The 72,089-nt window shown below is 39.4% G+C and overlaps 1 protein-coding gene across 2 annotated transcripts; it reads left to right on the top strand.

Moving 5' to 3' along the window:
• Positions 1-39,703: 39,703 nt before the first annotated feature.
• Positions 39,704-69,782, top strand: SNX16 (sorting nexin 16). 2 transcript variants are annotated; one of them, XM_020787562.3, is made up of 9 exons: positions 39,704-39,842; positions 40,197-40,350; positions 49,440-49,876; positions 50,875-50,961; positions 54,384-54,532; positions 64,312-64,381; positions 66,557-66,693; positions 67,575-67,694; positions 68,268-69,782. In XM_020787562.3, the coding sequence occupies exons 3-9, from the start codon at positions 49,505-49,507 to the stop codon at positions 68,374-68,376; spliced, it is 1,044 nt and encodes a 347-aa protein (XP_020643221.2). In that variant the 5' UTR covers positions 39,704-39,842; positions 40,197-40,350; positions 49,440-49,504; the 3' UTR covers positions 68,377-69,782. The 2 variants fall into 2 exon arrangements, with proteins under 2 accessions (XP_020643221.2, XP_020643222.2); XM_020787563.3 differs by lacking the exon at positions 40,197-40,350 and having other exon boundaries at positions 39,710-39,842.
• The last annotated feature ends 2,307 nt before the right edge of the window (positions 69,783-72,089 follow it).

Genomic DNA, 72,089 nt, shown 5'->3' with positions numbered 1-72,089 from the left:
AGAGGTCGGGAGTTAAATTCCCCACTCAGCATCCCAGAAGAGGCAGCCTGTGTGACCTTGGGCAAGCTGTACAGTCCCAGGATGCCTCCAGAAGAAGGGAATGGTAAACCACTTCTGAGTATATCTGTAAAGATTCTCAGTCATCCAGGTGAGATTATCTGGAAGCTGAGTCATGGCAACTGGACCTCTTTCTTATTAGGTTGAAACGTTTCGCTACTCATCAAAGTTGATTTGGTAGGAGACCCCTGATATATCCTCCACATTGGTTTCATTTCCCCTGGTCTGAGTACTTCTGAGTACTTTCTACCAATGAAACCCTTAAAAGGCTCACCATATGTCAGAATTGTTTTGTAAGTGCATAGTTATTATTATATACTGTACAATTCTACACCATTACACTGTGACACATATTACACATATCAGTGTACTACCTCTCTAAACAGTGCAGTTGGTGGCCAAGTTATCATAAAAAGTCAATCCACAGGCAGGCCCAAATGTTTAAATATCTGGAAGCTGACAACACTAATAACAGAGATTCATATCATGGTCCAAGTGGAGCACATATACATTTTGTTGTTGTTTAGTCATTAAGTTGCGCCCAACTCTTTGTAACCCTACGGACCGGAGCACACCAGGCCCTCCTATCTTCCACCGCCTCCCGGAGTTGTGTCAAATTCATGTTGGTTGCTTCGATGACACTGTCCAACCATCTCATCCTCGGTCGTCCCCTTCTCCTCTTGCCTTCACACTTTCCCAACATCAAGATCTTTTCCAGGGAGTCTTCTCTTCTCATGAGATGGCCATTTTATTATATCCCAAGTACATGCCTCATGCAAATCATCCAGCTTTACAAGTGCTCGGTTTTTCAAAAAATCTGTTATTTTTCTTTTATAGAGGATAAGCATTTATGACCTTCTCAGCTGCATGTTTGGGGGGATGTAAATTAAAAAGAGCACTGCAAACAGGTGACATGGTGGCGCTGTGGGTTAAACCACAGAAGCCTCCGTGCTACAAGGTCGGACAACCAGCAGTTGTAAGATTGAATCCACGTGACGGAGTGAGCTCCCATCGCTTCTCCCAGCTCCTGCCAACCTAGCAGTTTGAAAGCATGCAAATGCAAGTAGATAAATAGGGACCATCTTGGTGGGAATGTAACAGCGTTCCATGTCTAGTTGCACTGGCCACGTGACCACAGAAATTGTTTTCAGACAAATGCTGGCTCTATGGCTTGGAAACGGGGATGAGCACTGTGCCCTAGAGTCAGACACGACTGAACTAAATGTCAAGGGGAACCTTTACCTTACTGCAAACACCAACAGCTAATTTTGTCTAATTCTACTGTACAGTATAAGTCTTTTTTAAAAAAACAACAACTCATATTCAACAATAAAACAAACTGGGATGGTGGTATCAAACTGTATGTAACATACTCCATGAGCCTTTCTGACAGACAAGTAAGATAAAAATGCTTTCAGTTAATAAACACTGGCAGTTGTGTTACAGCAAGCAGCGTCTCCACAGTCCAGGATCTCCCATAGACCCCTTGTGAAAAACAGATATGCTGGGTCTTAATGTTTCTACATGACAGGCAGTCACATATTGGACTAGAGCAGACATGCAAGTCTTATTTCCCGAAGTGTGCATGTTTTAAGATGATTAAAACAAATGGGGATACAACAAATATTCATATAGAGAAAACTCATTTTAATGATTTTTTTAAAAAAGTCAAGATGGAAAAAAAGACAATTGCTTGTCATGGTTATCTAGCATCATGGTGCCCAGCCTTTGATGTGGTTCATCTCCAACTCCCAGCAGAGCTTTAATTAAGGTGGGGCGGTCAAAGCTTTGACCCAGGACACTGACATTTAGAGAATGCACACGTTTGCATGCATATTGGGCCCCCAAGTCCCTATATACTGTCTCCAGCCCTGGCACAAAACAAAACAGGTTGGCTCAGTGTACAACTAGTAAGGCCATCAGCAAGCAAATCAAGTCACTCCTCTGCCTTCTCTCCACATATGCCAATCTTATATGATCCTTGCTTACCCAACAGGGCAGAAGAATCCCAGACACCAGAGTTGCTAATTATGGTTCTGACTCTCAGAATCTCTGACTGTTATTTGCTAGACATTCTGGAAGTCGGAATCATAGGTGGCTACAAATCCTTCTTCTTCGAATGGCAATCCAGAAGATTCAATATAGGGTGGAAAGTTATACTGAGTCTATCTATCCCAATATGCTCCACGCTGCCTGGTGAGAGCTCTCCAGGTTTTCAGTCAGGGATATCTGATAGCCTCGCCTGGAGTTTGAGATAAATTTGAGCTTTTTGCATGCATCCTCTGATGAGGAGGAATATTTAGATGGAGCTGTTACAGATCAGCAACAGATGTGTTTATCCTGATGTACACATCAATCCTCCCCTGATCAAAAATGGGGGTTGGAACTTTAGCTACAGATCCTGCCACTTCTAGATCTGCTTGGGATGAAGTTTTGACTTTTCTTTTTCTTCTTGCCACCAGTGCCACCCTAATCTTTGTCATGTTCATCTTGAGGAAGAGCCCTTCAAACTTCAAAATGTCCCTTTTAGGCACATGGGCCTTGCATGTTTGCTTTTGTGTGTGTGTTTGTTTTGTTTGTTTTTTTGGTGTTTTTTACCAGAGAAGACATTTTTTTCACCCAACACTGGCCAAAGTAGTCCAAGCTTGATCAGAAGGCAACACAAAGGGATGACACATATTTTTATTCCAGTACCAAACCCAACCCACAGCTCTATTAGGTCTTTAATGGGACATTGTCAAGTGCCTTAGGAGGTACAGGAGCTAACAGTGTTCTTATTAATGAAACATTATTTGAACATCTGATACAAAAACTTCCTCAGTGTGACTCCACTGCTTTTAGGAACACCAGATTGAAGGTGTGATCAAATAGCAGGCAAGGTATGTGTCTGATCCCACTGGAGAGGGTCACTTCACAGGGATCTCCCTTAAACTGGGCATTCTCGGCAGTGGCTCCTCGCCTCTGGAATAACCTACCTCCAGAAATTCGCGCTGCACCCTCGCTGGGTACTTTTAAGAACCAACTAAAAACGTGGATGTATAGGCAGGCCTTCCCTTCCAGTTAATTCCTGCCCTCTTTCCTTTTTTATTCTTTTTCTCTTTATTTGATATATTTTGTATTTTTCCCATCTTGCAGAATCATTTAATTAATTAATTGTTATAAATTTTTCTTGAACTTGTTATCCTTTATGTTGTAATCCGCCTAGAGTGGTCAAAATGATTAGATAGGTGGGGTATAAATAAATAAATAAATAAATAAATAAATAAATAAATAAATAAATAAATAAATAAATAAATAAAAGTGGCTGTTATTTCCCATCATTTTTCCACCAGCAGTGTTCCCATCAACTGTAGGTTCTGAAATGGGGCATAAAACCCATGGGCAGACCTGTCGAATTCCAGGCCTTCTACTCCACAGGACTGTTTTCAATGAAAATAAACAGAATCATAATGCCTGCAGCTGAGTTGGATCTAATCCAGACTCAGAACTCATACAGTTCTATGGAAATAAATTGTCCAATTATTCATTCTGTTTCTGTAGGCCTTTTGATATGTTCCTGTAAAATATTATCTTCTACTTATGGATGGAGAAGATTCCAGAGAAACCTTTTCTCAACAAGAGTTTTTCTTCTGGTAAAGACTGCTCGTTGCATACAGTTTTCCTCTTCCACTTAGCAAGTCAATTGCACAGGAAATTTCTTTTTAAAAGTGTCCTGTACAACAGAGGAAATAATTTTTGGTGCCATTATTCTCCAGGAACGCAGAGCTTGAGCAGATGAAAAGACTTACATTTCCTTTCTTCCTTTTTTTTAAAGGTTAACAGATAATAGTTTCTTTATTTTCTTGACATTTTACCATTGTTGCAATTTTTTGATATTCCATATTACGTAGGCAGCTTCAAAGCATTGCTACAAACTGAATGACTTGATTCTAAATGCTTTCTTTTCCCTCGAAGCAGATAGTCCGTTAAATATATTAGCCCAGGTGAATATCTATCTATATCCCTGGGTGCAAACCATTGTTCTGTTCTCAGAGCTCCGTTAAAGCAATGTAATGTCTTACGTACACTGTGAAGCAGATAGTGCTAAAAAAAAGTAAGAAGTGCCTCAAATTCTACTAAAGGTGCAGCTGGATCCCAAGAGGCAACTCAAACATTTGAATCTTCTCAAGTAGGAGAAAATGAAGGTGGGAAAAAAAAGAGAGTGTGCAATCACACCAATCTGAAAACTGGATTTTTACACCCATAATTTTGCTCCAGGGAGCTAATGGATGATGTCCTTAATTCAAAACCATATAAAAAGTTTTTTAAATTACTGAAATAGTAAACAAAATGGTGAGAAATCATAGATATTTATAGATTGCATTGAAAGTAATGATGGGTGGAAATCCTATTGGTAGAGTCGTGCCACACAATTAGGATGATGTCATCAGCTGTGAAGACCCGGTGGCTGGTCAGAAGCTTCATTTTTTTAACAGGAAGTTAGGCCTATGGGAGGCATGAAACCTGCCAGCTGAGATTTTTTTCCAGTCAGGTACAATTTAGATGTTTGTAAGATCTGACTCTGGAAGGTGGGACTCAATAGAGAGAGGGAGAGGGAGAGAGACTCATGGAACTAGTAGTCCAAAAAAAAAAAAAACCACTGCACAGCCTTACCTACTAGCAGCCATCAAAAAAAGCTTCTAATAGTGTTGCCATTAAATTGCCTTCTTTCTTGAAGTGTAGGTGGCAGGACTGGGTGAACGGCCTCCTAAAGAGAGCATGGCAGTGATGAGGAATGATCAAAAGGCTTCCCCCAAAAGGTCCAAAAACCCAGGCAGGTCCATAAGGAAGAATACAGATGCAAACAACACAGACTCAAGCCATATAGGACTTTATAGATCATTGCCTGCATCTTGAACTGTGCCTAGAAATAGAGAGCCAGCCAGTCAAGCTGTTTTAAAAAGGGAACTGCACATTTTGAAAAAACATCATTTGCTGTAACCAGTCCTGGTCAACAATTTGACTGCAGTATTTTGGAGCAGCTGGAGTTTCCAAACATTTTAATCTAGTTCTTTTATAAAAACAAAGAGAATAACTACAGCAGTTGAAAGAACTAAATTATGAGAAGCCTTAGGAAGTGAAAAAAACAGTGGTTTGTGAGCCAGTGCATCACACAAACTAAGTCTCGGCCTTCCACAGTCACAGTTCTTTGTACAGATGGCTGTTGCTGCTTCTACTTCCATTTTCCAAAACTAGAGATGGGGACAAAGTGCCAAAACAGCACTTCATCTTGGTTCGTGGGTTGTCAAACAAGTTGCCCCACAGTGGCCCGACAAACAACGAACCAATTAGTCGGTTCATCAGGTCATTTTTAAAAAGACATACCATGGAGCTATCTTTTAAAAAAAGCCCCGGCCTCCACAGCCTTCCTATGCCGTGTGGCATAAGAAGAGGAGGGAACGGATGGGGACCCCCCCATCCCCACTGTTTTTGCAAAGGCAGCAGGGCTGCAAGATGGCTTGGGTCCCACTTTCTCTCTGATAGATAGATAGATAGATAGATAGATAGATAGATAGATAGATAGATAGATAGATAGATAGACAGACAGACAGACAGACAGACAGACAGACAGACAGACAGACAGACAGACAGACAGAGACAGATAGACAGACAGATAGATAGATAGATAGATAGATAGATAGATAGATAGATAGATAGATAGATAGATAGATAGATAGATAGATAGATAGATAGATAGATAGATAGATAGATAGATAGATAGATCACCTTATAAATCTGTGCATATCGATAAGCACATGTAATTAATTGTGAGGAGGTTATTCATGTATTTCTTTCTAATGATGTATCAGTGGCCACCCTACTCCTATGATGTACAGTATAGGCTGTGTAGCATTTTACTGATACTGAGGAAATGTTAGACTTTAGGTATAAACATAACTGAGAAAAAGTGAAACACATTCCAGGTCGTCTTTCTGCATCCAGGTGATTCCCTCTGGATTCAGATGTGAAGCAATTATGCAGAAGCAAGAAAGGAGAAGCTCCCATCCAGAGAAAACCACCTTTCCACTTGGCTGAGAAGTTACACAAGAGCCTGACAAAATCTGGAAAATCAATATTAGGCTCTATGCAGTGCACCACATTTTAATTTGGATACATACACACACTGTAATTGCTCTGCCTTGCTTTAAATGTCCGATGGTGGCACATTTCACAGTCGTTGACGCCATGGCTTAGTCTTATGGGATATAAGGTGTGAACAGCTTGATGTGGAAATGGAAGTTCAATTTGAGTGCATATATCATGCTGCAGCTTTTAGTATCACAGAGGAATCAATAAAGCATGATTTCAGAGGTAAAAAAATGAGGAGGGTTAGAGGAAAGGGTAGAGAAAGCAGTGAGAGATTAAACATAATGCAAAGAAAATCAGGGGGCAGAACTGAAAAGAGGGGTGGTTGGAATTATACAGTCTCTTCCACCCATCTAGTACAAACATATTTGTGTGTTTACTGTATTTTTCATGTTGCGACAAATCATAATTGTTTGGCATTGTTTGAAATGTGATTAGCAGCATCCAGAGTACCAATTTAAAATAGATTTAATTTCACCACAAGAAGCCCTGAGGCAATGCTGAGTTGCACCAAGTATAATTCATATTTTACAAATACTAATAAGTCATTCCAGCATGATAGAAAATTGGTTAGATTCTCGGTTTGAGGTGTACATCTAATACATCCGTAAATATTTTCTGAGAATGCTGGTGCTACTGTTTCCTAGCTGAAAAACGCTAATCGTAGCATACAACTAATACTAATCATAATACAATATTGATTGATCGATCGATCAATCAATCAATTGATTGATCAATCAATCAATTGATTGATCGATCAATCAATTGATTGATCGATTGATGGATTGTCCTCAGGTTTATTGCTTTTTTAATTATTTATTTGTTTGTTTGTTTATGGACCCATGCAAACTTAAGTTTCCTCTTTATTCATGACATAAAGGATTTCAATGGAGAAGGAACACAGCTTTGAGTCCCTTTTTCATCAGTGTAGTTAACACACAAACTTATACTGTAACTTTACCATCTTTCTGCATCCAGCAACAAAACTGACCTGATGCTCGATCAACAAAAGCTATAATTTTAATATATTGTTCCTGAAACCATAACTCTTTTTTAACTTCTAGTACAGTACTAAACAAAATAAATACATTTTTGCTTTGTGTGTTACAACAACAAAAATATGATTGTGCTTAAACTATATTCTGTGTTCCTGATTGCATTTTGGATTAGTGGGGAATCAAAAGAGCAGGCTCCACGGTGGATTTGATACCTTCTAATGGTAAACCTTTTCTGTGTATTGTCCAGGAAAAACCTTGGAAAGGGCTGCTGTAAGTCCAAATCTACTTGACAGCACACCCGCACACACAAACACACACAACTTCTATTGTGTTTCTTTTCTGGGTTTTCTTGCTTTTGTTTTCCAAATGAAAACCTTTTGAAATGACTGAAATTGAATCCAGAGCATCAAGTGAGTGCAACAAAGAAGGCCACTCGGGTTGATCCTTTTAAGCTTCAGTACTTAAAAGGAAGACCTTCTGACCTGGTGTTTTTAAACATAGGATGCTCTTGTTAACTACTTTATCCCCAGAGCTCCTCAAGAGTTTGGAGCAGTTCACATTGCTGGACTACAACCCCCAGAACTCTCCAATCAGCACAGTCGGTTGGAATTCCAGGTGTTGTACTCCACACAGCATTTTTGAAGGTGGGCCCCTTGCTATCTTTGTAGAACCTGCTGTCTGCATTCCCAAAACTTTGTCATCTTTTACCTCCTTGGTCTAATTCATTAAATGAGACCTTTAGACTTCCAAATGTTTTGGTCTATATCCTCCGTCTGGCCAGGCCAATGTGGTCAGTGATAAGAAGTTGTGGGACCTATACATCAAGGCCAGTGGGCCTGAAAATATTCTGTAAAGCTAGCAGTTAAAATACAGAAAATCTTCTTCTCATCCCTCCTGTCTTTCATGACTAGCACAGGTAACTGTTGTTTTGTTGCTTTGTTATTGATTCCTGGTGGGTTTGTATTTTATGTTTTATCACAAGCCAGGCATTTTGAAGGACCCAGCATAAATGCATGAAACAGATTAGCTCCCTAAATGAGAATAATAGAGTTCTGTAGTGGAACTAGGACTTGCAGAGTCAAAACCCCAGTGCATGTGAAAGGGATTATGCCATCATCTGCTCCACCCCCTGTGAGTTTAGATATAATTCTCACAGTAGCTGAAAGAAAAATGCATCTCCCCCCCCCCCTCCAACAGTCTATTGCTGGGAGCTATACCTGTTGTAATAACAAATATTTGAGAGTGACTTAGTCTTAAGTGGGCTATTAAGAGCCATTAATTTTTTTAAAAAAAGGCTCATTTCTTGTTTGTTGATATGATCCAATCCAGCTCCTTCTCTCTCTGTTTTTTTAAACTCTCCCTATGGAGTACACTGGTGAATAAGAGCTGTCTTGATGAGCACATGCACTTCCAAATTTATCACTACACCACTGACTATAAATCAGTTCTTGAAGGAAACTGAATATAGCCCATGTCTAAAATTCTGATTGCTGATGACTGTCAACACCCTGATATTACAGTGTACATCCCAGCATATTTATATATGATGATAAAACAGACCATTGTGATTATGTGTTCTTCTAAAACAGTTTTTGATGTCAGTGTACCATTCTCTTAGATTCTATGGGGTTAATATTTTAAATTAATATTGCAATCATTATTCATAACTTTGCAGAGACAGCATTTTAAATAAGTATGAGTTGTTGGTGAACAAGGCACCAGTACAAGATGTTTGTTGAAGAAATGAGTTGTCCAGAAAAATATTTTTATTCCTGATGTCAAAGCATCAGTCTCAAAACATCCCTGTCTCACTGAATCTTCTCTTGTACTGTCCAACATAGAGAGTAACCAGTATTTCCAAAGAGGGGAAATCTTAACATTTAAATCAAGGTGATAAGACAATTCTACTCTTGAGGAAAAGCAGCTACCGGTACATTTCTTGTTTGCTTACTCTTGCTCTTGCTGTCAACCAAAACTTTACCAGCACTGCCCTTGTCTTTAGCATTCCCCAACCACTGAGTCAAAACGATCGTGCCTATCCTTAAAATGTTTCACAGATGGCATTTTACTCCCATATGATTGGCAAAAATGTCAGAAGGGATCAGCAATGTTTGTTGGAAATGTTAAAAAAAATCTAGGGACCTATTATCATATGTGGTGGTCATGCGAAAAAGCAAAAAAAAAATGGATACAGGTTTGGGAAATGGCAGAAGAGATTGTTCGACAAAAATTAAATTTTAAATATGAAATGTTATTGTTGAATATAATGACAGAAATTATTGATAAGAAAATAAAATATAGTCTACTGTATATATTCACAGCAGCTAGGTTACTCTGGGCCCAAAAATGGAAGGATGCAGAAACACCAACATTGGATGAGCTATTAAAGAAGCTATTGGACATTGCAGAACTAGACATGCTTTCAGAAACACTACAGGCTCAACCAAGAGACTTTGTAAAGCAAAGCTGGAAGCTGATATATAATTGGCCCCAGGAAAAGACCGGAATTTAGGGGGGAAATTAGTTTATAGTGAACTAGTGCTCACCGGAATCCTTTGATGAACAGACGATGATGTAATCTCTGATCCACAGGGGAAGGATGGATGTCTAGTTGTAATGTTTTTTGTTTATTATTGTTAAATCTTTAGTGTTTTTTAAGTTTGTATGTTTAGATATGAATAAAAGGTGGGGGTGGTGGAAATGATAATGCCGAAATCCTTTTACTCTGGAGTAAGAGAAATTGTTTAGGTTGTGGTGGTGGCAAATGCAAGATAATTAACAAGGTGCTGGTCTTGTTCCTAGTTGTGTATCATATAAGACATACAACCAAGCATTTGACTGTCACTTCGTAAATTACTTATAATTTGCTACCAGAACGTATACATGATTCTCCTCTTAGTAAGTTATACCAGCTCACAACTATTTGCTATAGATATTTGGTGCAAATGGTAGAAACAGAAAAAAATGTGGCATTTAGAGAAACACAATAAAGTCAAGTCTGAGCTATTTCCACATTATAGAGATACAGTAGAAACATGAGGTGATGAAAGTTTTAAAAAGAAAGCACAAGAGCAGGATTATAGTTGAACCTCAGAAAGACGAAAACAATGACTACAGAAGAACTACAAAATGTTAGAGTTAAAAATGAATAAATCAATATTGTTTGAAATTTTCAGCACTTTGTTTCAATCAACAACTAAAATGAATATAGCTGCCAAGAAACCATAAGAAGACTGAGACTTGGAATGGCTACTATGAAGAATCTCAAAGAGCTCTTTTAGTGTAAGGGTTTATCATGGAGACCACGACAAAGGTCATAGATTTTGACTTTCTAAATTACTACGTACAGATATGAAAACTGGACAATGAGGAAAGGTGATGGAGAAAAAAATCAGTTCTTTCAAAATATAGTATAAAGGGAAACTTTACACATCCTATGGATTTCTGGGAAGAGAAATAAATGGGTTCTAGAGCAAACCAAGCCTGAATTCTCACTCCAAGCTAAAATGATTGAACTGAAGCTCTCATACTTTGACGTATTATGAAAAGAGCGGCGTGACTGGGAAAGGCAAAAAGCTAGGAAAAGTGGAAGGCAGTAGAAAAACAATAAGACCTAACAAGAGATGGATTGGCTCAATAAAGGAAACTCTAGTCTTTAGTTGCAAGACCTAAGCAGGGCTATTAATGCAGGGCAAGACTTATAGTGACTATTAAACAATAGGGTGACCATATGTTGGAAGTGATTTGACAACACATAAGAGCAATAGCTCACATATACTCTCTACATCACAGCAGTATATATCACAATATCAGCTCTTTGAGTCTTGGCTCAAGTATAATATTGTGTTCAAGGCAGGATCTTTCTCTGCAGAAACACTGGCTCAAGAGATAGGTCTGAATCCCTTAACATTAAATCTGACAATGTTTGCCTATGGTTCCATCTTTTTCTGATAGAGAGTGTCTACCTGGCTGTAAAAAGAATTGCTTCAACAATGCCTTTATGTATAGTACTTTACAATAAATAAAAAAGATGCCATAGTAGGTGTTTCATTTACAACATCAACACAGGATTTATCTACGCCTCCCACTATGTAATTTGCTGTTCAGCTGCATATCCCATATTTTATTACAGTTACCAAAAGCTTCTTGAATGGCAACAGGTTGTTGGGGTTTTGTTTGCTTGCTTGTTTGTTTGCTACTTACACCTGGAAGGGATGATGATGCATAAATAATATCTGTCTCGATGCATTTAGGACATCATTTATACACAGTCACAACATTTTCTTTAATTCAAATTCATTTTTTGAGACTTACGGTCTGGAGCTGCAGAAAACAAGTTGGCTCTGTCTTCTACCTGACAGCCATTCATATATTTGAAAACAGCTGTCCTTTCTGTTTTCTCTTTTCTACAACTAAAAATGACTGCTCCTTATCAGGGATTGTTTCCATTACTATCTTGGACATTCTATTCTAGACAGATTCCAGTTTGTCAATATATATTCTTAAACAGTGGCAGCCATAAACTGGATACAGCACTCTAGGTGAGGTGCAACAAATATTATACATAGAGGCTATGAGATTACATCTGCAGCTTTCTTCCATTTCCTTGAATGCAATCCATCCAGCCCTGGAGACTGGAAGTTGTCTGATGTAGCTAGAGGGTCCTTTCCCATCTGTTCATCCATCTTGAGTAGCCATCTCAATGCCTTCATTATCCTACAGTGGGGTCTTGACTTGAGAACTTAATCTGTATTGGAAGGCAGTTCTCAAGTCAAAAAGTTCTCAGGTCAAATCTGCATTTCCCATAGGAATGCATTGAGAACCATTTGATCCGTATCTGCTCTTTTCCGTCCATAGAAACTAATGGGAAGCCGCTATTCTGCCTTCGACCACTAGAGGGGGATATTTTGTTTCTTTTTTCCTTAGGGCAAGAAAGGTTCAGGGAAGTCAGGGAAAATACAGTCCAGGCAGTACAGTACCAGGCAGTCTGAAGACTGTCTCCCAATCCACTCTCTAAACGATGGGAGGAGTGAGGAAGCAGACAGGCACCCTTTTCACTGGCCAACAGTTAACTGAAAGTTCAAATTTTGCACTTTCCCTGCCTCCCACATGGTTTTTTTCAGTTCTTAACTCAAATCTAAGTATGTAAGTCAAGTCAATATTTTCCTATGAGAGTGGTTCTTAAGTCAAAATGTTCTTAACTCGAGCCGTTCTTAAGTCAAGACCCCACTGTACTTGCACTGGGCTGAACACTGTTTTCCTTTGGAGAGAAGATAGTGGCAAAGTAGATGTAGAGCCGTTCCATCTTTTCTGTGTTACCCATCATTTTTTTCTCCATCTTCTCTACTCAGCACACCTGCCTGTTTCTCATTCTTCCTTTTGCTTCATACACAGCTGAAAAGCCCTTTTTGTGTTTAACTCTAATGGCTCTTATAAGCCTAAGCACTTTCCTGACCCTGTCCCTAGGAACAAAAGGAATGGGTACATCCAGTAAATCTGATTCAGAAGGAGAAACTGCAGTCTCTGGATGCAAGAAAGTAAAAAAAAAAAATCAATTTAAAATTACCCAACATATTTCAGCCTAAGTTTACGGCCTTCTTCGGGGCTGTACTGTATAAAATTTTAAAAAGTGGGGGTTATATGTATTCCAATTTTACATTGCAATATGTATAACCATCTAAAGTAATTATTTTATATATTATTAAGAAAGAGACTATTCTTCCAGAGTAGTATTACATTTAATTAACAATTGTAGCTATTATATTTTATACATACTGTTGATTTTTACATCTATCTTTTTATATATCTATATTAGATCTTTTCCCTTCATTTGATCTGCACACATCTCCAATAGATTAATTATGACACTGTGGGAGAACAATCCTCTATTTTAGATGGAGTCCTCTGAGAAAACTGTGACTGTCACTAATAGTCCTTTGCAAATCATCTCATAAAGTGGTTTAGATTCATAGATGATGTGTTTGCTATATGGAAGATTAATGAAAAGGATTTAATAAGTTTTGGTGAACTCCATAAAAGATTCCCAGTGTGGTGCAGTGGATAGAGTGACAGGCTAGTACAGTATCCTGGAGAAAGGGTTTCAAACCTCTGCTCAGCCATGGGAACTGACTGGTTCAGTGGAATTGGTAAAACCACTCCTTAACTATCTCACCTTGAAAGCCCTATTATGGTCGCCATAAGTTGCTTCTGACTTAACAGCGTATAACACACACATATTCCATAAATATGAACATCCAGTTAGATACTTCTTATCACCATAAAGAAATACATGTTTAGATCTAACTTTTTAAAAAAATAGGTAAATTATAAACAACACCTTACAGAAAACTATCCAATTGCAATACATACCTTAGATTTGACAGCACCCACCCACCCACACACACACACACACACCGAGAATCTAAGATACTAATAAACTGGTTAAGAGATAACGGTTACCCTTATCATGTTGTAGAAAACAGGTACAATACCCCCATACAGTCACTATCTTTATTGCCAATACACATGTACAATGACTGAGTTTGTGGATCACCATAATGGTAAGAAATATGTATAATATGAGAAGATTCGCCACTTGCAACACCAGCTGGGCAATGTATGCCATCAGATGCCCCTGTAATAAGCTCTATATAGGAAAAGCACCAAGGGCCCTTAAAGTACGTATAAGGGAGGAGTGTCTAGGCAATATTAGGAATAAACAATAGGGCACGCCTTTGGTCAGTCATTACATGAAAAACTGCCCTCCTGCAAAGGATTTACCCTTTTGTCCTATGGATGTTGTCCATGCAAGCAATGATAAGTTTTTGCCGGAAATGGAGATTGACTGGGTACACTGGCCCCCAAAGGTTTAAATGAAGAAATACATTTCTTTCCCCTCTTCTTCACATCTGGAAATAGTTTCTTTTTCTGAATCTGACCTTCTTGCAGTTGCTGGCTACTTGTTTGTCATCTTCCTTGATAAGTTGTTCCGCCTTCTAATTCCCATCCATGCCCCTTTGTAATCTCATCTTATCTGAAAGCTCTGTATACCTACACCCTGGTTTCTTTAGAAGCCTCTTACTTTTGTTTCTTGCAGAGCTTCAGTTTCTCACCTTCCCTATAATGCAGAAAGAGGATTCAGGAAAAGCAGAAACCATTTGATTAATGGTTCTGTGCTAAGCCTTCATGAATCAGAGAGGAGCCATTGAAACTCATCTTAATCATGAATCAAATGCACTGCAGCCCCACCAATCTGAGAAATCTAAGAGGATATGAGTACAAACCACTTTTGCTAAAACATTGCTCCCCCACAGAGAAGCTAGAGAACAAAAGAATAACCGATGGCCCAAATGGTTTCAAAGGGTATTGGTTAAAGCCAACAGTGTTCCCAAGATGGAAGAAAAGTACCACCGGCAACATCTGGCAAAGCAAGCCTAATATAGCAACATCCCATTTTGGCATGCATGGGATGGTTACTATCCTTGTCACCATGAAAGTAACCTTAAATCAGTATTAAACAATAAACATTGACCAATGTATTTTCTTTTCAAAGAATGTCCTCTCTGCCCATATAAAGCCTGACTGAATTGTACACTATGTTTAGAAGACAACTACAAATAACTACTGTAGTTACTTAAATTTCCGCTTTTCAGTAATCAAGGCTTAATTACATTAAGGCATAATTACATTGTATAACAGTAATTAAGGTATAATTACATTAAGGCATAATTACATTGTATAACAGTAATTAAGGCATAATTACATTGTGTAACTTAAGCAGGAATAACATTAGTCTTCAATCTTAGAATCTTAGAATTGCACAGTTGCAAGGGAACCTATGGGTCATCCAGACCCTGTCACAGAAGCACAGTGGGGAATCAAACTCCCAACCTCTAGTTCCCCAACCAGATACAGTACTTAAAAGCAGTGAGCTATCCAGCAGTGGTGGAATTGTAACTAATAACCACAGGGGAGGGGGGTTTGATGTCGCTAAATGATGGAGGGAGAATATTACATAGTTCAAGTTTTGGCTTCTGCTGGACCATTTGCTGCCACTTCATCCTGTGTTTGTGGGAGATGACAACATGGACGAAAGTGTCCATTTCCTACAAGTGTCCATATCCTACAACGGGCCAGCAGTTTGTAACTAAAAACTAGCTAATTTGGAAAACAGCAAAGCTAAAAGAGTGGGTGTTCTACCGTGATTAGTAAAAGAACCTCAAACCTTGCCCTTTCAAGTTTTTCCTTTGCTTAGGTAGGATGCTGGCAGCCCATGGTTCAGGCCAAAGGATGACTTGCCCCACCATTTTGGAGTGAAGCACTTCCCCCAGCTCAGATCATTGGCCACCACTGGACTGGGCTGCCACATAAGTCAAGAATGGAGTGTCAAATTCTGCTCTGTTCTTCCCTAATCCCCGTCCCCATCCAATCTTCCATTTTGTCTGGAAGATCCAAACTTACTTCATAAGCAGGGATTTGGTGTGTGCTCAAAAAAATTCACATTTTTAGCATTTTTTGTATCTCCCTGTTGCATCTTCCACACACCACTGAGATATCCTAATGTCACTTTCTTGTTGGATGTGTGTGTGAGCTCCACCTTTCCCCCCCTCCCCAAGAAACCAACCCATTTACTGCATAGAACAAAGGTGCACCATCATGTACAGAAAAATATTAATTTGTGGCAAAAACTGATACCAGGCTGGAACTACTTTTCCTGCACGGCTTTTCTTTTCCAATGCAGTACAAATTGGTGTGGCCTTTGAGGTGCTCTCCTGTCCTGATACCTGCATCAGGCTGTCTTTTAAAATGGACCACAATGGGCCATTACGATCCATTAGAGGAGAGACAGGCTTATTAGGGAGGAAATGTTGCATCAATCGGAGTGTGACAGCTCTTCGTAGAAGGTGCATTTCCTTTAGTGTTCTGTCCGTTCATCATTTTAACAAAGGCACCTTATTATCCTCTTCAGGCATTTACTGCATTGCCAGTGTGCCAACCTCTACCCTTTGTACCAGGCAGTGATCTTTCTGCCTTGTGAGAATGTTTTTCACTCTGAATTGGGCTGCTTTTCTCAGTGGTAAACAAAAGGATTCCCTCTCTCTCTTTATTTCTTTCTCTGTTCTGTTTTTCTTTTTTCTTTTCACTCTACTGTGGTTGAAAGGGATTCATTCCTAAAAGAAGGAATTAAATAAATCAAATCCAAACTCCTGACGCAGTAGATAGCATGAAATTACCTGAAATCTTTGTTAGATATTATAGCAAGTGACTTTTATTTACAATTGTTGAGGAACAAGGGACTGTCAATTATTATTTTTATCTTCAGGCTGATATGTGATTATCATTTAGATGTCATCTCGCTAAACAACTCAGAGAAGAAAAGAGACAACCACAAATGTTTAGATGCAGACTTATGCGCAGACATTTTGGAAGAACTATTCTTTCTTCAGCAGGTATTGGGACTGAACTCTGGGACATGCTGGGAGTCCAGAGACTTCCCCATTTTTGGACCCATCATATAGGGTCCACTTACCTATACTGATTAGAAGCTCCTGCATTTTTAACAATAATAATAACAACAACAGCTAATGTCCTCCTTCTGTTCCTTGAATAAAATTGCCTCCCTGTAAAGGAAAATTCAAAATTTGCCTGTTTCTTTGTCCCATCACCTTAGATATAAAATTTGCTATGTTGCGGACAACTTTCGTATTGGTACTCTGAAGAAAATACAAAAGTATAAAGTCTAAACAATGGGCTATTTTCCCCAGCAGGGTGGATAAATAGTTTTGCCTAGCAGTGGAATATAGCTCACAGTCAAATAAAATATGTGTAATATCTTCAATAGCGGGGGCACCGCAGATACAGATTCTTTCGTGGTAAGGCAATTGATGGAAGCGACCATGTTTGGTCATGGAGTCCAGCAATTTGAATCTGAATCTGGTAAAAGCCTTTCAAAGAGATTGAGACAGGTTTATTTCTAAGTATTTCTTGGACTGAAAAACAATTTTGTTCTTGGATAACCAACCTAAGGACTTGTTCTTAGAAAGCAGTTCTATATCTGTTTGAGCACTAATATCCAGGACTCTTTGTTTGAGAATTTCTTTTGCCTGAGGGCCTTTTGAAAATGAATATTGATTGGATACTCCATACTGATCAATTAGCTTGGTAAGTTGGCCAACCCAGGAATTGGGCGAAGCCAAACCCATCTTTTCTACTAAGCAGAGCTTTGGAAGTCTATATGAACCCATCCTCTGAGCTCTCATCCAATAGGTGATAACCTTAGTCACTGAGTAACTAGAGAGAGAGTGAAAACCTGTTTCTGCCCTAACTGCACAAGCGGCAATATTTTTATCAATCCCCAAGATACTTCTCAGGCTTAGTAAACAACATTCACTGACTTCTGGCATTAAACATAAAGTATTTCCTACCAAAGGGACGTGGTGGCGCTGCGGGCTAAGCCGCAGAAGCCTGTGCTGCAAGGTCAGAAGACCAAGCAGTCGTAAGATCGAATCCACGTGACGGAGTGAGTGCCCGTCGCTTGTCCCAGCTCCCGCCAACCTAGCGGTTCGAAAGCATGCAAATGCGAGTAGATAAATGGGGACCACCTCGGTGGGAAGGTAACAGCGTTCCTTGTCTAAGTTGCACTGGCCATGTGACCATGGAAGATTGTCTTCGGACAAACACTGGCTCTATGGCTTGGAAACGGGGATGAGCACCGCCCCCTAGAGTCGAACACGACTGGACAAAAATTGTCAAGGGGAACCTTTACCTTTACCTTTATTTCCTACCAACATGACAAAAGCATAAGCAACACTCTCCATATTAGCCAATTGTTTGAATGCTGTCTGCTAATTCATGATTTTCAATAAACTCTGTTACAGATAAGAGTATAAAGGTTTTGTAACTTTGCCAGAAAGGTGTACTCCTTTAGTGTACCTTTTACCAGTAAAATAAACTCTTTTAATTTGTTTCTGCTGTTTCAACATATATACCATCCGCTTGGAGCACTTTCTGGGCAGTTTACAAGTAATTAGGCAAGAAACATTTTGCCTCCTAATGAGCTGGGAACTCATTTTACCAACCTCAGAAGGATGGAAGGCTGTGCCAACGTTTCACCCAGTTACCTGAACCCATTGAGATCAAACGTAAGTTTTAAGCAGAGGTTTGATTGCGGTCATTCAATTTAACCACTGTGCCATGGGGCTTGCCAAAGGGTTTGTCTTACCTCACTCCCTTTCTGTGCTTACACCCTCCACCATGAGACTCAACCTCTGATGTTAACTTTGCCACAACACTCCCCAAAACTGCTTATAACTACCAAATTGGAGTGAAGGTAGAGGCTAAAATCTAACTGTGGAGTTCATCAGTACAAAATGCCAGCCAAATCAGGAGTTCCTTCTCTCCCCATCCTATTATAACCTGTAGCAAAAGTCTGCAGATTTTGAGAATTAATTGGTGGCTGAAGGAAGGAAAGGAGCTTCTTAATTCTGGCAGATGTGTCAGAATCCAAAGTACACCATGAGATTCCAGGCAATATTAATTGATGTGCTATGAATTAAGATCAAATTATTTGTTGATATTTAATGTTTAACATTTCAAAGCATCATCTTTCATCAGTTTATGCAACTTTTTACACAGTAAACCACACTCAAAGCAATTCATGACCACATATTAGTAACATAATACAGCAGTTTTTCAAGTTAGTTGTCTAACAACTGCAAGAAATAGTAAAATTTAATTTGACATACAAATATTATGTTTTGTTGTTTTTTATTTACATTTTTATATATCTATATTATTTTATTTGTGTCCTCCCTCCCTTGCCCAGACATTATGGCAATATTATCAAAATCCACACAGTCCAACCAAGGGAAAGTCCAGATGAAACAGCAAACACAGGGAGCCAGTCTCTTCAAAAGATATTGTTGTAATCCTTCAAAACTCCAGTCCTGATTTTTCTAGGTCTTCTTTTGCTAATGATTCACTGTCCCTTGCTCCCAAAGATTTATTCCTCCTTCTAAAACCAAACAATCTTCTATTATCAAAGTCCCAGTCGATTCCAGTCCTGGCTACCCCAGCTCTTCAATCCAGCTGATTATGTCATCACTCTGATGATTCACCATCTGTTTTTTTTAATTCCCAAAAGCTTATTCCTCCTGCTCCGAAGACAAGATTTTATTTTCAAAGTCCCACACAAACTAGGGAGAAAAATCCAGACTAAACAGCATTCACAAAATTTCAGTCCCTTAAAGTCTGTTCAGTAGTACAGTATTTCCTCTGGGATTTTTTTCCAGAAACACAAAATTTTTCCATCTCACTGCTTATCTGTGACCTTGAGCCAGCCTGCTGTTTAGGAACTTGCTATTTTAGAGTCAGTTTCACCTTGAAGAGGCAGGCTGGCAAGCACGACTCGCCACTGTTTCTCTCTTCTTTCGGTCAAATATTTCACTCTAGTTTCTTTTATATCTTAATGTTACTCATAAATCAAGGCTTACTTTGTTATTGTGTATTTTCTGCCATATTTTTGTTCTCTTCTCCTCAGGGAATTTGGGGGTGGAGTTTCCCACAGCTTTCTGCCATAAAATGGCCTCCCGTCTCCGATCTATCCTCGGGTGAATTTTCAGAGGGAATAAAATACAGTTGCTGCCTAATCTTCTACCCATCTGGGGCTCACCAACTGCTTCAGGGAGACCTCTCCTGGTCTCCCCTTTGGTTCCCCCCCTTTCTAGAGGGACCCTAGACCAGGTGGTTCCAGCTTTTTCCGGGAGCTGTTCCCAGAAGCTGCTGGCTTCATTGCAACCAAGTTCCGCCTCCAGATTAAAAGCATTTCTGATGGGTCTTGCAGTGCTGTTGTGTTTTTGGTGATTTTTTTCCCTTTGGCTGGAATGGATTAATTGCATTTCAGTACATTCCTATGGGAAATGGTGCTTCGACTTATAACCATTTCGAGTTACGACCAGAGTTCCAGAACCAATTAAGTTTGTAAGTCGGGGCACTATTGTACCTTTTTAAACATTTATTCACATTTTTAAATATATTTGTCAAGTGACTGCTTTTTAAGTTTTATTTTGCAAGCTGCTTTAAGTGTTTCTTATCACAGCCTTGTAATAAAAAATGGCTGAAATCCAATTGTGCTGTTCTGTAAAAAGATGTAATTTGGAAGTGAATTAAAAAGCAAGTTAAGAAATCTGTGTCATGACAAATAATATGCTTAAGTATGCAACAGACAATGCCTGTGGAGATTTCTTATCTTGAGGCAATTCACCTCCAAAAGTTATGATTTTTGCAAACCAATGCAATAGGATTTCAGCTAATACAAGATAATTTTTTAGTCTCATTTAAAAGTTAATTATGGAACCCCTGGATATTACTTAACTTTGCATGATTTCTGAAATATCAATCTGTCAAAAGAACTAGTTATTTGCAATTAATTTATTTTTGTAATCATTAAGGCATACTTACATTATATTGCAATAGTAACGTAACAGATTATAACTTCACTTTTTTCCAGTGTAACTGTAACTGTTCCAGTTACCTTTAAACAAAAAGTCATATGGGCTTATATCAAGTTATGTTGTATATATCACAGGCTAATGACTTAAAACATAATGATGTTCAAAAATAAACCTATGAAGGATCTATTTGGTTTCCTTTGAATAATGAGAAAGTTACTTTTGAAATTACAACTAGAGCATTAACTAAGTGGACTGAGGGTCTTTAACTGCATTTTAAAAGTAACTTTCAAAGCTCTAGGAACACCTTAATTGTGATTATCATTGCTTCCCGTTCTTGTTATTTTCACATCCAACAGCCAGCTAAAACAATTAAGTATCAATTACTACACTTACATTACCCTATAATCATCCAATTAGTGACACAGTACCTCTGCAATTGGAACTCATTTATATTTCTTCTAGAGCTATTCTTGATATAAGGAGGAAAAGGCAGATGGGGGATGGAGAACAACAGCAGCAAAATCAATCTAAACAAAATGTAGATTATAGTTTACCACCAATTAACTAGAAAGGAACAGAATGAGGTTTTAGCAATGAGGCATTTTGCTTATATTATTTGTTGTTGTTGTGAGTCATCAAGTCACTTCCAAGTTATGCTGAGCCTAAGAAGATTTTCAACATATTCTAGATTTTAAAGGAGTGGCTTACCATTCTCACTCCCAGTGAGTTTCCATGTCCAGTCGGGGATTTGAACCAAGGACTCCTGAGTCCTAGTGCAACATGACATCACACTGGCTCTTGTATTACTAATGTTTGGTAATGAAGTTATGTAGCCTTATTTTGGTACTATGAATTGAAATCATGAGAAACAAGTGAGGTGCCATAGGATCGGAGGAGGGCCAGTGTTGTCCCTAGCTTCAAAAAGGGCAAAAAAGAGAACCTGAGAACTACAGGCCAGTCTGCCTGACATCAATCCCAGGCAAAATTCTGGAACATATTGTAAAGTGGTCATTGTGCAAGCACCTAGAAAATAATGCAGTAATAACTAGAAGCCAACACAGATTGGTCAAGAACAAATCCTGCCAAACTAATCTGATCTCATTTTGTGATCAGGTAACCTCCCTAATAGACAGAGGGAATGCTGTACATGTAATATATCTTGACTTCAGCAAAACCTTTGACAAAATGCCCTATGATATCCTGATTAGCAAGCTAACTAGGTGTGGGCTGGATAGATCAAGGGTCAGGTAGATACACAATTGGCTACAGAATCATACTGAGAGGGTGATGATTAATGGGTCCTTCTCTAACTGTGGGAGGAGGTAATAAGTGGGGTATCCCAAGGCTTAGTTCTGGGCCTGGTGCTCTTCAATATTTTTATTAATGACTTGGATGAGGAACTGCAGGAAATGCTTGTCAAATTTGCAAATGATACCAAATTGGGCAGAATAGCTAATACCCTAGAAGACAGAAACAAAATTCAAAATGATCTTGATAGGATGGAGCACTGGGCCGAAAACAACAGAATGAAATTCAACAGGGATAAGTGCAAAGTACTGCACCTCAGAAAAAGAAACCAATTGCTCAGTTACAAGATGGGGGGTATCTGGCTCAGCAAAACAACAAGGGAAAAGGATCTTGGAATTGTCATAGATCACAAGCTAAATATGAGCCAACAATGTGATGTGGCTACAAAAAAGGCAAATGCTATTTTAGGCTGCTTTAATAGAAGTATAGTTTTCATATCCCATGAGGTGCTAGTCCCCATCTATTCAGCACTGGTTAGGCCTCCCCTTAAGTATTGTGTACAGTTCTGGACACCACACTTCAAGAAGGATGCTAACAAATTGGAAGAAGTTCAGAAGAGGTCAACAAGGATGATCAGGGGGCTGGAAACCAAGCCTTATGAGGAAATGCTGAAAGAATTGGGCATGTTTAGCCTTGAGAAAAGAAGGCTGAGGGGTGATATGATAGCACTTTTGAAATATTTGAAAGGCTGTCATACAGAAGAGGGGCAAGATCTATTCTCAATCATCCCAGAGTGCAGGACACACAACAATGGGCTCAAGTTAAAGGAAGCCAGATATCAGTTGAATATCAGGAAAAACTTCTGACTGCTCCAACACTGGAGGCATTCAAGAAGAACTTAGATAATCACCTGGCAGATATGCATTGGTTGTATTCGTGCACTGAGCAGAGGGTTGGACCTTATGGCCTTGTAGGCCCCTTCCAACTTCACTTTTCTATGATTCTATTTCTCTGTGATCTCCCTCCCCTCCAACTCCATGGAGCCACTCTGCTGACAATATATAAAATCCCATGCCATATAAAACCCCATGTCATTTTTCACAGAATGATGACCAAAAAGTGTCCCAATATCAACAAGTAATAATTTTGTACATGACCCACGGTTGAACCTGACGGCCATTTTTAACCACTCTTCAAGTGATAATCATAGAATGCCTATCTTATAAGCTAGTTCTTTGTGAATTCTGCAGCAAAACCTATGACTCTGGAAAATGCAAATATCCCATCTTGATACAACAGGGCCCCTGTATCCACAAGGATTGGTTCCAAGCTCCCTCACTGAGGCGGAAAACCACACTAATAGCAAACACTATTATAACAGGGTCACGAAGAGTCGGACACGACTTAACGACTAAACAACAACAAATTATAATAGAGAATGCAATAGAAAGCATGATCTCAGACTCCCTCTAATGGCCAGTTCTGGTAATTTCATCATTTTTAAAAAATATTTTAATATGTTTAATATTTTCAGACCATGAATAAATAAATCAGCAGATACTGAGCCCGTGGATGGGGGGGGGGGTTCTACTGTATACAGAGGTTAAGCACTGCATGGGAAGTACTCTCCTAGATCCCAAACTAAGAATTTAAAATCATCACCAGCCTGCAAGTTTCTCATATGAACACCTGAAAGTGTCCTAGGCTGAATCACATCCAATATTGTCTGCTCTGACAGGCAGAAGCCTTCCAATGAGACAGGCAGAGGAATTTCCCAGATTTATTACTTATAGTTTTAAAAAAAAGAGTTACCAGGGACTGGAAATCTGTTCCAGTATCCTGACTTTTCTTTTTTAAGTTTGAGGTGTCTACAGAACGTTCTGGCTTTAATGGTAGCAGCAAATGTGTCATCATCATAGGCATCCTTCAGTCTCGAGAGACTATGGTGATGTACTCTGTATGGAGGACTTCAACACTGTATGCAAAGCTGGAGTGTCCTTTCCAGAGCACGAAGCCTGGGTAAAATAATATGGAGGATAGACTGTTACCCAACCAGCAAATCCCCCCCTCTCTCCACATCACTGAAATAGTCCAATGGAAAGGCAAGAGCCAATACAACTGGTTCCAGCGATGTCGCAGGAGTTGTCAGAATGAGACAAACTGCCTCTGGGACTCCAGCTCCGGATATTGCCTCAAGGTTAACTCCTGAAGCCTTTTCCATCAGTGGATATAGCCACAAGGCAGTGGAAGTTTGAAATCAGAGTTTTCCTTCTCCTAGGTGGGCTGCCTTCCCAAGCTAACGAGTCCCATCTACCGGGGACAATTTACCTACATTTTCCACTTTCTTGATCTAAATTATAACAAAGCTTCCCCTGTTAATAGTTCTGTGGTGGAAAAATATTTGTGTCCATCATATTTCCACCACTCTAAAAGGAGCTGTGGGATGTGATTTAAACTGGACAAATAGCACATGGGGAGAGATTACTATAATCCTCCACAGCTGCTTTAAAGCCCAAATGAAAATGTCAGAAGATCTAATCATGGTCTTCCTACGCTGCTTGTAGCTTGGCCTTTAGTTGAAAAGTTCTATAAGACAAAACTGGCACAAAAGCACATAAAGTGCACACCACTTGCTGATGACTCCCACATTCCCAGTATTTATTCTTCAAAAAAACCAACAAACTGTGCTTTGAAGGGGAATGCAAGAATACCTATCTCTTCACTGTAGGATGCAGGTAATTTATAAAGCAATGGAACCAATATGATGGCAAGTTGGTATCTTGTTCTCTACTATGTATTCATTTTCTCTCTCTCTCTCTCTTTTCAAATTTTCTTCTGAATATAGTACACTCAAAGAGATTGGCTCAAGGCCTGACAACTGCATAAAGCTCTTAGCATAGATTTCTTTCTGATCTACAAATAAATAAGCTACCTTGCTGTTGTGAAACAATTTGAAGCAGAAGACCTGCGTGAAGAAGGTACTCCTATTTCTTGGGAATATACACTCTTCAAAGGACTACAGCCCGTCAGTAACTATAGGAAAAAGTAGAAGCAAAACTAAAGGCTGTGGTGGATCCTTGCCTTCCTGAAAGCTTTTTTTCCCATTGCCTACAAAAGAATAGAAAGGTAGATTTATTTATTTCCCATACTGAACATGTTTGAAGTAATTGAAAGTAAATGATCTGGCAGTTTATTGAAGATGGTCTTTTTCAATTCAGGTGGTTGTCTCCTGCATAGAAACTGGGGTGCTTCGAGGGAGATATGACACAGCACTACCCATCACTGGTCTTCTGCTGAAAGCTGAAAACAGAATTCCCATGTAGTGTTCACATTTCAAGGCCACTAGCACATTTTTTTTACAGTGGTGCCTCGACTTATGAACTTAATCCGCATTGGAATGGTGTCCGTAAGTTGAAATGTTTGTAAGTCGAATCAGCATTTCCCATAGGAATGCGTTGAAAACGGATTAATCCCTTCTTGCTGTTTTTTGTTCCTATGTCAAGGCGCCATTCTTAAGTTGAAGCATGCATTCTCATAGGAACAAATATAAAGCCGGTTAATCCATCCTCTACCACTAGGGTGAGAAATTAATTTTTTTAACCTAAGATGAACTTAGGTTTAAAAAAGGGCAGGGAAGGGGGGAGGGAAGGAGGAAACAATGGGGAAAAGAGGAAAAATAGGAATAATGTCATCACTGGGGCACACAGACCTCTCAGCGAAAGATTTGTGCTTTTAAGCACAAAAAGAGAGAAGACAATGGTGGGGGAGAGACTTGAGTCTAAACTCCATTTTAGAGCCCAGCAGCTAGCACAGACCTTTGCAAAATGTTTTCTGATTTTAAATCCAAAAGATTAAAATGCCACAGTAGACAAACCCTAGGAGCCACAGAATCCAGCAACCATTATTCCAGCAAACAGACTCAGCATAAAAAGAGAAAGGGTTTGCAAGACCCATCAGAGCATAGAAACAGCTAGCCCAAACTCAACCTGTAAAACCCCTGTACAGTAAATACAGTGTACTCATCCAGAACAGGCAGTCTCTCTGTTTTAAAAAAGAAAGTCATAAATCCAAAAATAAAAAATAAAAAAGCCAAAAAAATACAGTACAGTAGCAGGCAGTAGGCAATCTGAAGTCTCTCTCAGTATCCACACCCTCTAACCACTGGGGCAAGTGAGGTAACAGACAAGCAACCTCTTCACTGGCCAACAATTAACTGGAAGTTCAAATTTCGTGCTTTCCCCGCTTCCCCTGTGTTTTTTGTTCGTAAGTCAAAGCTCCATTCGCAAGTCAAAGCAAAATTTTGCAAACAGAGCTGTTCATAAGTCGAAATGTTCATAAGTAGGGACGTTCGTAAGTCGAGGCACCACTATATGTCTTCCATTTTTCTACACCATCTACTAGGATTGAGTATGTGTAGGTATGTGCAGATGAATGCCTGCGATTATTCATTTTGGGTCGTTAAGGTCTGTCATTCTTCCCCCACTCTGCTGGCACTGGGCTTCTCTCTTTGTGTGTGTTGTTGATTATGATGGAGCAGTGTCACTGCCAAAGTTCATAACAGCCATCCCCCCTCCTTCTCTTTCTCTTATGTCCTCTGGGCTGGAAGGAGCAAATAATTCTGCCAGAAATTATTGTGATGTAACCTCAAGCTCACCTCACCCCAAGTCATATCATGGGGTTTTCCATGGAGATGTGTTAACATACAAATATAAATACATAACATAGTCAAGGGTCAGGCTGCAGCATCTCCAAATACTGGTTCAAATCAGACAACAATCTCTCCAAATCACATTTATTCAGGGACAAGGAGGTAGGAGGAGATAAAATGTCAGCTCATCTCTAGGCACACCAGTACCCTAAATCCTGACTTTGTATAATACATTTCACAAGGGCACTAAGAAAGGCGCCCTGCCTGTTTTTTCTAGCCAATTTCAGATCAGTCCCTTGATCTGGCTAATTTCTCTTGCAACCATGTTAGAAAACTGCAGAATTTCATTATAACCTCAATCCCCACTTCTTTGTGGAAGTTTCCTTTCCTTCCCTTTCTTCTCTTCTCTTTTATTCCATTCATTATTTCAAAACCTTTCTTCAAAGGGAGAAGGGAAGGCAGCAGTTAAAATTAGCAAGATGTGTCAGTTTCTCCTCCCTGTCTTCTTGTTACTGAAGAAAGCTTTGTTCCATTTCTGAGTGCCCTTATTCCGCAATATGGATATTGCAAGGAAAAGGTTATGTTTATGCTTGACAGAGATATAGATCACCCTCACTCCCTCACAATACACAGAACTCCCTAGAAATTGCATCTGGCAAGGCACCTGGGGTCTGGAAACCGCCAGCTTTTTTTCTGTGTTACATTCTGGAGGTAAAGGGGTTTGCAGAATCATCCTAGTATTTAACTCCCATTACCTTCCACTTGACATATTCAAAGCTTGAAAAAGTTATATTTTGAACTACGAATTAGAGACTCCCCCAGCGACTATGGTCATTTCTTTGATCTATAATCCAAGATAGAAAGAGCCTGTTCCCACTTCCGGAATAAACTAGCAGATGGATAGTCTTCTAGATTCAGGCTAAAGCCATGTGGACTTTAGTACGAATCCAAAAGGTTTTGTCTCGGTGTGTGCAGCTTCACATCACACCATTGCTGCCGCCTGTCAAACAAGGTCAGTCAAGGTGGCAGGCAGGCAGTGTGAGGGTGAACAGGCAGGCGATTCAAGCACTGTGATTTTCTTTTAAGTCCTGCTATCTGATATAGCTCTGTATCAGATAGTAGGATTTCTAAATGTTTTTAACTGGCAGGGGCTTTCACAGATGTGGAATCAATTCCACATAGGCCTCAAAATAAATGGACCTCTACCAAAGGACGTGGTGGCGCTGTGGGCTAAACCGCAGAAGCCTGTGCTGCAGGGTCAGAAGACCAAGCAGTCGTAAGATCGAATCCACGCGACGGAGTGAGCGCCCGTTGCTTGTCCCAGCTCCCGCCAACCTAGCGGTTCGAAAGCATGCAAATGCAAGTAGATAAATAGGGACCACCTCGGTGGGAAGGTAACAGCGTTCCTTGTCTAAGTTGCACTGGCCATGTGGCCACCGAAGATTGTCTTCGGAGAAACACTGGCTCTATGGCTTGGAAACGGGGATGAGCACCGCCCCCTAGAGTCGAACACGACTGGACAAAAATTGTCAAGGGGAACCTTTACCTTTACCTTTACCAAACGAGCAAAAAAATTTTTACTCTCCTGGCAATGTAGTCTCTATATGGGCATTCCTTGTGTGCATGCTAAAAACTAAATCTGGGTTGTTTTCAGAAGAACCCAGGTTTTATTGTCAGTGGGATCAAGACTTAAGTTTTCCAACTCAAGATTTATTTCTGTATAGAGATACTTAAGTTTAAGTTGCAAAAGAAATGACTGCATTTCTACATAAGTATGTTTCATAACATAAAACACTGTAGCCTCTCATGGCAGCAAAACAGAAGACTAGGAATGAATGTTCTGCTTACAAAAACTGACAAATTATTGGCAGCTTCAATTTCATTTTCTTTGAAAGAGCACCTTTGCTACTTTTAATTGCCCTGACAGTAATTGATTGTCCCAATCAATCATACAAAGTTCACATGGAGCAATGTTGTGTTTGTGCATAGAATCTTGTATGGGTTACTGCCTGATTTTCTAAGTCAAGAACAGTGGTGAGGAATGGTTGGCCCTCCAAATGTTTTGGAGTTCAACTCTCATCAGTCTTCCCAATACAACCACAAGTAAGGCATTATGGGGAATGAAGTCTGAAATGTGTAGAGTCTCAAAGTCTCCCAATGCCTAGCCTAGAAGAAAGGTATTGATTTGTGCACTCATGTCAGAACCTAATAGGACTTTCAAGGCGAATGAGATATTTAAGAAGTGGCTTTACCGGTTCCACACCACCATTCAGCTTCCATGACTAAGCAGAGATTCAAACTCAGCTCTCCTGAGTCCTAGTCCATCATTCTGTCCACTACACCAAACTGGATAGAAAAGTACTGCCACAGAATCTAGGTCTGCCATTCCCTAATGTGGCAATCTGCAGCTCCTAAAATCCCTAGCCAGTTACCATACCTGGTCTATATCACTGGGGCACACAGAGGGGAATCTTAAAAGAGTATTCTTATGCCTTTCTCTGCAAGTATTTGTTCAATCCTTCCCACTCATGCAATACACATCTTGTATTGACTCCAACGTGGGCAGAGTTCAACAGTGTATTCTGGAAGAAAAGAAATATTAGCAAATGTACTTGCACCTTCTAGAACATATGTTTAGTTTTAATAGTAGGGGACCTCTGGAGAAGAATCAATCACATTATAGTTAGTTACACTTACCTGACTAGCCAGCTTGCCTGTGGTGTAAACATCTGGCATACACATATGGGTATTTAATTGGACAAAGTAATAATTTGTTTTCTGATCTTCCCAGCCAATGCATTGCCAAAGGGCACAGTCAGAAGCCACCTACAACCTTTCCATTTGCCTTGATAAGAAAATGTAGTTTTTCAAGACCCATTCATTCCCTGAGAAGGATGGGCGCAAACAGTAAATCAGCAAAAGTGGCAGCATTCACATTGCTGGATCAACTGCAATCTCTAAAGGTCTCCACGAAACTCATGTGTCCTTCTGCAACAAAAATCTAGATGAATGCAGAAAACCTTCATTTGCTCAGCAGCTGGTGGAAGGAGTGAGTATGTCTTATGGAATGTCAGAACATCATTTATCATCCAGTCTTACCTATATCAACATCTGTCACAAGACCATGGAACCAGCTGTGAGATCATTGGCAAAGTAATATGCAGCTCACAAATTATGTGGCTAAATACACACTGCAATATGTTATTGCAAACAGTGCAGTTGATGAGTTAATGCTTGCAAAAGGAGTCTTTGGCCTCCTAAAGCATTATGCATAGAAGTGTAGAAGGAGGCCTTTTGAAAACCTTAAGAGGATGTTGACGTTACTGTAGGTCAGGAGTAAGGAACTTTAGGCCATGGAGCCAAATCTAGCATTCCTGAGGTCCCAGTCCGGCATTATGTGGTTATCCAGATTGCCTTTGCTCCCTTTGCTCCCAATTCCATCACTGGGTGGTTTCTCAGTATGTGCAGTTCTTTTCTCATTCTAAAACCTTGAAAAAGTCACTGTCAGTAAGGGCACTGAGCTAGCAATTTTTGTCCCATTTATTTACTATCCAGTCCCCTAATCACTGAAATCCACTCTCCCTCTGCCAAGAACATCATTTGGCTCTTGGCCAGAAAGACATTTCCCACCGTTACTGTAGGTAAGCAATCTGAGTCTTAATAGTGTTAATAAACAGTTGGTTTACTTTATAAATAGCTCAGGTCTGCCCCTTGAAAACACCTCTAAAACTCTTATAATAGTTGCTATTATGTGCCGTCAAGTTGCCCCTAATTTATAACGATCCTATGAATGAGTGATCTCCGAAATGTCCTGTCTTCAACAGCCCCCCCTCAGCTCCTGCAAAATCAAGCCTTTGGGTTCCTTTACGGAGTCAGCTTGTCTCATATTTCATCATCCTCTTTTCCTGCTCCCTTTCACCTTTCCCAGCACTATAGTCTTGAGAATCCTGTCTTCTCACAATATAGCCAAAGTAAGGCAACCTCAGTTTCAACATTTTTGCCTCCAGAGATAATTTAGGCTGGATTTGAACTAGGGCCCAGTCTTTCTGGCAGTCCAAGGTATCAGCAAAGCTCTCCTCCAGCACCAAACAAATCTTTTTTTTTCTGTCTTTACTGCCCAACTTTTGTACCCATACATGATGATCAAGAATACAAATATGTAGATGATCTTGGTCTCCAGGAACACATCCTTACATTTGATGATCTTTTCCAATTCCTTGCTGCCCTTTGCAGTCTCAATCTTCTGATTTCTTCGCTACAGTCTCCATTTTGATTGATGATTGAACCAAGATATACAAAAACTCTTAACTCTTTCAATTTATTCATTGTCAGTGCTAAAGTTGTGCAGTTCTTCTGTAGTCATGATTTTTACAATAGTTACTGATTAATAAATGGTTACCTGTATCCACCCATTGCCTTGTCTTCTGTTAGCTGAAGTATGGTTGGTTATTAACTTATTTTGATGAGCAGACTATTCATGAGTAACTGAACTTATGATGATTCCTTTTTGAAAATCTTATTTTATTTTGTGCTTAACATAGAAATAGCAATAGAAAAGAGTTTCCTGATGTATGATATATCATAATGTTGGCTTTCTTTTTCCTACAATTATATTGCATTCAAATACTATCAACAATGGCTAATCTTGACCCTCAGACAATAGTGAAATTGGAATTTGACAGATAAGCAAGCAGTAAGGAATGGGTTCACTGATGCACATTTTCATATCCATGAAGACACAGATTAGACAAATCCCATCTTGTGTATAGTCAAGATCTTCCATGGTCACTGAAAGGGAACAGATCTGTATCACACAAGAGCCAGCAACCAGCTTATAATGGCCAGTTTTCTTCAGTCTGATATCCTTCATTGGACCTAAACAAAATGGAATTTTGCCAGTCAAATAAATCCAGAATTGCTGTTTAGATAGTAGGAGGCTGACTTCAGTGCAAGATAAATGTTTGAGAGAGAATCATAAATTATTGCTTGCCATTTCCTTCTGACACAGAGCTCATCAAATCCAATTTGTGCTCTGTGCCTGATGACGAAAGTTCTCTTGTCTTCAGATGCTCTCATCATGCAACAAATTATTATACATCAAAGAAATGAGTTAAAAGATGGTAAAGGTTATGAGCTAGAAAATAATGAAAACATGGCACCTATGGAATTACTAAAAAACCCTCTGAAGAAATGAGTTAACAGTGTCTGCTCCCAGTTCCTCTTCAAATTACTCAAACGGGGTATTGAGAAATAAAGAACTGATAGATAAGTGAAAGAATATTATTGGTGGAACACATTGGCTGAAACCTTGTTGCTGAGCATAGTATGTTGCACTAGAACAGGCCCATTGGATCCATGAGGATTTGGTCAGTAAATTTATCCATAAGTTAAATTGATTCAAATGGGTCTACTCTAGTTGCAATACATTTCAGCATAATAAGTTGCAACTAGAGTAGACCCATTTAAGAGAAATGAACTCACCAAATGCCGAGGGATTCAATGGGCTTATTCTAGTTGTGCTTACCATGGTAACCAACAGGATTTCAACCAAAGTTTTGTGAAAAAAGTCTGGTGAAAAATCAACTGGTCCACATTTTCTCTTTAAAATTCTCCATTTGGGAAACTTGTAGCAGCAAGCCGTTCTTTTCTTCTTTTTTTACCATTTATGACATATATCTGCAGTCATTGAACTTTTCATGCGTTGACTGAACCAGAGGAGGCACATTTTCACAATTAGAAGGTGATAAAAAGTGATCTATCCAGGGAATATCCCCCAAAGTTGCATTGTTTCCACAGTCAACGTGCAAACAAAACGTACTCCCCTAATGACTGACCAGCAAACAAAAGCAAGCTGATTTGCAGCCTATGGAACCATGAAACTTCACTGAAGGATAACCAACTCATTAAAGTACTGTTTCTAATGGTGAAGCTGACATATCTAGTTTGGTCCTCAACGTTATTATTCTTGACCAGCCTCTTCATACATACATAAAACAAAAGCAAAATTCTAAACCCAGCTACTTTCAGGCCCATGAGATTCTGTGGAGACAAAACAGGTGCTAAACAAGTCAAAAAAAGTGAACGAGGTGGGAGTCCGAGCCAAGCCTTCCCTTTTGTCAGCCAGGATAGAGGTACGGTAATACGATCCTTTTGGCTATACTTAATGTGTGTTGCAGACTTTTGAGAAAAGATTGAGCCACTCAATCCAACTAAAAGCTGGTTGTAGACTGATAAAAGACTACGAAAAGCTTTCCCTTTATTTATACAGCATATTTATCTATTTAAATATCTGTGGCTAATAAAATAAACCACTCTTCTCTCTCATATGTTCTCAAATGTCACTTCCACTTTAGAGATGTATTTTTTCTGACACATATCATTCCAGCTGACATATCTCTCGGGCTGGCTGTCTTCCAAGATCTTTGCAGTCATATAGAGAAGACTTTCTAATGTCTCCCTGATCTTTTCTATGCAGTCATCTTTATGAATTTGTCAGATTACCAATTTCACAAGGTGCACTTTATTATAGTTGAAAGACAACACCTTTTTTAAAAAATAAAAGACTTATTTTGAGCAAAACAAAAAGAAGGTAGTGCATTTATCAAGGAACATAAAAGATAGCTGTAGCAAGCAGCAATGAACTGAAGCATCACTGTAACTAAATTGAGTGAGTGTTTGCATTTCAATGTGAACCACATTAATTCAGCAATATCTGTTCCACGAAAGTACTTTTCTATGAACTACGAAAATGTACTAAACAGCCTGGATGTAGCTTTTAAGAATAAACCATGGAGCAGAAGAATTAGCTTTTCACTTAATTTTCATGTAACCTACCATACTGTGGTTTTCCTGGGTATTTCTTGTTCTGCCTGGGCAGCACTCCCAAAGCTGGCAACTTCAAATACAAATCCCAGAATCACCAGATATGATGGCCTAATGATGCTGGACTGATAGAAGCCATAGCCAACCCATTCAGAAGTGGTAAGAGGCTGCCCTTGGATAGCAAAAGTTATGACTGATAGGAGGAGGAGTTCTATGATATTTCACATTTTCTCTGCATCCTACATTTGAACCCATAAGCAGTTTCAAACATGTTTTTGAGTAATCTGGCCTCTCTCACCAGATTACTCATAAATATGTCCAAATCCACCCATATGCTCCAACAGAGGTTGCTGGGGGGGGGGGGGAATGACATAATTTAACAGTATGAAGTAGAGAAACAAGTTGAACATGTATTTGCAGTAGATAAATGAAGTAAAAATGTGCTTCATCACATGATACATAAATAACAGGCTGTGATAGGTATGAAGAAATACAATTTCATTCTTGGAAGATGGCTGAATTAGTGGCTGTCGGCCCATAAGAAATGAAAGCAAAGCCATAAACAATGGCAATCTTCATCTAAATACAAAACTCAGGGAGCAACATATCAGACCACAGCTACAGAGCTTGGGCAAACGATATTTTTGAATTATAACTCCAAGCATACCCAGCCCAGATGGCTAATTGGAGCATTCTGGGACCTGTAGTCCAAAAAAGTAAATTCTTCCGAGTTTTGCCTAGAAACCCTTACCCAGCACAGGAGAGGCTACTCTATGAATTTAGTTAATCCGTTTTTAAAACAACATGAAAACCAGTGGTTATTAACACAACTAGTAGTAGTTAATTTCAAAAATAAATTATACATTTGTCAAAGGAATACTTCCCCCTCTCAGTGCTAAATCTTCTAATTAGTCTCAGTGGGTTGCTTTCTCTTTTCATCTCTCTGTCTCTCAACAGGTCTCCAAAATAGTAAAAGCTAGAGATGTGCAGATGCCTCCAAGGTCTGAGCTTAAATCACTGGTTTGGTAAAATGATCCAAAGAAATTATCAGCCAGATAATAGGTATTGTAGTGCTCTTATCTGGAAAGCTCTCTGAAATGGTAGGGGCTGGAAACACATCCTTAGGAGATACTGAACTATTGATTTCTCACAATTGATACATAGGTTATATTGCAATAGGCCATGTCATCTGCAGCATTCTGGAATATGAAGACCAAATAAGTTACCTGCAAACTCTGGAAATTGTTTATTTAATGAAACATAAACAGCACATTTTAGGGAGAGGGGGAAAAGTGAATAGCATGAAAAAGTTGACACTTTGTTTTTGCAATTCAGTAGCCCACAAACAAAGTTCATAAGATGTAAATTGAGAAGCAATTAATGTACAATTAAAGTGGGTAGATAATAATCTTTGATAAAAACACTGCTGGGATGAAATTTTGCAACCTTTAGCCTATAATAATTGTGAAATAAATCTTATTACCACAAGGTGGCTCCATTTCACTGTCCCAAGGAACAAACTCTGAATAATCTTCCACTCCACCTTCTGTGTTTATACAGTATTAACATTTCTAGCAAAAACATTTTCTCAGTACAGCTCAGCTCAAAATTAAACTGCTTTTACAGAAAATCTGGCATAAATTTTAAAAAATCAATGAAGTTAAAAAAAAAACAGGCTAAGATACATCATTCTGAGTATGTCTGCTTTGATTCCTGTACATTAATTCCCAGAACTGTGAAAAAAAGAATGTTCAGAGGGTTTTTTCCAGTGCCATCCAGTAGATGTGTAGGTTTTACAGAGTTCAGTGAGATCTACTCCCAGTAATGATGCAAAAAAAAATTGTAGCCATGGAGTATAGTTCTCTAACTTTTCAGAGATATTTTTAAACACAGCAAATTGTTAATATGAATTTATCATTGTATTTTTATTGTTAAGGATAGGAAGGTTTTGAGAGCTTTCCTGATCCATATGTCAAACCAGATGCACTGGGCATGGATACCACCACCTTAACTTTTGAAAAGGTGGCCATTTTCTGCTCTACCACAGGCAGCAAAATTATCTTGGACCAACCCTGGACAATTCACCTAGAGAAAAGGTTCTGAGAACACAGGCAAGATGAGGAAGGCTCAAAGCAATAGTATGAAATAAAGCAGTTTGGCAATGCTGATTTATGGTACTGACAACTTGTAGTATTTTATAGAGAAACCCAGATCTGTCTTTCATTTGTAGCCCTACCATATTTTCCCCCCAGCCTCAGAAAATCCATTAAGGAGAGAAAGAGAAAATAGCTTCACAATCTCTTTTGAATGGTAGTGCTAGAGCTTCTCTGTCTGCACGCTAAGACCTGAACTGGTTGAAAGAAAGGCGCCTTGGGATGCAACTATGGCTGACTGAGGGAAAATGGCTATTAATTTATTTCTTAATGAGGGGAACTATGGTGTGGCAAATTAAACTTTCAGACTAGGGCTCTAGAGTATAATGCACTATCAAGTAATTTCAAACTGTGATGATATCCCAACAGGGATTCTGAGATATGTGAGATGTTCCAGGGATAGTTTACTACTTACTGCCATCCCCCAGTGAACATCTATAGCTAAGGGAGCATTTGAACCCAGGTCTCCAGAGCCCAACATGTCTGCTACACTACACTGGCTCCCCTTGTTAAAGTTGTAGTAAAGGTGAATAAAGAGATTATGGAGCATCTGAATGAATTATTTCTGCCTGTCCTTACTTCAAATATACGTACCTGAATTCATATTCCCATGAAATCACAGCTGAGTCTTTAAGAATCTGTTGTATGTTTCCTATTAAAGCCAATAACCTGTTTCCCCGAAAATAAGACCTAACCTGAAAATAAGCCCTAGTACGATTTTTCAGGATGCTTGTAATATAAGCCCTACCCCAAAAATAAGCCCCAGATAAGCAAAACCCCATCTTCCAACATTGTGCAGCAACCAGAAGAAGATGACATGCCTGTATTTGAGTAAATATAGATTGCTGAACATGAAAAACTAAAATAAAACATCCCCTGAAAATAAGCCCTAATGCGTTTTTTGGAGCAAAAATTAATATAAGACCCTGTCTTATTTTCAGGGAAACACAGTAGTACAAAAGCATCACAAGAGAATCCAGTACATTTTCATCTACGTGAAACTCAAGACTACAATACTATGCTAAGAATAAGTCCTGTTGAAATCAATGGGACTTCCTGCTGAGTAGCCTTGCCTGTAGGATTCCACTATCAGGCTACAACCCTAGGTACATTTACAAAGCACGGAACACAGTAGCTGTTACTTCTTTCAAATAAACCTGTTTAAGATCAGCAGTTTCATCCTTGGAATGCCTCATTTTCAGAGAAGTGGGAGGCATGTACCAATATTAATTTCCATCATGGAGAATTTATTTATTTATTTAGTCATTTAGTTATTTAGTTATTTAGTTATTTAGTTAGTTAGTTAGTTAGTTAGTTAGTTAGTCTTTTGGTGATTTTTCTGTTCATGGAATTTTTTTATTTTTATTTTTAGTAGTTTTTTGATGATTTTCCTTTTCTGAGCAAACCTTTGGGCCACTTAGGGAGAAACATGATTTATAATGGATTTCATAGCCAGTCTGAAGCTCTTTCCTTCCCATTGTATCTTAAGATAGGTTTAGTGGCAGCTGCTCTCCAATAGGGCTGTTGAAAAGGCTAATTTAGAATTTGATCAGAAAGGCATTTGTTCCACAATTTGGTCCAGGTTGGGGACAGACTGGTTCACTCCTTGTCCTAGTGACATGTTATATGTTCCATCATGAACCAGCCTGTCCAAATCAATGCCTACTGACGTCTTTTTGGGCTAACAGACGAACTGTCTTCTCCCAAATCTTCTATATCACTGCCACTTTCTCTCCTCCTTCATTAATATACTTCACCCACGTTACTCACGTGACTTTATCTGGCTTGCGCAGCACACGTTGCTGGGCACATGACCTCTGTTAGGGTTTTGGCAACAGTAGAATACGCAGAGTTATTGAAGACACTTAACAAGTTCTTCTTTGTTGCAAGACAGTTGTATTTACACGTATTTACAGTTATATACAGGCAGGTATCTTAACAGCACAGCAGGAACTCTTTATACAAACTGACAGCATGCGTGGCAGCAAGTGATACTGGAGGAAGAGAAAGAAGCAAACACACAGTCCACTTATATACAAATACATGGCATATTTTGTCCAATCAGAAAACAGATGACTTCATGCTTTGCACCTGGTCTTCTCCTGGTTTCAAGTCATTACATCATGTCCAGAGTGATTCAGCACTCTCACATCTGTGCACAATGGCAGCTTGTTAATGAAACACATATACAGGTTCAGGCTTATAAAATTTCTATACTCTGACACTCCTCCCAAGAAGCAGGCGTCTTTTAATTTCGGGGCTGCTGTCCCTATCTGCAGTGATCATGGAGCCCAAGAAAGTAAAATCTGTCACTGCCTCCATATCTTCCCCTTCTATTTGCCAGGAGGTGATGGGACCAGTGGCCATGATCTTAGTTTTTTTGATGTTGAGTTTAAGACCGTTTTTTGCACTCTCCTCTTTCACCCTCATTACAAGGTTCTTTAATTCCTCCTCACTTTCTCCCATCAGAGTGGTATCATCTGCGTATCAGAGGCTGTTGATATTTCTTCTGGCAATCTTGATTCCAGCTTGGGATTCATCAAGTCCTGTCTTTTGCATGATGTATTCTGCATATGTTAAATAAGCAGGGAGACAATATACAGCCTTGTTGTACTCCTTTCCCAATTTTGAACCAATCAGTTGTTCCATATCCAGTTCCAATTGTTGCTTCCTGTCCCACATATAGATTTCTCAGGAGATAGATAAGGTGGTCAGGCACTCCCAATTTCTTTAAGAACTTTCCACAGTTTGCTGTTGTCGTCACAGTCAAAGGCTTTTGCGTAGTCAATGAAGCAGAAGTTGATGTTTTCCTGGAACTCTCTGGCTTTCGCCATAATCCAGCGCAAGTTAGCAATTTGGTCTCTAGTTCCTCTGCCCCTTCGAAACCCAGCTTGTACTTCTGGGAGTTCTTGGTCCACATACTGCTGAAGCCTACCTTGTAGGATTTTGAGCATAACCTTGCTAGCGTGTGAAATGAGTGCAATTGTCCGGTAGTTGGAGCATTCTTTGGCACTGCCTTTCTTTGGGATTGGGATGTAGACTGATCTTTTCCAATCCTCTGGCCACTGTTGAGTTTTCCAAACTTGCTGGCATATAGAGTGTACTACCTTAACAGTGTTGTCTTTTAAAATTTTAAATAGTTCAACTGGAATGCCGTCACCTCCACTGGCCTTGTTGTTAGCCATGCTTTAGCAACCACACTATTTGGGTTGTCCAGTGTGACTCCTTAACATGTAACATCAGAAGAAATTTAGACTCACATTTTAAATGACTCTATTAGGCTTCCACAATATTCTATCCTTGGGGGAAGTGTAACCCACGTGTTCTAGTGCACTGGTTCTTAACCTTGGGTTACTCAGGAGTTTTGGAGTGCAACTCGCAGAAGCCTTCACCACCAGCTGTCCTGACTGGGGTTTCTGGGAGTTGCAGTTCAAAAGCATCCGAGTAACAAAGGTTAAGAACCACTGTTCTAGTGGACCTGCCCTCCCCTGCAGCTTGTGGCTTTAACATCAAGACCCTCTCCCTCCTCCACTTCTTCTAACAGTTTTCCTGAAGAACAGATATGAGGTCCTGAAAGCTTGCATGTATCTTTGTGACTTTTGGATTAACCAAAGGCCGTTGTCAACAACCTAAGGATTTTGCAATGTTAACTAAGAATGTTTTTATTTCAATTTCTTATAGCTAAATAGACAAACAAACTCAGAGGCAAGTTAAATAAGACTTTTTTTTTTCAAATAAGGGCTTATAGGAGTGTGGCCTCAAACATTCAAGTCAGTAGCAAACCTTTGTGAGAAAGAGAAAGTAGACTGGAAACACACTCGTGATTGTGCAGGTTCCCCCCCCCCCTTTCTTAACCGGACGAGTGAATTTAGGGCATCGGGCGCAGTAGTAAGAAGCTTTGCAAAGGACCATACAACCTTTTGTACTTTCGTCGATAACACTGTTGCACTGTGCCCAACTACCAAGCCCGATCATGTTACCCGCAGCTCTAGAAAGAGTAGTCGTTCATACCGCTGCAGTGCCCCAACACGTGAGCAGCTTGCAACCCCCCCCCCCCCAAAAGAACTGCAAATCCCGCCAGGCCATGCCACGAAAATGGCGGCCAACGACGGCCGTCGCTCCAGCCGCCCTTGATCAGAAGATGCCGAATCACGGCCCACTTTTCATCGCACTGCCTTCCGGGACTTGTAGTTTCAAAGGCCCGCGGGTCGGTCGGCCCGGCCTCGCAATGCCTCTCGGGAGGTGTAGTCCGGGAGGGCTGACAAACCAGTGGCGGCGGCGGCGGCCAGAACTCGGGACTCGCCAGAGAGCGGAGGCAGCCGTGGCGTTTTCCCAACAGGTACGCGCCGCCGCTCCTCTTTCTCCGGCCCGTCTCCGGTGCCCCGGGACTGAGTTCGCTTCTCGCCTTGCTCCCTCCTCGGATGGGTCAGGAGAAGAAGGGGAGGCTTGGGCGGACGCCGGCCGAGCCGAGCCGAGCCAAGTGCCCAGACCCGAGAGGAGACGGGCGGGGGTGGGTGGAGGGGACGAGTCGGGTCAGGTGGACGCCCGCTTGGGACTGCGCTCCCTGGAGAAGCCGGGCCGGGCGCCGGGCGAGGCTTCCCGCGGGAAGTTTCGAGAGGGGAGAAGGGGGCTTCTTCTTCTGGTGTCCACTCTCCCCATCCCGCGCCTCCTCTCGCTCTCCTTTCCTCGCCAGGCGAATCGTCCCTCCGAAAGGAGCTTTTGGACCGTGTTGGGTTCAAAACTACGAAGAGTTCTGTGACATCTTAAGGATTGCAGACGTATTGCAACATAATCTTCTCCCGTCTGGAAAGGAAGCTTCGTCGGACACTAAAGTTGATCTGGCATTGGTAGGTGCAAACAGACAGAGCCGTGGGTGCAGAGACTAAAAAACTGTTCCCACGAGGGTTGACAACCGTGAAAAGCAATCAAACCGGAGAGGTTCTGCTGTCTTGGTCTGAAGAGGGGTTGCTTGAATTTCATTGCTCTTTTACCCTCCTGTTTACTCCCCCCCCCCCCTTTTACAGTTCTGGGAGTAGCATTTCTAGTGTACTGAACACTTCATCCATTTGATACAATGAGCTTTAAGTTCACAAATGCTGCTGCACTGGCTTTTTTCCTGCCCCTGTCTTTCCCACCCCCATCACAGACTCCTCTACTGCTGATAGTTTTCTGATAATTCCCCTGCTCTTCCTTCCTTCCCTCTCTCTCCTGCTCACTTCCAAAAAATGACCCCCATGGATAGTGCATAACTTCTGTATCTGGATGTTATACAAATATTTGCCAACCCAGGTATGTTTATTTTCATAAATATGGGAGCACAGGAGGCATTGCCCTTTCTCTTTTACTTTCCACTGACATCAGGGATTCTTGCTATTTTATGGTTTGTTACAGTGTTCCCTCCAAAAGGGGTGGGTGGGTGGCTGATTTGATCTGGGGATGGGCAGCAGTGAGTATTTGAAAACCCTAAAAATCTTGAAATGATTTCTAGGTTTTTAATGAGAAACTGTGTTTGAGCAAGCATTTCAGAGTTAGACGCAAACTTTTAACAAATCAGTAGTTTGACATTTCATCTTCGTAGTTTAGTCTAAAATTAGTACAGTAATTGGCATAAATAGTTTTAAATTAAAATTATTATATTGAACTTTATAGTGTGTAGATTATGATTAACTATGTTAGAGAGAGAGAGTTTTGTTCTCCCCAAAAATTTGTTAGTTTGAGGGAGAACAACAAATTTGTTTACTTTGTTAAGATACAAACAGCCAACATGTGATCATATTCTAAATTGTAACTTTTAATGACTTCCATTCTCAAATACTGTGCTTCTCTTTTCATGAAACTGCAATTGAGAAGCTTTTTTTATATTTCTGTAACTGCTGTGGCATCTTCTTCAAGTGTTCCATTGATTCCTCATGGGGTGCAACTATAAACTCAGATAAGGCCTTCTATAGACAAAGAACAGCTGTAGTTCTTGAGTCCTTTCAGATTCTTTCATGTACTGTATCTCTAGAAATACTACAGATGTAGTTGAAATAAAGTTTAAGCCCCTAGAAATGATGACAGTGACAGGTAATGGTTTAACTCCTGGCTCCCTTGCTGGGTGTTTTTAAGAGCCATTTAAAACTTGGCTCTTCAGGCAGGCTTTCCCTCATTGCAATTCCTGAATTCTATCTTTCTGTTCTTGTGTTCCCCATCTTGATCATGCTATATTATTGTTCAAATGTTTTTATGATTATGAATCTTGTTTATTTTTGATTGTGATGTTTTTATTGTTATTTAATGATTTTATGATTTTGTAAGCCACCCTGAGTAGACGCTGTCTAGGGGGGCGGGGTATAAATTGAATGAATGAATAAATAAATAAATAAATAAATTGTGTGGCCCTCCTCTAGACCAAGAAGGCTTCCTGCTCCACCAAGTATATATTGTTGGAGAGATGAGTTATCTCACTAATATAGTTGCTTACACAGAACCTGAGATCTCCATCCCTTTTCTGAACACAAGACTACTGGGAATGAATGAGACAACTTCTGTTTTGTCATGTATCCCCTGTTGAGGAGATTGCACGGTATTGGTGTATGGTTAAGCACTGTTTGATTGTAGCTAATTGACAAGGTGCCAGGGTGCATCTGAGTCATGCAGTCAACTGCATAATGGGGTAGGCAACTGAGATGCACCCCATCACTTCAACAGTTAGTTGCAATTAGCTGCAGTCAATGACACATACCTTAAATAAGCAGTATGATTCTGACTACAGTGAGTGAGGGACTAAAATGAATGAATTCTGAACTGATAGTTGATCATGAGATTGATGTCCATCTGGACTTCCCAGAAGCTTGATGTCCATCTGGGCTTCTCTGGAAAAAGTGCCAGATTCCTTCCTTAATGATTGTTTGGTTTTTTTTTCCCCTCTGGTCCTTATCTTTGACCAGTCCTGATAAGCTCTTGTTCTCTCTATTCATGGTTCAGGTTCACAGTTCAGATTTACTGATGGCTCTTGAATTTGAAGCTGCATGGCATAGTTTTGATTTTTGAATATCCACTGAGGTTTCTTGATTGATCTGATGGAGTGGTGCTTTAATGTGTCGTATTTTGAAGGTGTGCAAAATGATTCCTTTTCTATTTGAACCAGTTTTTCTTCAGAAACAACAAAGATTGTTAGGAAGCCTTGAACAATAATAGATTCTATTTTGTGCAAGTGTTCATGGATTTAATTTGCAGTGGCTCCAACTTTAAGCAACCAGCTTCCGGAGGAGCTCCACCTAGTCCCCTCCCAGTTGACTTTTAAGAACCAATTAAACTTTAAGACATTGCTTTTCAGGGAGGCTTTCCACACCAACCCCAGTTGACCACTTTCCCCCACTTTTTTCTTTTCCCTCCTCCTCTTCCCTCCCCTCTTTTCCTTCATCTACTCTGGGATTAATCAGTGCCATCTGTTTTTGTTTGTTTTTTAAGGGTTATTACTATTGGTTTTAATATTTCTAATTTTGTTTGTTTGTTTTCTCTTTTATGAGGTGTAACCCACCCAGAGTAGTGCTGTGATGCTAATGGGAATGGGGTAATAAATAAATAAATTGTGTTCCATGTCATCTTTGCTGCCGTCCATAAAACATTATGTCAAATAAAACTTGCTAGTCTGTCAGGTACCACAAGACTTTTCTTTTTGTTGCAGCAAGTTAACATGGCTACCATTTGTGAAGGGGGGCCTTCCATTTACAAGACATGAAGTAACTGGGACTGATTCATATACAGTGTTGCCTTGCAAAACGATTTTAATTCATTCCGCGAAAATCGTCGTCTTGTGAAAAAAATCATTTGCGAGGTTCCCTATGCATTGGTCTCAAAAAACAAAAGTATTGCGAAGCATTGGTCTCAAAAAAACATCTTGCGAAGCATGGCATGGTCATAGAAAAAAACATCTTGCAAGACACCATAGTGATCGCGAAAACCAATAGTCTTGCGGGTTTTTTGTCCCACAAGGCAATCGTCTAGTGAGGCACCACTGTATACTAAATCTCATGGTGAAACTTTATATAACAATTCATAGACAGGCCTCTCCTTGGACAGAAGCATATATGTTGTTTTCCAATACAGTGGTGCCCCACTAGACGCTTACCCCGCTGAACGATGAAATCGCTTGACGATGACTTTTTTGCGATCTTCGCTGGATGTTGAGGTATTTCTCCATTGGAATGCATTAACCAGTTTTCAATGCATTCCAATGTGTTGTTTTTTTTTGCATGACAACGATTTCGCTGTACAGCGATTTTAACAGAACGGATTATCGTCATCATGCGGAGCACCACTGTATGTGCCCATTAAATATACAACAATCATAGCTTTTGATAAGCTTCACCAGTGTGTCCACTCTCATTATTTTTCATCATGCCAGGGAAGCTGAGCATACTGTGGCTGTTCAAGTGCTACCATACAGATTGATTGTAGCCAATCTTGACCTACGCCTTGTTCTGAATTATGCAATTCTTAATTCTAGTTTAGCATTATCTTTTAACAGCAGAATTCCTCAGAGAGGTTTCTGCACAGTTACGTTTATTGGCTGAAATTCTGTTGCTTAATGTAGTAAGTTGTATTAGAGTAGATCTATTGAATATGTTAAGACATTAGAGTTCAGGAAAAATGGAACAATGATTATTCACTTTTTAAATAAGTTGCAGGGACTACCTGCACTGTTTAATATGAAAAATAAACAAATTATCAATACTGGAAGTGAACCTATGACCAGTTCTAGTGTCCTCTTTTTCTATTTTCTGACACATTTTTGTGGCATCCCAAGAATCATTGAGGTAGAAAATCAGCCCCTGATGTGCATAGGTTGTGCACCCTGACATAATGTACTTGGTTTGATACTACTCCCATAGATGAATTTATGTCCATTAAAATGTCCAGTTTCATGGACTTCCAGTAGTTTCAGTTCCTCAATATATTTTTATGCATTACTTTTCTCAGTTGCAGCATGGAGCTCCGCAGCCTTTGCACAGCTCTGTCAAAATGGCACATGGTACAGTGGTGCCTCAACTTACGAACTTAATTGGTTCTGGAAGACGGTTGTAACTCGAAATTGTCATTAAGTCGAAGCACCATTTCCCACTGAAATGCATTGAAATCATTTAGTCCGTTCCAGTCAAAGAAAAATTTCATACACAAGAAAATCACTGCAAGACTCATTGGAAACGCGATTAATCCCTTCCGGTCAAAGGGGGGGGGGAGAAAAGTAATCAAGCATGCAAGACCCATTGGAAATGCACAGAAAACAAAGGGAGAACGTCGGAAATGCACAGAAAACAAACGGAGTATGTCGGAAATGACAGAAAACAAAGCAAAAAGCAAGGGAAGCATGCAAGACCCATCAGAAATGGGGGGGAAAAACCAAAAACCAAACAAACCCCCCCAAGACTCATTGGAAATGGAGGGGCGAAAAACAAACCCCCCCAGACCCATCGGAAATGGGAAAAAACACTCCAAAAAGCAACCAAACCCCTCAAGACCTATAGGAAATGCAGGGAACCAAAAAACAAACAAACCCCCCCAAGACCCATCACAGCACAGAAACATAACTCCCCAGCCCAAAACCACGCTGCAAAAACACCCAGAACAGTTTGTAAAAAGCATAAAGCAGCACCTTACCTTACCAGGCAGCCTCCTCTGATAGCACACTCTCTAACTGCTGGGGCAGAAGAGCTACAAAGAAGCAGCCTCTTCGCCACCTATAGTTAGCAATTTGAATTTCCCACCTTTTTCCCCTGCCTTTTTGTGTAACTGGAAGCTCTAGCCGCAAGTCGAAGCAAAATTTTGCAGCCAGAGCTGGTCGTAACTCGAAATGGTTGTAAATAGGGATGTTCGTAAGTCGAGGCATCACTGTATACTTGAGTAAAGCAAGATGGCTCTGAGGGATCTGTCCTAGAAATGCCGAAAGAGTCACTAAGCTAAGCCAAGTTGCTCTTCCCCAAAGGTAGTACAAAGGTCCTTCCACCACCATTAACAAACTTTCTTCATATATTGTCAGCCTAAATGCTTCCAACCAGTTCAGTCCCTGGGATGGCCTCTTTGATGTGCTACTACCTTTTGGGAATTCTGCTAGGAACATCATAGAGTTACGGAATTGCCTAACAAAGGACAGGTGCCTTCCAGGGTTTACCCATGAAATCTACGAAATGAAATTGTCAGGCAAAACCAAACAAAAACATAAGACAAAAATGTTCTGGCACCTTAAAGATTAGCTGCTATATTTTAATGTGAGCTTTCATAGACAAGTCCACTTCTTCAGCCATCAGATTGTTACTATTAAGTATTCTCTGCCTCCGATTAAGGTCTGCTTTTGCAAGAGATTTATTTGGATTCTCCTAGAAAAGCAGACACATAATAACAATCAAGACAAAATTTAAGTCTGAGTCTAATAATCTGTGGTTATGTAGTGGGAAAAAGGACAACAGCATAATCCACAGGGTGCAGAGAAAGAAGTGTTTAAAGCAAGGGAAATGAGGAGTTAACAGAGAATGAGTTAGCAATTATCAGTACAGCAAAATAAAATCTGACCTAAATGCACTGTATCAATGGGACTTCCCTACTTGTTCGCTTTCAGAGTTCACTGCTTTAATGAGTCTCCTCTGGCTGCATCTCCAATTGGATTTCGCCTTGTATGTGTCGGATGCAAAAATAAAAGACAAAGGACATGCTAAAATGTGAAAACTGAGTTAAAAGTCTGAGGAAATTATTTTTCACAGTCATATGTCAATACTTCTTTGAGTTAGGATAAATGTAAAAATTAGAGTCTAGGTGGATTGATCGGTGAGATTCTGCTGTGTAATGGGGTATGTGAGCCCATGCTGCCTGAATGTTTCCAGTTCAACAAATGTATTTGTGTTATGCAACTTATGGTGTTTAATGGCATTTAATAATTCAGAGAAGATGGAATCCAACCCTTTTGCATTTTGTTGGTGACATAGTTATTATTTTGGAGAAGAATATCAGTATGGTTGCTTTTCTCTTTTTTGTCCCTTCTCATGTTACTATTGCTCATATTTGTTTAGCCCAAATATCATTTTTGTTTATTACAAAAAAATATCAAGCTCAAGGCATGGGTAAAATTAAATTGGTACTGATGTTCAGAATTATTTTCTCTCTCTGGTGGGTGGCATAATGATTCTCGTAGTGAATAGAAAGTCATATTAAATTTTAATCTATCAGCTAGTGCTCATTTAAAATGAGCACATTTCTTCTTTCCTCATGTTATGAAAAGACTATTCTGTTATTGCTTTTGATATATGCATTTAATTCAAGCATCTTTGAAAAGATCGTTGTATTAGAAGTTTTATATCTTGGGCGCTCTTTTTTCAATGTTATTAACATATAGTTCACAGAAGAAAAGTTAGGTTAATAAATCTTTAAAATACTGTAAATAGTTTATATTTTAAAACTTCAAGTACTTGCTTTTGATAAAACAAATAAATACAAATAAAAATGAACAGTATCTTCAAGGATGACATAAATAATATGAACTCAGTTATAAGCGTTTTCTAAAATTCAGTTCATCCTCACCCTCGTTGTTATTGATGATGTTGTTTTTGTGTGCCATCAAGTCAATTCTGTCTTATGGGGACCCTTAGGTAGCCAGCACTCAGAAGTGGTTTACTTTTTCTTTCTTCTGGGTTCATCCTGAGACTGTGGAACTTGCCCTAGGCCAGTGGTTCTCAAACTGGGATCCCTGGATGTTCTTGGACTGTAGTTCCCAGAAGCCTTCACCACTTGCTGTGTTGGCCAGGATTTCTGGGAGTTGCAGTCCAAGAACATCTGGGGACCAAAGTTTGAGAACCACTTCCCTAGGCTACACAAGCTGGTTCTACTCCTGGGATGCACAGTGAGGAATGGAACTCTCAATCTCTAGCCCTGCACCTAGATCCATAACTCAGTGAGCTATCTACCCAACCCCCCTATTAAAACACATGTACATCTGAGATACTATTTTATTGTTGTGCTTCTACTTACATCATGTGTGTGTGTTTAGTCGTTTAGTCGTGTCCGACTCTTCGTGACCCCATGGACCAGAGCACGCCAGGCCCTCCTGTCTTCCACTGCCTCCCAGAGTTGTGTCAAATTCATGTTGGTTGCTTCGCTGACACTGTCCAGCCATCTCGTCCTCTGTCGTCCCCTTCTCCTCTTGCCTTCACACTTTCCCAACATCAGAGTCTTTTCCAGGGAGTCTTCTCTTCTCATGAGAGGGCCAAAGTATTGGAGCCTCAGCTTCAGGATCTGTCCTTCCAGTGAGCACTCAGGGTTGATTTCCTTTAGAACTGATAGGTTTGTTCTCCTTGCAATCCAGGGGATTCTCAAGAGCCTCCTCCAGCACCACAATTCAAAGGCATCGATCCTTCGGCGGTCTGCTTTCTTTATGGTCCAGCTCTCACTTCCATACATCACAACAGGAAAAACCATAGCTTTGACTATTCGGACTTTTGTGGGCAATGTGATGTCTCTGCTTTTCAAGATGCTGTCAAGATTTGTCATCGCTTTCCTCCCAAGAAGCAGGCATCTTTTAATTTCGGGGCTGCTGTCTCCATCTGCAGTGATCATGGAGCCCAGGAAAATAAAATCTGGCACTGCCTCCATGTCTTCCCCTTCTATTTCCCAGGAGGTGATAGGACCAGTGGCCATGATCTTAGTTTTTTTTATGTTGAGTTTCAGACCATTTTTTGCACTCTCCTCTTTCACTCTCATTACAAGGTTCTTTAATTCTTCCTCACTTTCTGCCATCAGAGTGGTATCATCCTCATATCGGAGGTTGTTGATATTTCTTCCAGCAATCTTAATTCCGGCTTGGGTTTCTTCCAGTCCAGCCTTCCGCATGATGTATTCTGCATATAAGTTAAATAAGCTGACAGACAGTATACAGCCTTGCCGTACTCCTTTCCCAATTTTGAACCAATCAGTTGTTCCATGACCAGTTCTAACTGTTGCTTCCTGTCCCACATATAGGTTTCTGAGGAGACAGATAAGGTGGTCAGGCACTCCCATTTCTTTAAGAACTTGCCATAGTTTGCTGTGGTCCACACAGTCAAAGGCTTTTGCTTACATCATACCCTGATCAAATGTCTAGAGGTTATCCTAGAAATATAAAGAAAATACTCTTATAAATGAGTTTTTCTTCATTTATTTGTTCAGTCATGTTATTATTTTTCATTGTTTTCAACCCCAGCTCTTCAATTGAAATGTTTTCATGCTTTTGGGTAGGGAGGTCAAGGCTTTCATCTTTTTCTTTTGCATTCTGAGTGACTTTGTGGACAAATGAATACAAAACTTACAAACTGATTAGACTCTATTAAATCTAGTGAATAAGTTCTGATGAGTTTCTCTTAAAGACTTCATAATACATTGTCTGAGTACAAAAGGGGGTTGTGTGTTATGTGTGTGATTTGCTTGCTAACACTCTAGTGCAGTCTTCATCAGTGGGCATCTTTCAGAAGTATTGATCTGCAACTCGCATCATCCTTAGCCAGCACACCCACTGGTCATTCTGACGAAGGCATTGAGAATTAAAACCTGCATGGTGGGAGACTGCCTGGTTGGAGAAATACGGTAGTATTTCTGCTTCATACTGTGTAGTACTGAGTACAGTATGTGAAATTTGGCAAGACATGGACAGTTACAGGGGTTTAAAATAACTTGTTGACTGGTGTACAAAAAGGTATAGACTGTTGGAAATGGGTAAAGATTTAAATCAATATCTAAGACTGAGAACTTACCAAAACATTTTGTCCAGTTTTTGATTAGTGAGATTTTTACAGACCATACTTTTTTATTTGCAACAATTCCTTGCTTTATTATTATATTATGTAACATGGAGGAGAAACCTCCAGACCTTTGAAATATTAGAAATATTAGAAATATTAGAAGTTTCTTAAATCCTATTCTGTTTTCTTCCCAGATAACTGAAGGAGAAGCAAACAGACTACAGACAAGTATCAACTTTCTGAAGATTTCTGATGAAGGATGGCTACCCCATTTGTTCCTGTCCCAATTCCTATAGGAAGTTCTACTAGTTTTACTACAAATAGAAATCAAAGAAGGTCATCTCTTGGCAGCATTTCAACATGTTCAGATTCTTCCAAGGGCCAATTGGAGGATTCTTCGAACAGTAGTTTTAAAAAGATGAGTGTCCCTGATGGGATTGGAGCCACTTCATCTCCTTGTAATAGTCCACTTGTTAGGACTAAATTTATAGGTATAAACACATCCATGGAATATTGCACACAACCATCAGAAGATACGGAACAAAACAGAGAATTTGGGAGCTGGGAAGATCGGCCTGCTACACCTACAATACTAGGTTATGAGGTGATGGAAGAGAGGGCAAAATTCACTGTAAGTTGTGATTGTTTTCTTGCAAAATGTTGACACTAGTACCACATCATTTAGTCACAGCTTTGCCATAAATACTGTAAATAAACATGGGATTTGTCTGCAATTGTTTCCTCTGTGAATGGCTCTTGGGCTTCCTTGATAGATGCATTCCTCTGGGCTTATCCAAAATGTTCTGGTTTCAGTATGGTTATTTCAAATGTTGAATGCTTAATTTTTGCAAATGTCACTGAGCCTTATGAGCATGGTTAATTTCTACTACACTGGACTTGCCATAGTAATTAGCACTTTTTAGAAAGCTGCATTTTCAAAAGTGATTAGCACTGCTTATCAGTCTGAGTCTGATTCAGCATTTAAGGATATCTGAGGTGGTTTTTAGATATGGTTGTTCTGGTTGAGCTACAAGGAATCAAATGGGAATTTTGGCTGAAATTCTGTATTCACATACCTGTAAGTAAGCCTAGTTGAACTCTAGTACTTATTTGTAGGAGGAAACATATGGGGCTGCGGTGCTATTTGCATTCCTTTGCTTTCCAGCTCTGGTCCATGAAGACAAGCTGCAAAAACTTTCATGGGGGGCTTCATCAAATGGTCAGATGCAGAATGGCATGTTGCCCTGTTGTATTTTTCTCTCATCAGAAGAATAGCATTTGTTGAAAGTTTAGTGCAATCATTTGTTTAGTCTAACCTGAATACGCAAGGAAAACTGTAACCTTGAACATGGTTACTGGGAACCTGCAGTGAAATAATTTTAGAAGTGCCCACACACAAATCATGGAAATTAGTTTTATTGACGGGTAGGGAAAATGTGCATGTAAAGACCACCCAAGTTCTCGACTTGCTTGAAAGAGTTATTCATTTTTCAAGTGTAGGCAAACATTGGCAGGCTTTGATAAAAGTTTCTCTCTTTTTTTCAGACAAAGAATGGTTAGGTCAGCCTTCTAATAATTGCAGTGTAATGTGAGTTGACTGTGCCACTTACAGTATTTTATGTTTAACAGGTTTACAAAATTCTTGTTAAAAGAAATCCAGAGGAGAACTGGGTCGTCTTCAGAAGGTATACAGACTTCTCCAGGCTTAATGACAAGGTATATAAATTTGAAGTGGCCAGGAACTCCAGTTATTAATGTCCTAGGTTAATATCTTTGTTTCCATGGTTAATAAATAACTTAAGAAGTTAAAGTGCAACAAACTGGTAATGTTACCATAGAACTAATAAATACAACATACTATGGCAAAAATCCATAATTTGCACTACAGTAGGTCCATTGAATCAATGGAGATTTAGTCAATCATCTCCTCCATAGGTTCCATTGTTTGAATCCTACTTTAACTGTGACTTTCCTTGGCAAAGTAAGTCACCAGTAAAACAGGACCATTTGACTCAATGGAACTTATGGATGGTTTGACACCCTAAATTCCCACTGATTCATTCAGCCTAGTGTAGTACAATTTACAGTACTAAGCAACAGGATTTGGGCCAATCCTGCATGTATAAATTATCTTTCTTTTTACCAAAAATGTTGTGTATAATTGACTTGCAATATGTTTGACATTCAAATATAGCTCGTGTAGTAGCCATACCAGATTGGAGACTGGATGTCAAACATTGGGCTGATAGGAAATTCCGATAGAGGTTTTCGAGTTTTCCAAACAATATGTGGTTCTCTGCTCTGGTTCTCTAAATATATAAAATATGTTTGTAGGCAACATCACCCATATCAGCCATCTGTCCTAAAAATGTCCTTTTGTTCCCCTAATGGGCTACCAGAAGTGCAGTTCTACTGGGAAACAAGTACATTTCCCAACAAGATTGCTGGGGTTTTTGTGGTGGTAGAAATGGTGGTACTGGTAATTGGTAGTGTCAGGAGATTGCATGCACTGAAGGTTTCTTGGTATCCCAACCTAGGAAGTGGCCCACCTCTAAACTAAATGAAACTCAAGCTTGCAGTCGTCGGAGGGAATAAAGTTCCTAACTGGTTCGTCTGCTTCATTGAGATGGATTAGCTATCTCCTAAATTCCTAAATTTTTACAAAAGGGACACAGAGAGACTGTTTTATAAATACCGTATTTTTTGCACCATAAGACGCACTTTTCCCCCACAAAACAGGGGGGTGGAAAGTCTGTGCGTCTTATGGAGTGAAGAAAACAGATTATATTTTCCTGTTTTCTTCTCCTAAAAAATTGGTGTGTCTTATGGAAAGGTGCGTCTTATGGAGCGAAAAATAAGTGTGACTCTGATAATACATTCCTCTATTTCCTAATGCAGGTATGTAGGAATATTTGTCCCAATTGGATATAGACAGGATTCTCTTAAAACAAAGAATGGGTATAAAGGAAGCTATTAAACAAATTGGGAAAGTATTTCCAAATCTCTTAGTTCACTTCTCAGGTCACCATCTCTTCCTGCTTCGAAGATTAATTTGAGGTTATAATTTAGCCAGTTGAAGCCTGAGGAGTGGAAGAACCATTCCAAAGTCATTTTGGGATTTATCTGTATAATTCCTGACTTGCAATACTGTTTAGACGTTCAGGATTTAATACCTGCAATCCATTATTCACCAGTTGATAGTTTTCTTCACCAGCTGGCTTATTCAGTGTAATTCTGGTTTATTAAACTGGTTTGCTGAATTTGCAGACATGACAAGATACTGTAATATAAACTCTCTGGTCATTTTGGAAGGGAACACGGTCCATACATGAAAGAGGAGGTGTTGCCAGTCTTCAATCTGAAGAATCCACAATATAAATCTGAGGCAAAGGGAAGTAACTAAATATTGTAGCAAAAACATGCTAATACCCAATGTTCTCAATCAAATGTATGCCTGGTGAACCCTGAAATATTGGAAACGTGGGGATTTACAGAAGTGTATATACATGGTAGTTTATACATTGATCTCAAATATAATAGGGAAACTATCATGAAAACACTGATAGTGTGAGTGATTCTGGTCTTGATTAATTTTCAGACATGCAGCTGGGTAATGACCTCAGACAATAACTTGATTAATTTTCAGACATTCAGTCAGCTTGATAAGAACAATGGAAGGAACACCACTATCTTCTTGTGTAGTGGGAGTGTATTGAGAATGATGTCACTGGCAGTGGCCAGCTGATGCTAATTAAAGAATGCCTGCTTGTGTGTGATTTGTGCACAGTGCAGTGAAATCACATGCAACCCAAAATTGAATCAGGGACTGTTTGATTAGCAGCAATATACTGCTCTCAGTGATAACATTTTCATTATTCTGGGATAGCTGTGCAACAGGATTTTGGCCAAAGAGTGGAAAGAGAACTTAAGGAGAAGTTTGGCTCAGAATCATGAAAGTCCCTATGTTTTTTGTTTAGCCTTTCCCATCACTAATCACAAGACACAGTTGTCTCTCCAGACTCAAGAAGGAATGCCATGAAGATCCAGTGCATCCTGCACATCCAAGTGGATGTTCACTTCCAATACCCAGTGTCACAAACAGTCAGACAATCAATGTGTGAGGATGATCCTACTAAAGTGGATATACATATTCAGCATAGTTGTAGACATTTCACAGGGTGTGAAATTGCCTGGTGATAGAATTTATCTAGGCACCCAGAACAGCAACCGAGGAGGAAGTGGACATTGATTCTGGAAATGTGGATTAGGCACTAGGGGTGGGAGTAGAAAATGATACAGATGAATCACAGGAAATGGGACATCAGGCAACCTGGGAAAATCTGTGAGTGGGCAGACCTAATTCCACAATAAAAATGAGGTGAATGGCTGGCGATTTTGCCATGAATACACTAGAGCGGCAACTCTGTGTGTTTGAGGGGTGAGGTTAGGAGGAAGGATAGAATATTTTGGCTGCAGAGACTGATGTTTTATAATGTTACATTTTAGTATTATAATCTGGTTTGGAATTTTGCTAAAGGAACACACAGCCATTGTGCTTTTTCATATACCATGAATGCAGAAGCTCTGATCTCATGACTGAGTTAAAGCATACCAAAGGCCATGCTTCCAGCCGATGGAGGTTATTATAGCAAATGGTATTCATTATGGTACCAGTGGGCAGTCTAACCTGCTGATTTGTTTTAAGTGATTCAGGACTAGATTTATTTCCTTCCAAAGCTTTAGAATGACTAATTTAAGTTCACACTTGTATATTGCCTGACTTAGGTAGGGACTTGTAAGCAAAAAAGGCATTTTTTTCAGCTTACCTATATTTTGCATTCTACAGAAAGGTAACTCCTCTTAATTCAGTTAGTTAGGGATGAGGATATACAAGTCATACACTTAATTTACCAAAAAGAAATCTTGTTCCTTGCTGCCATAAGAATCTTCCCCATGCAGCTTGAGTCAATAAAAGATGTATTAAGTAAGATGAATACAAAATCCAGACTATATGTATAAGAATGCAATCATGTCTGACTCTTTCAGGAAGTGATCTTGGTGGATTATCATCTACTGCTGTGTCTTCTCTATGGCAAGTGTTGTGTCTGACTAGCGTGACCTGTTTTATTTTTTTCCAGCTCAAAGAGATGTTTCCTGGTTTTCGACTGGCACTTCCACCAAAGCGATGGTTCAAGGATAATTATAATCCTGACTTCCTGGATGATAGACAGCTGGGGCTACAAGCATTCCTGCAGAATTTAGTAGCCCATAAAGACATTGCTAACTGGTATGTGATCTTCATGATCCTAAAACTGTAATCCTTTCAATACTGTAACAGAAGAGTGTGGTCCTTTTAGGTATTCCAACAGAGTTTGTGAATAATTAATCATTGTTGCTGTGCAAAGTATTTCAAAGTGTAGGAAGCTAAGCTGACCTAAATTACATTGAGACATGTCTGTGCAAGAGGGGAAATTGCAAAAGTGGTTTTGAGCGAGAGTCTGTAAAAATACTTTGTACAGCTCGGTTCTAGCAAGGATCATAGTAGCAAGGTAGTGAATGATGTAAAGTTCCTGAAAACAGAAAAGGCGTGAAGGAAGAAGTGTATTTGTAACCAGGGAAAGCATTTTTTGGTGCATGCAATCTGGTTGCAAAATTCAGGGTAGTAAATTTGAATGGAATACTTTTCATCCTATCCTGTACATTTGCAGGGTATTAATATTTCATATTCATATTTCAGTCCTTGAAATTTCATATCCTTTTCATTTAAGAGGGAATTTCTGATATATTGCACAGCCTTGAATTGTTTGTTAGGAGCCTTGTGGTGCAGTACTGAAGCCAACACTCAGCTCACAACCTGTTTTTGTTTACTGTCTTTTAGAGTGGTATTTGTTTGATCCTTTTTAGTGTTTGATCCTTTTTAGTGTTTGTATGCTCACTGTTTTTAGCTTTAAACATTGACTTTTAATGATGTAAGCTATTTTGGGTCCTTTTTAAGGAGAAAGATGGGTTAAAATGTTTTAAATAAATAAAAATGTATTTTTTGTTAATTGCAGTTGACTAAGGATGGGTAATTATAATGGAGCCCTGCATTAATGGATGGGGCAGAAGATAGAAGTAATTAGTTTCTCAGAAGAGCCAAAAATCTACTGATGGAAATGAGTCCTTTATTTTCTGTCAACGTTTGCTATACATAAATTTTGTGTCTTTTTCTTCAGAGAGCTGCATCATTTGTTAGCCTGCTTGAGTTCTATCAAAGAAATTACTGCTTTTGCTGCTGTTCGAGTTGCATGCAGAACTCTTCCAAAATACTTTATATTATATCATGGAGTATTTGGGATATAATGAGTAAACAAAAACAAACCATTTCTGACATCTGAAGAGAAACTACTCTAAATGAGCTAATGACTCTTAGTTCTGTCAAGACAGCTTCCAATACTAAAACTAGCAGGAATACCAGATTTGGAAGGATCCAAAACCCTTTAGTAGCTCCTAAGCCCAGCTCTTTCAAGTATTCTTTTTCTCATCTCTACTTTCCCTCTTCTTATTTTTTACAGTTTTTTTCTTCTCTTTTCACCTGCTTCCCAGGCAACAATGCATACTCTTAAAGTCCCTTTAGCATCCATGCTAATTTTCAGATACCTACATTTCATAGACTAAGAGGCAGACACAGATACACATTCTCTCTTTTTATTCTCTTCTAGATAGCATATTAGCAAGGAGAGACAAGAGGGCCTTCTTAAATGAACAATGCAAAGAAATAGAGGAAAATAATAGAAAAGGAAAAACCAGAGATCTGTTCAGGAAAATTGGAGATATTAGAGGAACATTTTGTGCAAAGATGGACATGATAAAGGACAAAAATGGTAGGGACCTCACAGAAGCAGAAGACATCAAGAAGAGGTGGCAAGAATACACAGAGGAATTATACCAGAAAGATTTGGATATCCCGGACAACCCAGATAATGTGGTTGCTGACTTTGAGCCAGACATCCTGGAGAGTGAAGTCAAGTGGGCCTTAGAAAGCCTGGCTAACAACAAGGCCAGTGGAGGTGATGGCATTCCTTTTGAACTATTTAAAATCTTATAAGATGACACTGTTAAGGTGCCACATTCAATATGCTAGTAAGTTTGGAAAACTCAACAGTGGCCAGAGGACTGGAAAAGATCAGTTTACATCCCAATCCCTAAGAAGGGCAGTGCCAAAGAATGCTCCGTACAATTGCACTCATTTCACACGCTAGCAAGCTTATGCTCAAAATCCTCCAAAGTAGGCTTCAGCACTACGTGGACCGAGAACTCCCAGAAGTACAAGCTGGATTCTGAAGGGGCAGAGGAACCATAGACCAAATTGCTAACATGCGCTGGATTATGGAGAAAGCCAGAGAGTTCCAGAAAAACATTTACTTCTGCTTCATTGACTATGCAAAAGCCTTTGACTGTGTGGACCACAGCAAACTATGGCAAGTCCTTAAAGAAATGGGAGTGCCTTACCACCTTATCTATCTCCTGAGAAACCTATACGTGGGACAGGAAGCAACAGTTAGAACTGGATATGGAACAACTGATTGGTTCAAAATTGGGAAAGGAGTACGACAAGGCTGTATATTGTATCCCTGCTTATTTAACTTATATGCAGAATACATCATGCGAAAGGCTGGACTGGAGGAAGCCCAAACTGGAATTAAGATTGCCGGAAGAAATATCAACAACCTCAGATATGCAGATGATACCACTCTGATGGCAGAAAGTGAGGAGGAATTAAGGAAGCTTGTAATGAGGGTGAAAGAGGAGAGTGCAAAAAACGGTCTGAAGCTCGACATCAAAAAAACTAAGATCATGGCCACTGGTCCACTAGTCCCATCACCTCCTGGCAAATAGAAGGGGAAGATATGGAGGCAGTGACAGATTTCACTTTCTTGGGCTCCATGATCACTGCAGATGGGGACAGCAGCCCCGAAATTAAAAGACGCCTGCTTCTTGGGAGGAAAGCGATGACAAACCTTGACAGCATCTTAAAAAGCAGAGACATCACCTCGCCAACAAAAGTCCGCATAGTCAAAGCTATGGTTTTTCCTGTAGTGACGTATGGAAGTGAGAGCTGGACCATAAAGAAAGCTGACCACCGAAGAATTGATGCTTTTGAACTGTGGTGCTGGAGGAGGATCTTGAGAGTCCCCTGGACTGCAAGGAGAACAAACCTATCCATTCTAAAGGAAATCAAACCAGAGTGCTCACTGGAAGGACAGATCCTGAAGCTGAGGCTCCAATACTTTGGCCATCTCATGAGAAGAGAAGAATCCTTGGAAAACACCTTGATGTTAGGAAAGTGTGAAGGCAAGAGGTGAAGGGGACAACAGAGGATGAGATGGTTGGACAGTGTCATCGAAGTAACGAATATGAATTTGACACAACTCCGGGAGGCAGTGGAAGATAGGAGGGCCTGGCGTGCTCTGGTCCATGGGGTCACGAAGAGTCGGACACGACTGAAGGACTAAACGAACGAGATAGCATATTATTTATTTATTTAGTAAAGTATTTCTGAAGCACCCTATACATACCAATCTCAGGGCAGAGTACAATGATTTTAAAAGAATCTAAGGCCATTCAAATACTCAACAATGTAAAACATTTTGAAATACTTAAGAACAACTTAACAATTCAAGGCAACAAAAAAGAACAAAGTGTCCCCTTTAGGGTTTCTTCTTGGCATGCAGTCAAAACTGCTGCATGTGCTGGTTGTTCAAAGGCATACTGAAACACATTAACTTTGTACTTGAGACAGCAATGGACTTTTCTGCATTCAACTTAATCCTGGGATGCTTGCCAGTGGAAAAGAACATTGGAAGTGGCTATATATTGTGATTCCTAAGGGCTGTCTTAGAGGCTGAAGGCATTATTTTACAATCAAAATTCAACTACTGCACCATATATTGAACACTGGACATCACAGATCTGGCCACAAAAGATAAAGTAATATGTAATAGGAGAGGAGTCAGTGAAAATTATTTGAATGTGTAGGTGACTTCCAGTGGTTTACTTGAATGGAAAAGGGACTATAAAAGCTATTTTTCAAAAAGTTAGCTTCCCTATCTTCTTTCCCCTAATTTCTATCCACCATCATTGTCTGTTCCATGTATATCTTGTCTATATTTGTGTGTCTGTAAGCATGAATGATCTTTATGGTATTGAAATAAGTATACAGAATATTTGGTATATTAAGTGAGATGTCAGGAAGGGTGGGAAAGAAGATGCTAAGGAGACGTGTGTGAGTTGAATCAAAGACAGACACACACTTGATGTGTTTGGGAAAAAAGTAAAAAAAAAACCTGAAATCTGAAAAAGTACTGCCAGCTACATCTCTTGATAGTATGTCAGATGAAACATTTTAGTTAGAGTCTTCATCTTTATAATGACACGTCATTTTTGTTACTTGATTTTAACTCCATTATTGGAATTGTTCTCAGTTCGTAATTGTTTATTTAAAAGGAAGTGGGGAAGATCCTGGACACACTGAATAAAATCCTTCTTAAGTGCGACACTTTCTTAAATACAGTATTATCTGCAATACTGATGAAATCTTCACAGTATAGCACTATGCATGTCTGTTCAAAAGTTTAGTCCCATTATGCTGAGAGGGCCTAATTCCAGGTATGCACAGGGATGGATCTACTATGAAGCCTATGAAGCTTAAGCTTCAGGGCCCCTAAACCTGAAGGCACCCAAGAACTGACTTTAGTCCATATTTTTTAAAAAAATATTTGGTGATCTGTCATGGGACAACCTCATTGAAGAAGATAACAGTGGTTACCCATACTTTGTTCTTGATTGCAAAGAGGCCTCCGTAACAGTTCAAGCTTGAGGGTCTCAAAAATGTAGATCTGCCACTAGGTATACATGTGTATTATTGCAGTCTTGATTCACTGTGATGTAATTACCTTGCAGTGTCACCTTAGTAGCAGTAATATAAATTGGAAAGCTAAATATTAATGGCATTACGTAAGACATGAATGCTTTAAAAGTGTTGAATGAAACTCTTTAGAAATGTGTGAGTTCAGCTATTCATAGACATCACACAATGTGCCATTGACATAGCTCAAGCTAATACCACTTCCCAAGGTTTCTTAATACAGTATACATATTTGGATTCTGTGGAATATACAGAGAGGCCTTAAGCCTCTATTGCAGAAGCTTGGATTATTATTATTTTATTTCTAACAAGTTGGACCAGAATTACTTCTGACTCCACCCTGTCTTGGAGGAAAATCTAATAAATTGATTGAATGCTCTGCTGTTCTTGACACAGTGAGTTCCAATAGCAGTTGGAATTTTCTCTACATGCTTTCTATTGCTATATTGCCTGCCTTAGTGCAACCAAGCTAAAGTAGTCATGCTTAAACAGCTTTTCATAACTTCCAGTTATTGCAAAACCCATTAAAGATAGAATTGTTTCCTACACAAGACTTGTCTTTCTTACTGTGGTTTGCTAAATACTGCTGTTGCTCCCTTTATGTCCCTCTAACAAGTCCTAAGTGGACTTTTTGAGAATATTGCTTTTAGAATCCTGTCAGTGATTTATGCATGTGTAAGTTAAATTGTGTATCATAACTGCAGTGAATTGCTGCTAACTGCCAAGCCATTGGTCTCATTATGAGGTGCATATGTGACTTAGAATGGCAGAACGGTCAAGCTGGACGGGATCCGGGGTGGTGGTGGTGGTGGTGTGTCCTGCTTCAATCCCATCTGCCGGAGCAGGAAACCCCCAGCCGTGCCCCTATAAAGGAGGGTCCACCCGATGGCCCTCTGAGGCGGTCCGTTCCGCTCCCGAACTGCTTTGACGGTCAGCCCATTGGGCAAAATCTCCCTTCTTGTTATTTGAATCCTTTGCTTCCGGGCCTCCCTTCTGGAGCTGGCACCAACCCCTCTCGCTCCGTCTTCCATCCACGGGACAGCTTTTCAGATTCTCTAATTTCTAGCCTTTTAAAAGAGCGTGTCCCAGGACCGCGCGAATTCTCAAATTTTATATCTGGCCTTAATATGGTAAATAGGAAGGGCAATGAGATTTGCATAAGCCGGGGAGTCAGGAAAGTTTTAAGGATCAGATCATACTTTTGCACTATTAAAGAGCAGGCCGGGTAGGTGGGGCTCGTCAGCCATGGAAGGCAGCCCATCTAGGAGAAGGAAAACTCCAATTTCAAACCTCCACTGCCTTGTGGCTATATCCACTCATGGAAAAGGCTTCAGGAGTTAACCTCGAGGCAAAATCCGGAGCTGGAGTCCCGAAGGCAGCATGTGTCGTTCTGCCAACTCCTGCGACATTGCTGGAACCAGTTGTATTGGCTCTTGCCTTTCCATTGGACCATTTCAGCAATGTGGAGGGGGGGATCTGCTGCTTGGGTAACAGCCTATCTTCCATATTACCTTACCCGGGCTTCATGCTCTGGAGAGGACACTCCTCGATTCAGAGCATGTTACCATAGTCTCTCGAGACTGAAGGATGCCTATGATGATGTGACTGCAAAACAGATCAGTGCCTAGTAATGTGGTTGGCACTTCATTAGTTAGCAGCAATTTGTCAGAGTGACTTATGCAATTGAACCTAGTCCATGTGTAAATTGGCAACAAGATTCTAACCTATATGTGTATTTAGCATTATAGCCGACATCACACATGGAACATCATACTAGGGGGAGGTTGTTATAACAACATATTTACTGGATCACAGCAAAGACTGATAGTCTAGTACTGTTTTAAGCCGTGGGTAGCCAGCCACTTCTGTGAAGCTGCCCAATGGGCCATGCGTGTAAATGCTTTCCCCCTGTTTTCTGCATAGCATGGGGGGTAATAAACTAGAATCCCTTTTGGAGTGCAATTCACAGACTCCCCCAATGAGCATGACCAAAACATGTAACTTTTCCAAATTTTGGTTTGGTTTGGTTCTCTCTCCCCCCTCCCCCTTTTTTGTTTTCTCATGTTGTTTCTTTTTTGGTTGGTTGGTTGGTTGGTTGTTTTACAATTGGTACCACCTTAGCTCAGTGGGTTAGGTATCTGGCTATGGAGCCAGAGGTTGGGAGTTCAGTTTTCTGCTCTGCCTCCCAGAAGAGCCAGCCTGTGTGTCATTGGGCAAGGCACACAATCACAGGATGCTCCCTGAAGAAGGGAATGGTAAACCACTTCTGAGTACTCTATATGTAGAAAACCCTGCAAAGGTTGTCCATAAATTAGAACTAACTTGATGGTACACAGTTATTATCACCATCTTACAGTCAGGGAGATTCCATAAGTAAATTAATATGTATAGCTCGGAATTGTTAACTATGATACATATACATTTGAATTGCATGTTTTCTAGTAAAAGAACTTTGCTTCTTTTGCTAATGATATAGGTGACTGAACTGCCCAAAGTTGCATAGCAAGAAAGGCAGGATATCTAACTGTTTTGAAAGACAAAGTGATATAAACAACTTTAAATCGGTGCTTGAATGTAATAACTCTTTGTCATCCTTCTTCCATGTGGTAGGTTTACAGCCTAATCATTTATAATACAAACAGTGTCGTTAATACTCACAGAATAGTCCTTACCAGTTCCATCTAAATGCATTTTGCGGGCCAAGTGAATTCAAGGGTGAAGAGGACAATGGTGAGCAGTGATGCTTTCATGTAATATGCTGTTCTGAGATGGTCATTTGCAACTTCATTCCAACATCCTTTCAAAACAGCAGTTCAACCATGAAAAGAAGCCCCACTGTAATCTAACTACGTTTGGAAAGAGTCAGCAATTATAATTCAAATGAAGCAAAGAAGCTTTGTTTCTAGTTTTCTAAATAGTTAATTTGGCTGGAATAATATTATGACTGGGAAAAGATAAAATCTGAGCAGGGAAACGGACAGAGCTGGGATCCTGTGCGTGTGATGGTGATAGTAATTGCTGACTATTATTCTTTGTATTCAGTAATACAGTTTCTCTGAGGCCCAGTCCATCCATGCACACTTCCAGAGGAAGTCCTGTCTGAGGTCTAGCCCACTGGTTCTTAACCTTTTTGAAAGAAGCGCCCCCTTGAGCCATTGAGGAAGTTATCATCGCCCCCTCCCCGCGGTGATGATATCTTTCTTATTTATTTATTTATTTATTTATTTATTTATTTATTTATTTATTTATTTATTTATTTATTTATTTATTTATTTATTTATTTATTTATTTATTTAAGACTCTTAAATGCAATGACCCCTGAAAACAAAATTCAATTGCAAGAAAATGAAATGCCCCCCAAAAGTAACATTTAATGATTTAGCTGCAAGCGAATTTTAAGACGCAAAAAGAAATATAAAAAGGGCATAAAAACAAACCACAATGCAGGAACTAAAAATTTCAAGACGAAAACTCTGAAAGTAAATTAAGATTGGAGGAAAATATATACATTCATGCACACTGTAAAAAGGCTGAAGCCATCTTCACAGGTTTGGCTTGCTCCAGCACTCCCCTACCGCCCCCCTTCTGCTCCAGAGCCCCCACACCGCCCCTTTTCATTCTACCGCCCCCCTGAAAAATGAAATCGCCCCCTGGGGGGCATTATCGCCCACGTTAAGAACCACTGGTCTAGCCCATATGTGTAAACTGGAGCTGGATGATGGAAGCCCTGCGGCCAACTACAGGGCTTCTCCCGTCATTCTGAAACTTTCAGCATACCAATACCCTTAATTCTTTAAAGAAAGAAAGGAAAAACCAGCTGTTTGCAAGAGGGAGAAAGATAATGTTGGCATACAGAAACAGACAAAACTATGAGTTTTTTTTATAGAAATTGCTTACAATATGAAAAACAGATTCATTTGACATATGGTATTGGAGGAGAGCTTTAATATCCTCCACTGTGATTATATTTAAGCCGCTATTGTACTAGTATGAGTCTGAGGTTAGATGTAAAATGTTTGTGTTTCACAAAGTGGACTACTAGAAGGATCCTATCTCCTGGCTTCTTAGGTACTGTAATATTTTCCATGTATAAAACTACACTTTTCCCTTAAATAATTAGACAAAAAAATTGAGGGTCGTGTTATACACAAAAGGCAGCCACTTTCCCTTTTGCTTTACCCATTTCCTAAGCCCCGTAGGGCTTAAGAAAGCAGCCATGGAAGGGCTTCAGGATCAAAGGGCTGTGATTGTGCAGCCCTTTCATCGCTGCTTTACCCGAAGAGAGTCTTCCCTTCCTTTTCGCTAAGCCCCGTGGCTTTGCAAAAGGCAAGGAAAAAAGGTGGTCACTTTGACAAGCCATTTTGAAGCCCTGTGGCTTTGCAAAAGGCAAGGAAAAGCAACTGTCAAAGTGACCGCCACTTTTCCCTGCCTTTTGGGAAGCCACGGGGCTTAGCAAAAAGGAAGGGAAAAGCGGCAGTCAAAGGGAGCCCTTTGATCCCTGCTTTTCCCTGCCTTTTGCTAAGCTCCATGGCTTAGCAAAAGGAAGGGAAAAGCAGGGATCAAATTTTCTAATTTGGGGTTAGAACAGTGGGTCATCTTATACATTAGGTCATCTTATAAATGGAAAAATACAGTATTCCCCTATTTGATTTTTTTTACGGGGCCTGTTTTTCTTGGATAGATTTTTTGATACTTGCTCTGAATAGCATAGATGACTATTACACGTGACAGAATGATACAGTGCACAACTTGTGTAGTTAAGGTGGTGCTCAGATTCCATTATCCTTGAAGTATATCTGCAATAAACACAGTGTCCGCAAGATGCCTTATCTTATACAATTGTGTGACCCCTTGAAAAAGGAGAAACACATGGGTTTTCTAAAAGCAATAAACACTATTTCTTAGCATCTTCGTTGAATCTTTGCCTATTTTTGCTATCATACATTTCTGTCTTTATGACTATATGCATTTATGAATAGTAGGGAGCATGCAAATTGTAAGGAAAATATTTATGGTGCTGCATTTAAAATACAGATCTTTATTTAAATAAAGCCCAGCTTGCTTTTTTTCAGACAACTACCTGGCTTCATTTGGATCCACACTTTTAAGCTGTTCTCTTTTGTTTTGGAATTCAACATCTTACTCTTTTTCTTCCACAGCCTTGCAGTAAGGGAGTTTCTTTGCTTGGATGATCCTCCCGGTCCATTTGACAGTCTTGAAGAGAGCAGAGTGAGTATGATAATGTTCTTAGAACAAATCACTTTTTTAAAAGACACAATTAAATATGATAATTGAAAGGTAGTTTCCTTGGTAAGAAGGTAACGTTATATTTTTTATGGGTGATAGCCGCCTCGAGTGGTCTTAAGACCAGATAGGCGGGATATATAACTAACTAACTAACTAACTAACTAACTAACTAACTAACTAAATAAATAAATAAATAAATAAATAAATAAATAAATAAATAAATAAATAAATAAATAAATAAAATTTGTTCCTCATTTACCATAGCCATTAAAACATATATTCCTGCCACACAAAAAGGGAAAATAATACAGTATAGAGGCAGATAATGTATAGTGGCTACATTAATACAACAAGCAGTAAAAACTGCAAGAGGAGAAGCCCAGCAGTGCAACAAGGATCACTTGGGAATTATAAGTAATGAAATAGAATGAGGACGTACTAAGGGATGATCCTCAAGATTTTCTTAATTTTGTACACTGTCATTTTGAATTGACCATGTTGTCTTCCTTTATTTTTTGTCTGCCAGAACTTTGAAAATCGTATGTTCTTCTGCAGTGCACATAATTTTTGATAATTCAGATGCAATGTACTGTTAAGATCTACATCTAAGATACAGCTCTTTCATATGAGTACAGACATGAAACTATTATTTAATTAGAATAAAAGGACATGCTATGCTCATGGTTAATAGTACATGTCAGAGTACAAATGAGGAAAACTGCTGAATTATGTAAGTTCCTCTGTTATTTAAGTTAATGATGAATTTTGAAATGTAAAGCCAAAATCCTCTTGTGACTATGTAAAGCTGTGTATACATGGTCAAATACCACCACCAGATTTGCTACAATTATAAAATGGGTGAATTCAAAGGATTGGTTTTACTGACTGCATGATGCAAAGGCTGATTCAAATTCGCCAGCCCTTTTTGCTCCCAGAGCAGCTTTTTTTTCCTGTGCCATTGGGGAGCTTCTACTTTTTCAAGCCAGAGCAATTTGAACAGGCTTCTTCCTGTATGCTTAGTTGTGATACATTTTTCTAAAGACTCTGGGAGAGGGAGGCATGCGTTCATGACATACACAGTGGGGAACATGCCCCCACATTCTTCTCCCCCAGTCTTCAATTTTTTTATTATTTTTTTATTTTAAAATTAAAAAAAAATCTTAGCACTTGATCACCCTATCATTTTATCTTTGGGTCCTCGTTGTTATTATTTTCCACATTTATGCTCCATCAGAGGATTAGCAGAGGTGAGACCAGAGGAAGGATGGAAAGGAGGGAGGGCTGTGGGCCGGAATGTGAATCACATCACATCCAGTATGAATGTTGAATTCACTAATTTAGCTGCAGCCCCAGTGTGATTACTGGCTGCAATTTCAGACATACTGTAATATGGGCTGCAAACCATGGAGCAACAAATGCAAATCTGGTGTAGCCACACCCTAAACAGGCAAGTGCAAATGTGACCCTACTGGCAATACTTTCCCTTCTGCTTCTCTGCTTCCTCAGTTCAGGAAAACAATGGCTCATTCGGTCATATGATGGACAGCAAGTCATCAGGGAAATGCTCCTGCGCAATTACCCTTGCACATGTGTTGTTGTTGTTGTTTTTAATGAGTTTGATGCTAGCTCTCATTTGCAGACTTTCAGAGAAAAAACAGGGGGGCCCTGGTCATTGTTCTGTAATTTCTTGTACCAAATGATTTTAGCTGCATGATATAAGGACCATTTTCACATTTGTCCACGCACGCTGCCGCAGGTTACTGCAGTAGAACCAATCACCTTCCATTCATGACACAGTAGTTCCTATGCAGTAGTTCTGGTATGATGCATGTATATCATGCTGTAGTGAAAAGCTACACAAAGATGAGGTGAAAGCTGAGATTACAGCTTTTGTCATTCTGGAAGTCTTTTGACCTGTCGACTGGAACAAACTGTGTGTGAGACATTAAAAATCAAAGAACTACACCAAGAAACCATGCATAAGCATACGATCAGTGACAAGTCTTAACATTTCTTACACAATGATCGTATGCTTATGCATGGTTTCTTGGTGTAGTTCTTTGATTTTTAATGTCTCACACACAGTGAGATCAGTGTTAAGTCTTAACATTTCTTACACAATGATGTTATTTTTAAAAATATTATTTTCTCCCTTAGGCTTTCTGTGAAACACTAGAAGAAACCAACTACCGTCTGCATAAGGAGCTCACCGAAAAGCAAAAAGAGGTGGAAGTTCTCAAAAAATTATTACATGAGAAAGAAGAGTACATAGATGTATTGGAGAAAAGGATTGGGTAGGTTATAAGAAAGGAGTGACAAACTAGACTTGAGAGACCTGAGTTTGAATTCCTTTGGCCATGGAAACTCACTGGGACAAGGTGAAACCACTCCTTAAATATATCACATAGTTTGACACCCTGCTAAGGTCACTGTAAATCAGTCCCAACTTGCCAATACACACTGGTTGTAAGAAACCGCTTGAAATCAGACCACAATCTGTAAATCAGTAGCACCGAAATAATAAATAATGAACAGTGTAAATACCAGGATTTCTGAAATGACCATTCTACTTTCATTGTATTTATCCTGGAAAGCCAGGAGATCCTCCAAGGAACTGCCTTACATGATACTATATAAGGAACTGTAGTGAGAGATGGAACAGTAGCTTTGATTTTTGTGCAGGGAAGCCCTCGAGTGCATGCTTGGGGCTTTTCAATGCAGCTTAACTTGCTTTTCAGAGTTGAAGCACAGAGGACCCAAAATAAACAGCAGAACTGGGAATTTTCAAGCAGCTGCTTTGTAGAAAATGCAGTGCAGTTTCTTTGTTTTGTTGTAGACAAAAGTGTATCTCATGAAGCCAAGTTTTAGTTCACATTCAAAAAAGGAACATGTTATTCATATCTAGTAATGTAATTTCTAAAATGTTTACTTTTCCTGCATCAAATATAACCAAACAAGGACTGTATTGAAATATCCCAAAGAATTTGATAAACCCCTGCTAAATTATGAATACTCTTAAATATTTCAAGATTATTTAAATAATGTGTCTTACAATTGAGTGCTTAAAAAGTAAACAAACTGGAAAACAGTCTGAAAAGTATCTCATTCAGATGTCCTTTTATTATTTTCTAACTTGAATAGAGTGTTTTAAATATATATATTTATTTTGTTTCAGGGATTTAAATTTAGAGGAAATGAAGTCCCATACAATGTCAGGACAGGAGAGTGAGTGCAGTGGTGAAGTAGAGTCATCTGCAATAGAGGCAGATCAAGGTGCTATGGAAGAAGGCAACAGGTAAATTAAAAATTCTGTTGCTTTCGTTTAAAATTCTTCTGTAAAATGCATTTCACTTGTTGGTTTAATACACAGTCCTCTGGATGTTCTGTTACAATAATTCCCATTCCTTTCAAGGAATCTACCTGAAAGATACTTTCCAGAAGATTGTGCCTGCCTTTTGTAATCTAACAAGGTTAATTATAGATATGTAATTGTGTTTTCCTATCCCTTTCTCTTCAAAAGGTCCTTGAATAATATGGTACTTAACATTGGAATAGTTGAAGGTAATATCTGTTCAGGATAAGATATCCTGAATAACTTATGCTTAGGTAAACCTAGCTTGAATGAGAAACTATCTGACAGGCCTATCATGTGTGACTTCTGTTACCTGTTTTCCACAGCATTAAAACACAAGATGTCAAGCCTAAATTTGGATCTGTTGGGTCTTAGGGAGCAGTCGTCTATAAATTTGTAGTAAACAAGATTAAATCAAGTTTCCAAATGTTTCAGCAATCTGAATTACAAAATAGACATAACAATTAATTTACAAACATATTTGTCTGCTGTATAACTCATGTGTCTGTTTCGTAGTTCGGGAAAGGAGAATCAAGAAACATGTTGGAGCGGTTCCTTGGCTGAAAACTGTATACCAGAAATTGAAGTTGCAGAGGTGGCATATTCAGCTGATGGTGAGATATAAGCACCTCCTGCTGCCTTTACAGCAGTGTTTTTTTGTTTTTAAAAAAGGTGTCTGGGACACATTGAACAAAACATAGTAGCTCTGAAGGAGAAAAATGAGAATGCACAAGTGAATGTTTACATAAACCAATCTGGATAAACCTTTGGCATAGGAAAGAAAAACTGTGCTGATGTTATTAGCCTATTTAGATACATGCATATATATATGTTAATATATAAAAAGTTCTGGTTAATGCCAGGTGAAATTATGCCTAGAATCCTAAATGATGTGCATAAGTTACAATTTACCAACATGTAGAGGCTAAATGTCACACATGTAGATACCCAACAAGTTTTTTTTCTCCCCTGGCATGCTGTATATTACGTTTGCTACTTATACATGACACATTTTGTATGGACACCTTTTTGGTATCTGGTTTTTCAGATTCTTTATATAGGTATATAAGATACTGTGGGAAATGTAACTTTGCTCCCAGAGCTATGAAAAAAAGATATGATCTGTTCTGATTTTAAAATGATAAGTGGAGATTAAAACATGTAAAATTTTATGCAATAAACTAGGAAAGCTTACAATACCAAAATAATACTTCAGAAATGGGAATATGATTAAGCATTTTTTATGATGAAAAAATCTTAGCAAAGAAAACTACAGAATTCATGTGGAATACACTGTGGATGTTCACCTTCACTTGTAAATAATGCAAAAGCTGATATACTGTGTAATTGTTCTTAAATCCCATGACACCTTTGCCACAGAGCCATGTAATCACCAAATCAACAGCTCTGCCTTATATGAAAAACACTACCTCTTATGTTGTTGCTAATGCAGAAGTACGCTGTTTAAAATATGTACATTGTATACAGAAAGTTTGTGTTAAGCCATAGTTCTCCTGCAGTTAATTACTTTGGTTAAGTATAGTTACAGTTTATGTTTGTTTCTAGAATATTGAACACACAGATGTGCTACAATTAGTTCTTATTTTTCAAATTACGCCAAGCCCAATCATGCACTTTAAAACAAGAAAAATGACTTAATGTGCCAAGTGTATTGGCTTTTTTGAGTTGGACCTGTGGATGAAGGTGAGACCAGTTTGCACAGTTGTGCCTCTTAGCATTGCTTGTTTCAGATGTTTCCTTTAATAGTGTGGGTGAGCTTTATGGGATCTTCAAAAACATTCTGCTCAGCAGTTGTTGGCTGAAAGTGCCTTTTGTCCGCTCTTCCAGTGGGAAGAATGCTGCTTTTGTTCTTCACTGTGCCACCTAGTTCTTTGTTTTAATGCTGTTAACACACAGTCTCCATGTGCTTGTTGTCTTCAATGCTCACTTTGTATTTTGGGGTTTAAAGACAAAGATCTGTGCAGAAGTGTATAAAAGCATCTGGGGCAAATAAACTTTTGGACATGACAACATACTGTGTTTCTGTCTTCTGTTAAATATATGGTCAGTAAAAATGGCCAGAACACAAAACAAACTTCATAGTTGACCTTTGTGAATCTGCCTGTAGCATATGAAGTCTTACAATTCCTTTAAAGTACATTGTGACTTTTGCCCCTTGTGGCCCCTGTTTGTCTCCCCAAAACTGAGAGCTCACAAAGGCAAAAGAACACCTTTCCAGATGTTGCCACCGGTTGATTTCTTTATCAATATACATTACTTTGAAAAGACGAAGGTCCATTCATCACTGTCTTTTGAATAAAACAGGTTTATTGATTACAGATGTTTCTATAATAATTCATAAGTATTTTCTTCAGGTTCATCAAGCATCAATAACAATCTTCTATATTATCATACAAGTTACTATTCACTCCTCAGAGTAATCACTCCTCAGATTCCCAAACTGTCTCTCTCTTCAAACTCAGATCCAGACTGTAAACTAAACTCCTCCTCTCTGGCTCCGCCCTTCAACATCTCTAGTGGCCCCACCTCTCAACCACACCAGCATAAAACATGTATTTAACATAATAAGGGCAAACGCCACATACATTTTAAATGTGATCCAATTTTCCAGGACCAGAGGTTCCATTCACTGGATTAGAGGAAAGGTAAAATATGTGATTGCATAGGTCACTTAGACACACATTCTAGCAACAGTTGCCTTTACTCAAGTTACCACAGGTAAATTGCATTCTGTTGTAAGGATTGTAACACAAAGTACTAGAAATTACTACTTTTTCAATCTCAGTTTGCATAAAATAATGCATGTGCTATATTTTCATTTTTTTTAAAGCCAGTGCTCAAGGCAGCTAGCAAAGTCATGAAAGAGATTCAAAATGCATTGGTTCTAGTTGTAGTAAAGTAAAAATAAGTGGAAAACTTTTCTCTGCTTATACTACAGAGGCAAACAAATAAACTGCCTAAACAAATCTGCTTTAACTGCATAACAAAGTAACAACTGGACAGTCAAAGCAGACCTTTTGTAGAAGAGAATTTCCAGTGGAATGGAGTTCCACAAGTGGAATGTGTAGAAAGAAAGTGCTCCAGTATCCCAATCAACCTTGCATTAACCCATGCTGAGACAAAGGGGAGGGCTGCTCTGTTGATGCCCCCATGTTGGCTGGGGAGTGATGTGAGTTGTGGTGAAACCTATTTAAAGAGCACAAGATCAGGGAAGGGTGACCTAAATCTATAGGCCAACTTGTCATCATTTTTGAACAGCTGCCTAGTTCCCTCGGTTTATAATCTTACCTTGCAACTGCAGAGCTGGAAGGGATCCTATGGAGGGTGCCAAGTCCAGCCCCTGTCAAAGAATGGGGAATCGAACTCCCAACTCTGGCTATGCAGCCAAATACCTAAACCACTCAGTTATCCAGCTTCCCGGCACTGCAGCACACATTGCTTTAATAAACAAGGAAGGGTGTGATCTTCAGAAGTAACAAGCCGTATTTTACCTAAGCTTTCATTGACGTAGTCAATGCAAATAAAAACAGACTTTTAGGTGCCACAAGCCTCTTTATTGGTTTTGCAGCAACAGACTAAAAAAACTGCTCTGTTCGTGCAGTAAAAGTTCCAATAGTGATAAATCCAGTAATGCCTCTGCCCTGCCCATGTATGCATGGATTAGACTCAGGTATCACTGACTTTGGCTCAGAACCAAGGGAAATTCTGTAATGTGTTGTAAAGTAAGATATTTTGTAACCCCCGGATAAGCAGCTTGCCCTGCCAGTATGGATATTGTGTTTTATTGCTTTATTATACACCTGGAAAGCATTAATCTAGGCAAGTGTTATTCATTAAAATGTGTCTATTCAAGTTTCAGTTACATATGTAGATATCTGGAGGTCAGTGTAGCAAAATATTTTACCTCAGTACTTTACAAATAAATTGATTTCCATTGAATTCAAAATAGATACTGGGATACTATAAATGTAACTTCATTTTTTTTTTTGAAAATGTAAATCTTTTTAATGAAAATTAATATTCAGGTTTATGTGCATATGTTCCAAGGCCTTGTATTTGAATCTGTCAACGATATGCATAATGTTGATAACACCTGTCTCTCTAGGCCCAGTTCAGTTTCTGATAGTCCCTTTAGCCAGCTGTAGCCATGCTTATTAATGGATCAGTTCTGCATTGTTTCTCTTAGTACCTCGTTCTCCCTCCCCAGTGTTCGTGCACAGATCTGCAGTTTGGTTTCTTGATTAAATAGAAATCAATAACTATTCTGAAGGACAGAGTCCCAGACTGAAAAGAAAGGAAAGCAAAAAAAGGAGTGTG

The sequence above is a fragment of the Pogona vitticeps genome, chromosome 4 (genome assembly GCF_051106095.1).
Source record: "Pogona vitticeps strain Pit_001003342236 chromosome 4, PviZW2.1, whole genome shotgun sequence".
Classification (NCBI taxonomy): Eukaryota; Metazoa; Chordata; class Lepidosauria; order Squamata; family Agamidae; genus Pogona; species Pogona vitticeps.
This window is presented reverse-complemented; position numbering and strand designations above follow the sequence as displayed.

Excerpts from the sequence above, each read along its gene's own strand:
- SNX16 (XM_020787562.3), top strand. The coding sequence starts at position 49,505 with ATGGCTACCCCATTTGTTCCTGTCCCAATTCCTATAGGAAGTTCTACT. Across the intron at positions 49,877-50,874 it reads AAGAGAGGGCAAAATTCACT|GTTTACAAAATTCTTGTTAA; the intron begins GTAAGTTGTGAT and ends TATGTTTAACAG. Across the intron at positions 50,962-54,383 it reads TCTCCAGGCTTAATGACAAG|CTCAAAGAGATGTTTCCTGG; the intron begins GTATATAAATTT and ends ATTTTTTTCCAG.